Source organism: Canis lupus, chromosome 13 (assembly GCF_011100685.1).
Source record: "Canis lupus familiaris isolate Mischka breed German Shepherd chromosome 13, alternate assembly UU_Cfam_GSD_1.0, whole genome shotgun sequence".
In the NCBI taxonomy this organism is placed as follows: Eukaryota; Metazoa; Chordata; class Mammalia; order Carnivora; family Canidae; genus Canis; species Canis lupus.
This window is the reverse complement of record NC_049234.1, coordinates 28,457,834-28,529,068: the sequence shown is the minus strand read 5'-3', so window position 1 is coordinate 28,529,068 and position 71,235 is coordinate 28,457,834. Positions and strand designations below refer to the sequence as shown.

The following is a 71,235-nucleotide window of genomic DNA, read 5'->3' as shown; positions in this document are numbered from 1 at the left end:
GATCATATTAATAAAATCAACTTTTATAGAACTATGTGGTGAAAATCAGAAAGACTCCTCATTAAAAGTAACTTCAGAGGGGCCCTGGGTGGCTCAGTTGATTAAGTGTCTGACTCTTGATGTTAGCTCAGGTCATGATCTCACGATCGTGGGATTGAGACCTGCATCAGACTCCATGCTCAGCAAAGGATTCTCTCTCTCCATCTCCCTCTGCTTCTCCCCCTTCAATCTCTCTCTCTCTCTCTCTCTCTCTCTCTCTCTCTCTCTCTCTCTCTCAAAAATAAATAAATAAATCTTTAAAAGTAACATGAGGTATCCACACAGTATTGTTGCTTGTGCATTTTCTCCTCTATGGCTGTTATTTTCTTTTCTAATAATAATCACCTTTCTCTTGCATTTTGGTAGAACTGCTCAAGTTTGCCTCCCATATTTTTTGTGTTATTGTCACTTTGCCCCTTTATTACTATCTCCAACAGGAATTTCAGTTCTGCTGTTGAATTGGTTTCTTTGCAGCTCTTCCCTGCCTCAGCTCTCTTGTCTTTCCAGCCTGCTATCTTTGTATGTCAACTAGTTCTCTGCTTAAGCCTTTCTGCTCCTCTTTTATCGAGGTCATCACTTTCTGCATTCCATCAAAACATTTGTTTCCTAATGCTTTCCTCCAGTTGTTGTTAAAATATATATATTGGTATGTTTGAAGATATCCTGAGTGTTCCGGATATTTTTTTTACTTGTTCTGCAGTAGACTTCATGTTTATTTTCCACTTTATTCACTTGCAAGTGTGATGAGATTTATCTATACTGTGTTGCCGTACTGTGTATCTATACACTAAGTGTTTGCCAGCCCTAGTTTCCAGGCACTGTTCATTTGGGTAATGGTTAAATGCCATTCTCAAAGAAGAAATGGAGATTATGCACCTCTAAAGCCACCTGTAGACCTACTCAACAGAGATTGTGGCTTTTCCTATGCCCACTATCGGATTCATTATCCTTTGAACCAATGGACTATGGTGAATGCAAAAAAATCACAAAATAACCCTGCTAACAGTTCTCTTTTTCTGTTCCCACTCATGAGTCTTTACACAAAGTGCTTCACCTTCCAATACTGTGTATCACTGCCAATTGGGTTTTCATTCCTATTTTTTTGTGGGTTGTTTTGTTTTGTTTTTAGCCATAGCTTTTTTTGTAATTGTTTGTTTGTTTGCTTGTAATGAGTGAGGGAATAGGTGTAGTCCAAGAGCAAAGCAATGTCGAGCACATTACTGTCTCCTAGACTCTCTGTTAGGTATTGAAAACATCATGATGAACACAATCCAGTTATTAAATACATACAAAAGTGTTCCACCTTATACTAGGGAAAGCTTACTGCATATAAAGAAGAATAAGATGGAAATGATGGGAATGATAGATAGCTTCATGGTGACTACTTTTAACAGGTATTCCACATAAAAGAAAGAGCTCCTTTTTTTCTTAGTTTAAGCTTTACATTTCAGAGCCACAGATCATAAACTAAAGAATTTTCTACTATTTTTTTTCAGAATGATAAACTTGATGTGTTTCTATTGACTATATAGGGACTTGTTAAAAATGTTTTTCTATTTTTTTAATCTCTGGTAATTTGTTAAAAATGATTTGGATTCCAGTAATTTTAACAGTTTTAAATTTTGATGCTGTTGACAAGTTTTATCTTTTTTAAATGCATTTTCATAGATATTTTTAGTGGAAAATTGGAAATAACTGCAGCAAGGAGTGTTAGCTAGAATCCATTTTAAAATTAAAGTGAGAAGTCATTTCAAGAGATGTTTAAGAGGCCAATTCTACAGGGACTGGTGATAGATTAAATCAAGAGAGGGAGAAAGACTGAGGTTTTGGCAAATAAATATATGGGTATAAGCTCTAGGAGAAAGCCTAGGCTAGAAATAAGAACTTGAAAGTCATGTCACAGCCAGTTGCCATCTGAAAGTCAAGCATAGAAGACCCCAAAGCACCTATTCTCTTCACATGTTGAGGCTCTAAGTATGTTAAAAGATAACCCAAGTAAATTACATTTTGTTCTATAGTACATGACTTACACCTTTCAAAATAGCAATAATGACTGAATTTCTCCTATACCTTCCCAGGGTCTCTCGAGTCACCCATTTTTTCCTTAACCACAACCCTTGCTCAAATAGAATCCCATTCACCTTGAATTCTCATGTGCTTTATTAATTTGGAATAAGTCAGTTGGTTTCCCAACATTATAAAGTGGGGACTTCAATGAGGAGGTAATGATGCAGCAGAGCATTTTGCACACTATGTGTAGCAGTTTGGGACTCCCATTCACTTCTCAGAACCCTCCTCCCCTTTTTCCCTTTCACTTGTCAGAGTCTCATCTCTTGCCACCCTTATTATGACTGTCTCTTATTGGTCTCTCAGAATCTTGCTTTACTCCTTTCTTTTCTTTTTAAAGATTTATTTATTTGAGAGAGAGAGAGAACAACAGCATGAGCTGGGAGAGGGAGAGAGGGAGAGGATCTTTCAAGCAGACTCCACACTGAGGTTGGAGCCCAACATGAGGCTCAGTCCCACAATGCATGAGGTCATGACCTGAGCCAAAACCAAGAGTCAGGTGTTTAACCACTTAATTGACTAAGCCACACAGATGCCCCTACTCCTTTCTGATCCATTCTTTATCACCTATTAGATTTGCTCTTTGTTTTTCCTAAAGTGGAATAAAGAGCTCAAGGCTTGGTTCTTATCTTAACCATAAGGGAAAATGATTACCTTCCCCAGAATCTTCCTCCATAAAATGGGAAAAATTAGATTGCTTTACCTCGCATGTTTTATAATAGCAAAGAATAAAGGAGACAAAGTATGTGAAAGTAAACACAAATTCTACACACATGAATTGTGTATGTTACACCAGTTAGGGTAACACTGGCAGTGTAAGAAACTCTGGCATCTTAATAGCTTATCAAAGTAAGATTTATTTTTCATTCCAGCAGGCAGGATTTACATTGATTCAGAGTCCCTGGCTTCTTTCTACGCAGCCTTCCCCAGTGCCTCATAATTCTTCACTCTGTCAGCAAACAAGAAAAGGAACTGAAAGAATCACCCATGGGGGGGCTTTTAAGGAAGAGGATTGCAAACCATGTATATCACTTCCAATTCTATCCAATGGACTAGAACTCAGTCACATGGTCATACTTAATTGGAGGTTGGGAAATTTTGTTGGGCTGTTTACATAGGATGAGAAAGAAATGGACTTTAGTGAACACACAGCAATCTACCATCTCATGACATTCCTATAATTCTACTGGGTGAAGGTGATACCAATATAGTAAATATCTGTCTTAAAGAAAGTTAGTCACTGGAATGAACCAAATATACAAATAACCAACCAGAATTTAACGAAAAATAAGTGCTAAGTTTTAGGTTTAAAATGCTAAGAACTTGTAGTATAGCAGAATTTACTAAGAGCCTACTAACTGCCACAGCCTTTTCTGTGTCCTTATTTATTTATATATCATCCATATATTTACAGAAGGAAAAAACTCAGGTTCAATTAAATTAGATTAGTCACCAAAATCCAAATGACTATATATATAATGGTAGATCTGCACTTAAGCCCAAGATGAAGGAAGGATTGATTTTGCCGGGGGATTGGAGGGAAGAATGCTTGACAGAAGAAACACTTCAAATTGGTTCTGAAGGACAAATACATAACTGGCAGAGTGAAAATTTTCAAGAGTAAATCAGAATTTATTACTCTCAGCTTCAAAACCATCTCTGCTTCCAACACACCTGGAATGCAACCCAAACTCCTCCTGACATTGACTTGCAAAGCCTATATATCTGGTTTGGGATTATCCCTATGACCTCATCTTGTCCCACTTCCCCCCCTTATCACCACCATTCCAGTCTCTCACCCATTGTCAATAATTCAGTTGAGCCAAGAGTACCTTAAAGCCTTTGAAATAGCTATTTCCTTTGCCTGGAATGCTCTTGCTCTTGACCTTCATGTGCCTCAGAGAAGCTTTTCCTGACCCTTCATTATTCTCTATTATTTTGATCTATTGTAATTCTTTTCCCAACATTTATCATTATCTGATATCTCTCTCTCCTTCTCCCCCTCTCTACTTCTTCCCTCCCTCCCTCCCTACCTTCCTTCTTCTTTTTACCTTCTGCCATAAGAATGGAAGCCCCTTGTAAATATGAATCTTCCCTGTCTTGTTCACTGCCAAACCAAACAACATGACTCAAAAATTACTTGCTGAATAAATGAGTCCTATTTTGACAGGTTGAGAAATAAAAAGAATGAAGATATTAGAGATTGAGCGTAGCTTCAAGAGCCAAAGGCAAGTTATACATCAGCATAAAGGGTTATATACTTTCAAACCTCACATTTTTCTCTTAAATCTGAATATGACATATTCTTCTGTTTTAGAAGACCTGGGTGTCATTGGTGGAATATTGTGTGCTGTCGGTGGAAGACTGTGTGCAATATCTGGTACTTGTTCTTTCAAAACGACTTAATGATGCTTGGGATGTTCCCAAAAAGGGCAAGGGCCAGCAGAGGCTGCTGTACAATTCCAGACTAAAAATATCTGGATTGTTTTGCCTTGAAATATTAGGCTAAGAAGAGGTGGGAACAAAATCTGAAGGGACTTGGAGAAAATAAATATAGTTTTATTCAGTAAAACCCAACATCCTATTTTCAGGCTCCTAATAACCTTCAAAGAAGGCATATTTAGGGCAAATAAAATATCATAACCCTTCTTTTGCATAACACCATGTTTATAAGATGGTTTTTTCTTTCTTTTTTTTGAAATATGCAAACAACATTTGTATGCTGAGTATAATTATTCCTATTCTATAAATTGAGGATATCAAGACTCTGAGATGTAGTTTGCGTGAATTTCTTAAGGAAAGGAATTATGTCTAATTTATCCTTTCAGTGTTGTTTGTAAATTTAAAAAAAGAAAGAAGGAAGAAGAAAGAAAGAAAGAAAGAAAGAAAGAGAGAGAGAGAGAGAGAGAGAAAGAAAGAAAGAAAGAAAGAAAGAAAGAAAGAAAGAAAGAAAGAAAGAAAGAAAGAAAGAATAAATGTTTAAAAATTGCATTGGATAAAACTCAGATGAATCAGAAATAGGTTTCCTAAGAATGCCTTGCCACCGGGTACCCATTTCTTCATCATTAAAGGTAAAGAGAGATGATTCACATTTTTTTTTGTCCTGAAGTCCAAAAGACCCTCAGTCCTGAAAAATAATGAGCAAAATGAACTCAGAAATTTAAATAGCAACTAAAAAGATGTTAACATCTCTAAACTTAGCCTGGAGGAAATTAGTCTTAGAAGGAAAGAAGATTGAGAGCTCCTTGTTTCAACATCTTGACAAGATGATAGAATAACATAAGATCCTTTTCCTCAAATCAACCCTGTAAAATCTAAGCAAGAAGAGGGAAGCAGAAAACCCAAAACTGTTAGTTTTGGTTCTGGCCAAGACTGAGTAAGCACACTTTGTCCTGTCTCTCCCACTCCATGCAATGAAAAATACTGGACAGAATGCACAGAGTAGCTATCTGAAGTATATTTATAAAAATAAAATAAAAGTGGTAGCGGGCAGATTGGGGAAGGAAACCAGAACTTGAAATAACACCAAACCAAAGATGACTTTCCTCTTTTTCCTCCTCCAGTATTTCTTAGCCTGGACTCAAAGACAGCCTAAAACTCCTAAGTGTACTCCTAGAGCAAGCTCTGTATTAGTTTTCTAGAACTGCAGGAACACAGTGCCACGCAATGGGTGACTTAGAAAAATAAAGATGAGAAATTTATTATCTCACAGTTCTGGATGATAGAAGTTCAAAATCAAGGTGTCAGCAGTGTGGGTTCCTTCTGAGGGTGATGAGAGAAGGATTTCTTTCAATCCTCTCTTTAGCTTTTAGATGGCTGTCTTTTCACATTGTCCTCCCTTTATGTATACTGATGTCCATGCTTCCCTTTTTATGAGGACACCAATCATGTTGGATTAGCAGACCATCCTACCCCAGTGTGGCCTTATCTTAGCTGAATTCATTACATCTGCAATGATACTATTTTCAAATAAAGTCATGTTCTGAGGAATGAGTGTTAAGACTTTGACATATGAATTGAGGGTAGGGGTACTATTCAATCCACAACAAGATTAAAAATGAAAACAAACAGAAAACATCTTTTCTTTCTGGTCCAAGGAGCAGGAAAGAATGTTTCTGTGCTTCAGAGAGAATGGTAGAGTCCCATACTTTTGGTTTTATCTTATTTTTCCTTGTCTCCCACCCTATTCTCCAGGCAATCTTATGGTAAATAGTGGTGGGAAGACTGGCAGCCGTGTCAGGCAAGCACCTACACTTACCAGGGAGAAAAAGTCATACTGACTAGAAAACTGTGGCACTAAGAGAGTTCCTTCATGTCATTCCATATACCCTGGCTCTTCAGCCCCTGATGTAGACCCAGTCTCAGGAAGTACATGACAGAGCTGGGAACCTAGTTTCATTTCTAAGACAGAAAACAGAGGTGGGGATAGGGTGGGATGAATGGATGGATGGGATGTTTTTTGGGAGCTAGAATGTATCAAGAAAATTACCAAAGGTAAATAAAGGGGTCCCATAAAGTATATGAACACTTGGTTTCACCTTCAAGCTGTGCATTCATGGACCTTGGTCCTAAATTGCATACAAAAGTCTTTGAGAATTGAACTATGGAGTAAATCCCCACCCAGGTTCCAGACTGGCCATTGCATGATACACGTACAGGACAGATCTAAGTGATCTTCCAAAGGTTTGGAAAATTAAGCCTCATTAAAACCACAACCCAGAGAGAAAACCAGTAGGAATTTGTGGACTTAAACTAGGATAATTCCCTGCTGAAACAAACAAACTAAAATATCCCCTATAGGATTTAAATAAGGCTTAGACCCTTGCAATATTCAAAATGTTTAAGATATTATCCAAAATTATAAACATGAAGAATGAGGAAACCATAATATCTTGTAAGTAAAAAAAGTAATCAACAGATATTGACCTGAGATGATAGAGATTTTGGGATTATTATAGACAAAGACTTTTTTTTTTTCAGATTTATTTATTTATTTATTTATTTATTTATTTATTTATTATAGATATATATATATATAGAGAGAGAGAGAGAGGCAGAGACACAGGCAGAGGGAGAAGTAGGCTCCATGCCGGGAGCCCGACATGGGACTTGATCCCGGGACTCCAGGATCGTGCCCTGGGCCAAAGGCAGGCGCTAAACCACTGAGCCACCCAGGGATCCCCGAAAGACTTTAAAGTAACTAATTGAACCATGCTCTGCAAAGTAACAGTAAACACTTTTGAAATAAAAGGAAGTGGGCTACCTGGGGGCCTCTATCGGTTAAGCGTCTGACTTTTGATCTCAGCTCATATCTTTCTCACAGGTCATGAGTTCAAGCCCTGTGTTGGGTTCCACACCAGGTATGGGGCCTACAGGGAAGGAAGGAAGAAGGGATAGAGGGAGGGAGGAAGGCAGGAAGAAAGAGAGAAAGAAAGAAGGAAAGAATATTTCTATTTATCTAGTGATAATTAGTTATAGTTGATGATAGTTTGTGATCATTATAACAAAGGATCAATTGGAAAATGTAGAACTGAAAAATAACACTTTTCACTGAATGGGATCAGTAGCAAAATAGAAATGACAGAGGAAAAAGTCAATAAATTTGATGATAGATTGATAAAAACTATCCAGTTTGAACAACAAAGAAGGAAAATGATTGAAAAAGAAGCAGAGCCTTAGGACTGATGAGACAATACCAAGAATGTTAAGAGTTATATCATAAGAGCTCCAGATGGAAGAGAGAAAGAGTATGGGGAAGGAAAATCTCTTAAACAGGCAATGGCTAATATCTTCTCAAATGTGGCCAAAGACTTAAACTTAAGTAATAATTGTAGCATTGAATTATTATAGTTGTTGTTACTACTGAGTTTACTGAGCATTTTGTTCTGGCACCTGTTTTAAGTTCTTTATATACTTATTTAGTCCTCAAGAAGTAACACATAGAAGTTCTTACCCAAGGTCACAGAGGTATTAAGTGGTAAGACAAGAAACAAATTCAAGAAGTCTGTGTCCAGTGCACAAGCTCTTAACCACAATATAACATACTCTCTGGCTCATCTAGTGGATCAATCTCTCCACTGGGCTTGGATTCTTAATGGCAGTTACTTTGTTGTGCTCTTCTATGAATTTTTTCAAGTATGTGTAGTTCTTGATGTACTATCTAATATATGGAGGCTTAAAACATTTGAGGGAGAAAAGAATAATTATAATACAGTGTTGTCTTAGTCTGTTTGGGCTGCTATCACAAAATACCACACACTAGATGGCTTATAAACAATAGAGATTGTTCTGGTGGATGAAGTCCAAGATCAGGATGCCAGAATAGTTGAGTGAAGGTTCTTTTCTGATTGCAGACTTCTCATTGTGTCCTCATGTAGAAGCTCTCTGAGCCCCCTTTTATAAGGGAACTAATCTTATTCATGAGGTTTTTGAACTCATGATTTAATTCCTTCCCAAAGGTTCCACGTCCTAATACCACTACATTGGGCATTAGGATTTCAGCATATGAATTCAAGGGGGGCATAAAGACTCACCACACCAAAGGTAAAAGTTATTTGTGAACCTGATTTACTATTTAATAAGACTACAATTTTTCAAAGATTTATGTATTTATTTATTTATTTATTTTAAAGAGAGAAGGAGAGAGAGTGAGCAGGGGGAGGGGCAGAGGAAGAGGAAGAGAGAGAATCTCAAGCAGATTCCCTCCTGAGCATGGAGGCCAGTGTGGGGCTTTGATCCCATGACCCTGAGATCATGACCCAAGCCAAAATCAAGAGTCAGATGTGTAACCAACTGAGCCACCCAAGCACCCCAAGACTGTAATTTCTTAATGGAAGATGCTCTGTGACACTTTTTTTTTTTTTTGGAAAGAGAGAGTGTGTGTATGTGTGCATATGTGTGGGAGCAGGGGTAAGGTGGGGAGGAGGGGCAGAGAGAGAGGGAGAGAGAGAATCCTAAGCAAACTCTACATCCAGTGCAGAGCCCGAGGTTGGTTTTATTTTTTTTTCTGAGCTTAATTCCTTTATTTAATTATACATAAAGCCACTATATGGGTCCTTGACAATTAAGATAGAAAAGGGAAAAAGCCTTCCCCAACAACAAAAAGGGAAAATAAACCATTTCTATTCCTTCTGTATAGTAGTACTTTGTTGAGTACTGATGAATATATCAATTAGAAGCAATAATTTTAATGTGTTGGTAAAATATAGTTCCTTTTGGTATATATTTTGCTTTGATATATATATAAAGGTATTGTAATGAAGTTGTGTGACTTCATCTTACTCTCATTTGTAATACATTTATACATAAAAAAGAAAAAAAAGGTAAATCCTACTGGAGGAGGACCTTTATCAGAGATATGCACCAAAGCAGTTAGATGACACCAGGACAACTAAGCAAGAAGAATCCTAAGCAAGCTCTACATCCAGTGCAGAGCCCGAGGTTGGGCTCAATCTCACGTCCTTGAGACCAAGACCTGAACCAAAATCAAGAGTCAGTCGCTTAACTGACTGAGCCACCCTCACACCCTTCTGCTGACACTCTTGTATCTCAAAATATCTAGTATGCTTTTGGTACATATAGCTGTTTAATTTAAAAAAATTTGTAGTTTGATGAAGTAGACATAAGACCACACCTTCCATAAAAAACAGTGCAATAGAAAGATGCTCTGCCTGTAGTGCTAACTAGTTTTCTAATCCTAGGAAAGTCACTTGACCTATGGGGACTCAGCATCTTTTCCTAAACCAAGAAAGGAACATTCCACTGCCCAACTATGGATATTATGAAGACTGATGGGTCATGTATGTGAAATGCTTTGGAGAGCACTATGCAAATGACATTTCATTTGCATTAACTCATTTCAAGGCAGACAGAAATGAGCAAAACACACTAGAGAAAGAGTTTGATGGGCTAGGAAAGGGAGAAACTAATTCCAGCTGGGAGCATTGAAGATATGTGCCTAAAGACTGAACAAGCCAGGAAGGAGTTGTTTCATAGAAAGAAGGCCAAGGCCAGAGGTACAGAGAGCCGTGTCCTTGCATGGCAAGCTCCCACCTCGGAAACTTACTTCTGATCTTCTCTTTCTTTTCCCTGGAGCTTGGAAGAGATATGATCTCAGGGGATAGGCTTAAAATCACTGCAACCACTTGGAACACTTTGTAACCCTGAGCGAGAGAACACATAGATGCAAAGCAGGAGATGAGGGAGTTTTTGAGATGAACGGGCTTTTCACAAAATGTCTTTATTTTTTATTTTTGTTCCTTTTTTGGAGGAGAGGTTCTTTTCCAAACTGAACCAAATTAGTTTCTAGTCCACTTGGGGAAACTAACAGTTGTGTCTTCTACTCTGTGTTTAGCACAGATTTCACACCAGTGTTTTTCAAACGTCAGTGTGAATAAGAATACCTTGACGAGCTTATTTAAGGGAAAAAGAAAAAAGAAAAAAAAAAAAAAAGGACTCCCAGGCTGTATCTCCAGGGCTGTTGATGCAGAGCTTACCTGAAAATGGACCACGGTTCTTCATTTTGACACATAACCAGGTACTCCAGGTGTAGACAGTTCCTTCTCACCATGGACAAGACCAAAGATTAGTCCATGTCAAAGCCAAGAGCATAGTATTTAGCCTTCAAAGCATTTCCAACATTGCTTAGACTCCCTTCTAAGATCAGTAGCTTTGAGATATCCAAAGAGAGAGAGAGAGCTGAAATCCATGTTGGAATTTACCAGATTGCTTTATTTTATTCTTTGCATTTTCTTTTTTTCTAAATATTTTATTTATTTATTTATTTATTTATTTATTTATTTATTCATGAGAAACACAGAGAGAGAGAGGGGAGCAGAGACACTGGCAGAGGTAGAAGCAGGCTCCATGCAGGGAGCCCGACACAGGACTCGATCCCAGGACTCCAGGATGACACCCCAGGCCAAAGGCAGGAGCCAAACCGCTGAGCCACCCAGGGATTCCCACTTTGCCGTTTCTTCCATTCAGAAGCAAAAGTTTCAAAAATCAGGCCCTCACCTTGCAGATGCTGCTTTCCCAGAGCCACCTGTATCACCCTGCCATAGTCAACCCAATCCACTGTGTTCTTTGAAATCCCTGTAGATGGCAAGCCCTTGGGCCACATTTTCCTTTGAACTGTTTGCAGACAAAGTTCCGAAGACAGCAGAAAATTTTCATCCTCTGTGCACTGGGGAGAAAGGATTTGATTATAAATGTGCTTCTTTGACAGGATTGTTCTGGGATTTCTGTGCCAGGATGTTGACTTCACACTCCATAATGGCAGTGACAGCAAGTCCATCTAAGGGGAGAAATATGATGATGAGAATTTCATCCTCAAGCACAGGGGTCTTAGCCTCTCATCTGTGGCAAATGCTAGACCCAATACAAATGGTTCCCAGTTTTTCATCTGCACTGCCAAGTCTGAGTGGTTGAATGGTCAGCAGGTGGTCTTTGGCAAGGCAAATGAGGACATGAATATCGTGGAAGCCAAGGAGTGCTCTGAATCCAGGAATGGGAAGACCAGTGAGAAGGTCACTAATGATGACTATGGACAAATCTAACAAATTTTACTTGTGTTTTATCTTAACTACTGGACCATTCCTTCTATAGCTCAGGAGAACACCCCTTCACCCCCATCTGCTAGAAATATCCTCTAATCTTTGTGCTCTCACTGCAGCTCTCTGTGTCCCACATTTTTCTTACTCCCCTCCAAGTCTACCTAGATTACCATTAAGTTTATGATGGTGGGCAGCCCGGGTGGCTCAGTGGTTTAGCACCACCTTTGGCCCAGGGCATGATCCTGGGGACCTGGGATTGAGTCCCACATTGGGCTCCCTGCATGGAGCCTCCTTCTCCCTCTGCCTGTGTCTCTGCCTCTCTCTCTCTCTCTCTCTCTCATGAATAAATAAATAAATAAAATCTTTTAAAAAATTAAAAAATGAACTCACTTAAGACCTGGCCACTGTACCACCCAGTCCAAGAAGCAGTGCAACAATGGTTTGTAGAAAACAGGTTGGGGACACAGTTTTGTTTCAATACTGAGCCAAATGCAGTATGCAACAGTCCCTTTCTCAATCCTCCACAAGAAGAAAGGAAGAAACAACCAAGAACTAAACAAATAAAATGAAAAATCACCTCCCTTTTATATTTGGGTGATCAAAAATGTTTGAAAGTCCATGGAACACTCATAGAAATGATAATTACCTTCTGCTTTCCTGGGGTAAGCATGGGGACATTTGGATTGTAATGGTCTCATCAGAATTGTTAAACTGCAGCATAAGCAATAAAAGTTCTCTGAACATCTGGGCTCTGTTTATCCTTTAAAAGGTTTGTGAGCAAAAAAAAAAAAAAAAAGAAAGAAAGAAAAAAGGTTTGTGAGCATCAGATAAAGAAGATGTTAGGATATTTTTATTTCAGGCCTTAGGGTGGTAACAGTGGTCCCATAATGAAGTTACATCAAATCTGAATTTCCGGAAGTCACCCATGAAAACTACTCTCAAAGCAGCTAACAGCCAGAAGTCAGAGATGTGTTCAACTGAATCATGTCTTTCCAGGAAAAACTAATTTCACAGTCCTACAGTTCTCCTTACTCCAGTTCTCCTTATGGAGAGAACACCGATATCAAAGAACATTTCCCCAGGGCCAAGAAGTGTGTTGGGAACTTTACAAATGTCACATGATTTCAATTGCCCTACAGACCTGGGGGGTGGGGCTGCCATGACTACTTCTATTTTATAAATGAGAGAACCAAGACTCAAACAAGTTACATAACTCACTTAATACATACACAAAGTAAATAGTAAAATAATCCATAATTGCCTGATTCATGCCCAAATTACAAAATTTCACCTCATGATCATCTGCTGGTAAGTCTATATAATCCCACCCCCCTCAATCTGAGTAGACAGTGCTTTTTCTCCCCCTACCCCATTGTAGCATGTGTGTAACTAACAAGAGCCATAGTCTGGAAGATTTTATAATTTAGGATTCATTTAATTGTTCCTACCAGTAGGCTGTAAGTTGGAGAGAAGAAACCACATCTGATGATATAACTTTTGGCATCAGACATAACAAGTACATATTCTGGTTCCATTATTTACTACCTATGCTTACCAGACACAAGTTTTTGTCTGTTGTTGTTTTACTTTTTTTTTTTTTTTCTAAGTAGGCTTCATGCCCAGCATGGAGCCCAAAGCAGGGCTTGAACTCACGACCCTGAAATCAAGGCCTTAACTGTTTGAGCCACCCAGACCCATCTGTTTTACATTTTTGAGCCAAAATTGTCTCATCTGTGAAATGGGAATAATAATTCTGTCTCCAAAATCACCATATGGTTTAAGTGAAAATATGTGAAATGCATCTAGAATATACCTGTTGGTTAGCACATGCTCCACGAATAGTTTCCTATCCACTTTCCTTACTGCCATAGTGCTGGGAGCATACACGTATTTAGTAGACCTTGTTGTCCTACAAATGCACTCATGTGGGGGAACTGAAGGGACCCAGTAAATGACATTCTTCTAAACCAAATGAAATACAAGACAAAGAAATGAAGCTCATGGAGGCCAAAACACCATGATTAGTGATAAGAAGGTGATATTGGACAATTCAGCTTATATGTTTAGGGCAGGTGGGCTTAGACTGAACTAAGAATGAACCCCAAGATCAAGTACATTTACTTACTCTTCCACAGGCAAAAGTGCAGAGCCTGAGGCTTGCCAGGATGAAGCTACAGTACAGTCCCTACAAGATAGAAGGAAGGGGCTGGCCCATTTGTGCCCAGTTTCTTTTCCTAGCCCACTGACCAGGCAACTCTTCCCTCCTCACTAGTGGACAAGCAAAAAGTCGACCATCATCTAGAAATATCCAGGAAAAGGCTTTCTCATAGGGACCATGAGTGCAGAGAAGTCTGCAGCCCAACAGCCTGAATGACAACATCCTTCTATTGCCCCCATGTCTCTGAGCAACAGTCTGGACTCCTGGTAACTGGACTCCAGCCCACCCTCTTTCACCAACCTTCTCAGTTGGGAAAATTTCAGGAGCTAATGCAAGAACTCAAACTACCCTTGTAAGGCCTGACTCTGACTTTGTGATTCAGTCACTTGGCTCACCTTCCGTCCTCCTAACCAAGACCTCACCTCATGTCTGATTCTGAATAATTGACACCCTACTGTAACAGCTTTTTTATAACAGCTCCAATCGTCCCAAGATGGGGGCCATGCTTGCTGATGTGAAACCTTCCTAATGCTAATGTTCCCCCAAATAAGCGTCGTTAAAGCTGGAAGGCATGCTTTCTAGAGAAATAAAGCAAAGCCCAAAGAGTAGAGGGATTTACATGATCAGAGAGCTGTGTGCTGGAAGTCAGGCTTTCTGGCACCCAGGTCAATGTTCTTTTGAATCACCGAGTGAGACGTAAATAGGAGACAAGATTGAGCCTCATTCCCACCATTTGTGCAGCCTGAGAATGGAATTCCATCAAATCTTGGGAGATGTCAGCAGATATGAATACTGACCAAGGAAGAACCTTCTTAATAAAAAAGAGTCCTTGAGTCTAGGACTGCTGAGGACACTGAAAAACACTATAGTCTAATAGAAGAAATCTGGTGCTCGCTCATTCATTCACACATTGAATAAATATTTATTGTGTGTCTTACATGCCAGACACTTATGTAAATACTGCTCATGTAACAAAGATGAAGCCAGACAAAAAACCCTGCCCTCGTGAAATCTGCATCCTTTCAGGGAAAGATAGTATACAAAAACAAGTACAATATGCTGCAATATAGTAATAGGCAGGGAATTATAAATACTGAGTACTAGGGTCAGGAGTGGCTAATTTATTTATTATTTAATTTTAGTTCAGGTATACTTAGCACACAGTGTTATATTAGTTTCAGGGGTAGAGTATAGTGATTCAACATTTCCATGCATCCCCCGGTGCTCATCATGACAAATGCACTCCTTAATCCTCATCAAGTATTTCAAGGGGTGGCTATTTTGAATAGACTAATCAGGAAACGGCTTGGTGACAGGTTGACATTTGGACAGAGACATCAAAGTGTTGATGGAACAAACCCTGTAGATTCCAGGGAGAGGAGGGTTCTAGGAAAAAGCAGTAACAAGAGCAAAGGCTTGGAGGCAACTGTGCTTGATGTGCTTCAGAAACAAGAAGAAAGCTAGTGCATCTGCAAGAGTGACAGAAGACTAAGTTAGCAGGGCTTCAAATTATATACCTAACTCGGAGTGGGAGGAGACGGAGTCAAGATAGGAGGATCACAGGCTTCACACCAAGCAGGGGGGCGGCAAAAGCAAAGGTGCTAGTTGTGCTCTCCAAAAAGTCCTGAACAGGAATTAAGAGACTCTGTGACCATGTAGTTTTATAATCTTGGGAAGATTGTTCTTCCTCTCTGAATTTCAGCTTCCTCTTTAAAACAGGCAAACATAAGGGTGTTTGGATGGTTCAGTCCATTGGGCACCTGACTCTTGATTTCAGCTCAAATTATGATCTCAGAATTGTGAGAACTAGCCCCTACTTGGGATTCTCTGTCTCTCTCAATCTCTCTGCCCCTCTTCCCCTCCATAAACAAACAAACAATTATTCAAGAACATCTCCAAGTTCATCTCAAATTCTGAACTTCTAAAACTTGAGACCTTTACTATTCCAGCTAAGACAAAAGGGAAAACAAGGCCAGGAAGGGACCAAACATTAGGGAAATCATCCCCAAATGTTTTGCAGTTTCTTAGAAATAGATAAGTAGAATTAAAGCTCTGAAAACAAATTAAGACCCATCCCTCCACCCCCAGCTCCAAACACTACCTAAAGGACCTCAGAAAAATTAAAAACAGTATGTCTTCCCCTTGGATTTATTTTTAATTTCTGAATGCAAATATTTGAAAGGAGAGGTTAAAAATACAGTAACAGTCTATAAATCAAAACCCTTGTCTTCAACAGGATGTGGGAGAACAAGTAATGTTGGTATACTCTGATGACTGGGATGAGACAGGTAGATAAATAGATTGATAGATGAGTACATACCTGTACAGACAGTCCCTGACTTAGGACGTTTCCACTTAGGATTTTCAACTTTATGATGGTGCAAAAGAGACATCTATTCAGTAGAAGCCACACTTTCAAAATATGAGTTTGGATCTTTTCCTAGGCTGGCGATAGGCAGTACAGTCCTCTCTCAATCAGCCAGTGATCATAAATATAAACAACTGATATACTTAAAACCATTCTGTTGGTCACTTTCGTACAGGATTCAGGAAATTATAAGAGCTAGCAAACACCTTATTGTCAAATAGGCTTTATGTTAAATGATCTCTCCCAACTGTAGGCTAACCTAAATATTCTGAGCATACTTAAGTTAGGCTATGATGTTTGGTAGGCTAGGTGTATTACATGCATTTTGGATTTACGGTATTTTTATTGGGACATAACCACATCATAAGTCCGGGAAAATATGTAGTTATAGAGAGAATGTGTGTTATGTGTAAAATTTTGCTACCCCAATTTACCCCATATTTGTGCTGATTCCATTAACATCCAGCTCAGCTGTTAAAGAGACTAATGATCTGTGCAGATGGTTCTACTATTGCTCTCACTGTAACCTATTGAATGGACATTCTCACTTTGATACCAGACACCATCCATGTTTACTTAGCTCTTACAGTTGAGCTTTCATATCTCACTAGATAAGGTCACGTACCTGTACATTAGAAGAATACATACATACATGCACCTACGCCTTTCTACTATTCCAATACTTGACTATGAGAAAGTCAAGTTCATCTGCTGGGAAATCCCTGCAGTACAAAGCCCATGGGTAACTGTAGAGTTAAAACCCCTACTGGCTGAAATAGAAGACAGTAGTTAGTATTTCTTGAGAACATCTCAAGTGTTAGGTACTCGGTTCTATGTTGTCACCTTTAAATCTTATAAATGAATGAATGGTCTTTCTGGTGAAAGAAGGGCTTTCCAGTTCATAAGCACAAGTAAAAAACGCACATCTGCAAAGACTAAATGAAATAAAATAGTAAAGTGCTTGGCACATAAAAGGACCCCAATAAATACTAGTTTCCCTAAAGCAAGCATTCTTTTTTATAGCCACTTAGCCATTTAATCTTGTTTTGTCATTAGGGTCTTTGCCAAAATTTTCTCCAGGAGCTATTTCATACATTCCAAGCCATCCTTCAATAACACAGACAACTGGTGTTCTCAACCTGGGGCACTGCTCTTCCAATTCCAGAAACATCCCACTATAGTCAGAAAGTTTGGGTTAGTGGAGGACGGCAGGGCCATTAATTAGCACTGAAAGGGAAAATTCTAGGTGGAATTACTTGAGCTTCAGTTGCTATCTGTATGGCCAACTCCCAAATCCTTTCTTCAGTCCAGACTTCCATTCCACATTCTAGGAAAGCAAATACCAACTACTCCTTCACATTTATGCTTGAGAGCCCACAAGTCCTTCACATGGATGATGTCCAAAATACAGCCATCACATCCACCACCACCACATTCAACTGAACCATATCCCAACAATCCTATATATCCCACCTGCTAGATGACACATTCATTCTCCTGGTTGTCTCAGTTACAAGCTCACAGTCTGAGTAAGGCACTAGAAATCAAAAACTTCTAGTTGCTTCCACCCTCAATTTCAAATCCATTTGTTCAACAAATATCTATTGTTGTGTTGTGTGTTGTGTTTGTTGTATGTTGTGTTTCAGGAATCATGCTAGATGTCACTGGTAGAGGCAAGGAAAATAGTTATTTCATGGATATTCTGAGTTGAGGCTAAAGATAAAGAATGGGCTGCTCATGCTTTGGGAACCTCAGAGGACACAATTGAATAGTTCAAAGAACTGAATTGGGAAGGGGTGGGGGAGAATGAAATATTTCACCAACCAGCAAGGGGATAGGAGCTCAGGGTATGATGGAGAAGACAGGCTTGGACTTCTCCAGGGGCAAAGGTGAGCAGGAGAATGAGTTCTGAATGTCTCATGGAAGACAGTGTCCAGCCTTCCCCCTGCTCTGAGACCTAGATATCTAGTCTAGAAGCTTCACAAGAGGAGCAAGGCAGCGTCCTACCAGGCTACTCTCTCAGGTAACTCTCTGGGGCAACTATCATCAAATCTGCCTCCTGCAACTTCCAAATCTCTCCATTTTTCTCCATAACAACTATTCTACTCCAGATCATATCAGCACTTGTCTATGATGGGGTTCAGGACAGGCTGCCTCCAAATATGCCACTTTGGCATATTGATTATTTTGAGTTAAAGTTACTTAAGAAACAGCCAGTACGAGAAGGACACACTGACCCTCCTTTGTCCTCCTGAAAGCAGGAAATGAATTTCTCATGTGAAAAGTGAGTTCTTTGTATCAGGAGAGAGAGAAAAAGAGAGAGAGGGGGAGAGAGAGTTAGAGAGAGAGAGAGATCCTTCCAGAGACAGGAAGTTTAGGGCCAAATAAGCTATGTAAGCAAACCTTGTTACTTCTTCACTAATTTGCAACTCCAAGCCCAAACTTCTTTGTCTTGTCAATTCTTCATAAATGTATTGTTTCTCTAGAAGGTATAAAAGCTTCCTGTTTTGGTCACTTCTTTGAATCTCAGGTTTCTGTGGGCTCTTGTCAGTATATTTGTACTCCAGTTACTCTTATGGGACTGGGCTTTTACACATGTGTCTCCTTGAGATCTTTACTATTCCTTTGTTTTATTCACTTTTACTCATCCTTGTCAAGTATCCACTGTGACACCATTTCTTCCAAAAAGCATCTCTTGTGGGTGACATGCTCTGTGTTTCCCTTGTCATAACAGTTGTCATTCTGTATTCTAATTGCCTACCACCCCTTTTTAACCTACTATTATGTTGCGAGAAACTTAACATTCTTGATGCCTAAAAATATGTCTTATTCACTATTACATCACTGATCTGTAACACATGACCTTGTGACATCAGTGGTGCTCAATAGCTATTTGTTATATTTGTTCAACAAATGATGAGATGAGGCTATCACTGGTGGTCATAAAGGTGGTATTGGAAATTATACTAATATGGAAATTATATAAATCTTGTTTTAATTCCAGCTTCTTTATTCATAACCTGAAGCATTTGGTTACGTGCTAAGCCATAGTTTCCTTGCCTAAAACAAGGACACAGCATTATGTACTGAATAGGGTCATCATAAAGATTTAATGAGATTATACATATTAGGTATCTTGCAAATAATTATTGTTCAAAATCAAGCAGAGATCTTTTAGATTTCATGCTATCTTTTTCTAAGATCTTTCCACATTTATTTTCCTCTTAAAGATTGCTCTTGCTTGCTTTTTATTACAGCCAGATTTTCCCCCAAATACTCATTTGAACCAGAGTCCTGGGAGATGAAAAATTGGTTGTAGGTGTGATTTACTCTGGCATAGAGTTCTGATTCTAAATAAAGTGAGGTTAACTTTCTCTTGCCTGTTGAAATAATTGTCACTGAGATTTCGGTCTCCCTCCCCAAACTCAAGCTACTTTGTTCCTCTAAGTTTTAAGAAACTGCATCTTGATCCAGGGAGATGCCAGTGGCATCAATGTCATATTAGGAGGCTTAGGACACTGATATATGACACATGAAGTCAGGCAGACTCTGCTAGATTGATGAGGAGGAAACTTCTTCTTAACACTGAGGGCACTTGGTCTGGCAGTCCCTCAGGGCTGGTTTCAAGGGCACCATAAAGACAGGGCAGAGTCAACCAGACAAATGGTTTTGGACAGAAAGGACAGTCCTTCTCTAGTATAGATGAAACAAGCACAGCGTGTGGAATCAGAACCACAGAGTTGATGGAGGAAGGCAGAGCAGTGGGTTCTGAATCATCCTAAAGATTTGACATTTATGAGAGCCATGAGCCATTTTTAATAAGAACGATATAAACCCTGAAGAAGCCATGGGAAGTACAGATTGGTGGATAGTATCTAGAGACAGATGGGCAACATGATGTTGATATAAGGCAACAAATGACTGAGTTTGGTAGAGAGAGAGGGAATGGAAAGCAAGGTTGGGTACGAGAGAAAGAAGACAAAGAAAGAATCAATAGAGTCTGAAAACTGATTAGAGGTTGAGTTTAGAGAAATGAAGCCTCCCCAACTAGGAGAAAGATAGAACCAGCAAAGAAGAAAGATCAAATTCGTAAGACTCATCTGTACTTGTCACTACTCTAGGAAGATGCTGTGAGGTTGACAACCAAAGGAGAGGAGGTGCTTCCAGTCTCCCCTGGGTGGCCGTGGAGTTCCATGGGACAGTGTCCACACAGTGTCACAACATTTGATCAATCTGCTCTAAAATTCAGTCCAGCCTTTGGTTTCACCCCCTGTAGAGGCAAGAGGCTGATGAGATAAGCTCTGCACTTCCTCATAGTTTCTCCTTGCTCAGACCTATCCAGCCTGTTTATTGGTAAAGGATAAACTGAGTCATGATCATGATGGCACATGACCCTGGGCAGCATAGGGCATGTCTGTTTCTCAGGATCTTGACTTTATTTATGTGTATTGAAATCTCACAGAGTTGGGGGGGTTGGGTAGGGAAGGGAGTCAGAAAAAAGAAAAGCGGAAATTCTAAAAAACTAAAAGGTGACATCCATTGCACTCCCTGCAGCAATGGGTCTATTTTTACATCCGCCACATGGGGCAGAAGGCTTATGTTGTCATTTCAAACACCGCTTCATCTTGACCAAAGCAGGATTATATGTGACAGCACTGAAATCAGAACATCTCTCCAGGCAGCAGGGCAGGAGGACTTCTAATTGCTCTGGGTATCCAAAGTTACAACAACCATCCCAGCTTGTCCCAGCTGCCTGGGAAAGACAGATCATTAGTCCCCTAGACAGAAGACACTAAGGTTTCAAAGAAATGAATAAAACACCCAACAAAACAATGCCCTCATTGTGATATGGTCTGCTCATGTTATAAAGGGGCTCTGGTCAGCCTTTGCAAATACTAGAATGATCTCTATATTTTGGCAAGTGTCAATAGAAACTAGGATCTAAGAGAGACAAAGAGAAATGTATAAGACCAATATCTTGGGGCACAGAAAAAGGATCCTAAAAATAACAATTGCTGCTTTGTGTACATTTCCTTTATTTCTCTATCTTAAGAGCCTGGTCCCATGTCTAGGACATTAATAAATTTTGGCAGGCTGAATAGGTTAATAAAGTAATAATACTCAATGTTATTCCCCTACCTGGAATGTCCTCCTCCTATGTTTCTTTAACTAGAAAATTCCTATTCATATTTTTGTCATATCACAAATCACTTATCACTTCCTGAGAGAAATCCTTTCTGTCAACCAAGACAGGAAGTATCTCTCTCCATCATTACTTTTAACACAGTGTTGGTTTCCTGGAGGCGCCAGCAAGTGAATTGTATTTTATCAGTTTTCTTATCTGTCTCTGAGTAATGTAAAGTTAGAAACCATTTCTTATTCTCTCTCTCCCCCTCTCTCTCAATCATCTGGTATAACTTAGCACATAGTAGGTTCATGATACCGTTGGGTTGACAAACTGCTCTGAGAGACATCAGAGAGAAAGTCCTGTCAGGGATGAATAACAGATAGACTACAGGGACAAGGGAGAGAGAAGGGTCAATGATAAATAATCCCCGACAATGATTGCTTCTGCCTTCCAACACATTTTTTCCCCTGACATCAGTAAGTGATCCACGCATTCCTTACAAACCCAATATAATCTGTCAGCCATGATTTCCTGCAGAAAGGGTTTCTGCCACGAAGTTGCAAATAAAAGATAAAAATGTGAATGATGTCTTCTGTATGGTCGTTGCCTTTTTTATAACTTCCCCAATTGTTTCTAAAGCCCAAGTTTGTGGGTGGTCTTCTGGAGGAGACCAGCTTTCCTGTCATGAGTGGAATACCCTCCCCAAAGAGAATCATTCTGTGCAGCCAATTACATCCTATTCTAGGCTTCCCTGTTTCCTCCTACATCACCATATATTTCTTGAGGTTCTGTGCTGTCTTTAGATAGATCACCACTCCCCTTCCATAAAGCAAGTGAATTAAGAGGCATATTTGCTCGGCACTTTTCCCTAAGAGAAGCCAATCACACGCATGGTCTCGCTTTGTCTTTTCCAGGGAATGACCCCAAACTCTGTCTGGATCTTCACATCGGTGTATTCCACACTATCTTCACCCACGGGTACATAAAAATCCACACATCAAAATCTAACAAAATCTCCTTCCTATACCCTGCAAAATCAGCTTCCCATGTGGAATCTCTTGTCCTGAGGTATGATGCCAGCAATCCCAGGCTCAAACCCAGAGGCATCTAGTGTCAGAGTGGAGCCTTCTAACAGATTTCCTTGTCACTAGTCCCTTGCACATTGCCTCCAGAATTGTAGTCATGAAGTTCCATTTCTTTTAGTATAAATTCCAACCTATTCAGTTTGGCCTTCAAAGCTCTCCAAAATTGACTCTTAGTTACCACTCTAGGTTATTTCCTTAAAAAAATCCCCCAAGTGAGAATGAGGAAAATTAACAAGGCAGGAAACAACAAATGTTGGAGAGGATGCGGAGAAAAGGGAACCCTCATACACTGTTGGTGGGAATGTGAACTGGTGCAGCCACTCTGGAAAACTGTGTGGAGGTTCCTCAAACAGTTAAAAATATACCTGCCCTACGACCCAGCAATTGCACTGTTGGGGATTTACCCCAAAGATACAAATGCAATGAAACGCCGGGACACCTGCACCCCGATGTTTATAGCAGCAATGGCCACGATAGCCAAACTGTGGAAGGAGCCTCGGTGTCCATCGAAAGATGAATGGATAAAGAAGATGTGGTTTATGTATACAATGGAATATTACTCAGCTATTAGAAATGACAAATACCCACCATTTGCTTCAACGTGGATGGAACTGGAGGGTATTATGCTGAGTGAAGTAAGTCAGTCGGAGAAGGACAAACATTATATGTTCTCATCATTTGGGGAATATAAATAACAGTGAAAGGGAATATAAGGGAAGGGAGAAGAAATGTGTGGGAAATATCAGAAAGGGAGACAGAACGTAAAGACTGCTAACTCTGGGAAACGAACTAGGGGTGGTAGAAGGGGAGGAGGGCGGGGGGTGGGAGTGAATGGGTGACGGGCACTGGGGGTTATTCTGTATGTTAGTAAATTGAACACCAATAAAAAATAAATTAAAAAAAAAATCCCCCAAGAGCATTCTACTGAGCCACCATTTCCTATTCCTGGGTCACTGTTCATCTGGATAGAAAGTTCAGAAAGTAGCCAAGTAAGGGCATCCTGGTATCTAAAGATGAAAGTGGGATCATAAAATGAAGAAAGAGGGCAGCCCGGGTGGCTCAGTGGTTTAGCGCCGCCTTCAGCCCAGGGTGTGATCCTGGGGATCCAGGATCAAGTCCCACGTCGGGCTCCCTGTATGGAGCCTGCTTCTTCCTCTGCCTGTGTCTCTGTCTCTCTCTCTCTCTCTCTCTGTGTCTCTCATGAATAAATAAATAAAACATTTTTTAAAAATAAAATAAATAAAATGAAGAAAGAGTAGCATGTCGTAAGATGAAAAGACATGAAGGAGACACGTTGCTCCATCTGGGTGAATTAATGGCTACTCTTTCAGTTAACGATTGATAGAGATCTAACTCAAACCAGCATGAGCCATAAAAGGAAAAAATTAGCTCATATCACTTAAAACTCCGGGGATATATATGGCTCCATGTTTGGTTGAATATAAGTGTACAGATAAGGTCCTTTGGCTTCTTTCACTCTCTGTCAATAGGTTCTGCTTGTCTCTGGTTCTCCCGGGCAGGTTGTCTCCTTGTGTGAGCAGGCTCTAAGTTCCCATGCTACCAGCTCAGCAACTCTAGAGATAAGTGCCTCTTTCATAGTAGTTGCTTCAAATGTCTGGATTGTTTTTTCAATGAAATGCCTAAGGCCCTATCCCCGTCCCTTAATTAATCACTGTGGCCATGGAGAAGAAATATTAGAAAATCAGGGCACTGTAAGAAGGGGAAAATGCTAGACAACAGGAAGTAAACAATAAGAGGATCTAGAAGATTCAGGACACGGTGCATGTTGGAGGCCTGGGTCTTGGGGTTTGAGGATGGTTCTGATTGCTTATAGATCCCATGCTTGGTCTGCCTCTTAAACTTTCATACATGTGAAAAGGGTCATGGGTGATGGTAAATCAGAGAAATACATCTGCCCCATCTTGATATATGGAGCACACACATACACACACAAATCTGCTTCTGAGTGGAACTACATCCTACTTAGATCAATCATTCAGAGGAAAATCTATGCACTGGCCCACTGTCTGGGGCTACCAATAAACACCTGATCCTAGTCTAAGTGGGAGAATATGAGAGTGAGACATGATTATGGAGGAACAGCCTCAGAGAACTTTCAAAGGTGAAAATCTATCCAGGTTGTTAAAGTGAACCCACCAATTTACTGCATGCGACTTGCTTACCTTTCAACAAATAGAGCTTACGTTAGGGAGTACTTCTCACTCCAGCACCTTCCGTCTGAGTATAACCCTTCACTGACCACAATCTAAAGCCTTCCCTACTCTGTGCTGGGGACTGGGATCAAGGGGCCCTCTGATCCCCCCATCCTCAATTTAAGCCCTATGTTAAACACATTCCAACACGTTTCTTCATGACTCAGGTCAAATCCCTCTCTCTCCCATAAACGCTCCAAATACCTTTATTTTAAGTTCTTTCTCTCTCCCCCACACTCCATAGCATATTGTTTATTCTCCTCTGATAGCACTTATCACAGTCTGAGTTTGAATTAATGTTATTTATATATGTGTCTGTCTTTGCTGATAGACTGTGAGCTCTCAACAGGCCTGGAATAGCTTTTATTCATCTCTGTATCCCCCACAGTGTCAAGTGCAGCTCTTTGCACTGAGCAGATCCCCAACAAATGTTTGCCAGGTTGCTCAAACCACTCATATTAGCCCCTGGCACAATGTTTTTCAAAGGCCTCACATTAACCATAGCACTGCCTCTAATTTTTTTAAAAATCTACTTTCCCTTTCAGAACTAAAAATCTTATGCCTCCTGTTGGGATTGGAGGGATCTGAAAAATAACTCTCTTTCTCTCCACTCATGTTCTGAACCAGTTAAAACATTAAACAAGTAGCAAAACAGGTAGGGATTTAAAGCAGCTTTATTGCTGATAAAAACTGAATTAGGAAGTGGCTAAGGTAGATGCTTCCTAATTCTAAACACAGACCAACCACATATCCTTTTGAAATGCATAACAGGACAGGAACAGAGTAACCATTTGTGTGTGTTGTGGACATGAGGCTCCCAGGAGGGAGGCTGAGTTATGTATGCATGTTCTTTCTTCTGCATTCAACAAGCCATTCATCTTCCTATAAGAAGTGACAGAAGAGTAAAAACACGCCTTGAGTGTCACTGCCATGAAAAGTCTCTTCCAATGCCAGAAAACATCAGGAGCAGGGAGTATGTCTTCAACAAACACCTTCATCAGTTTGTTCGCTAAATTACAAAGTAAATAACTATTCATCACCTATTTAGTCCCAGGTACCATGCAGAACTTGAAATACAGTGGTGAACAGGGCAGGCACAATTCCAGTGTCCAAGAGCTTTAGAACGTAGAGCTGTGAGACCTGATGGCAAACATAGCCATCACTAGGGAGCTGTGGAAGCAGCCAGACTGAGAGGCCCAAGGAAGCCTCCTACAGAAGTGACATATCGGCTGGGACTTGATGAATGAAGGGTTTTAGATAGGTGAAGAAAACAGGAAGAGTGGAGACATGGGGAGGAGGAAAGGAAAAATAGAGGAAGGAGTTCCACAGGGAACAGTATATGCAAAGAACCTGAGGCTCTTTGTTTATGTGGTCATGATGGACTCTATTCCATAGAAAAATCACATGCCAAAAAAAATCCTCAATGTCCTGGCTATTTTACCTCCGACTTCCAACTCCCCCAAATATTTTAAAACTACAGAGACTAATGATGTACTTAGTACTGGACTTTCATCTGCTTCCCTCACTCTACATCATGCTAAAATAAAAAGCTGATTGTCGAGGTACCAAGAGCTATGGTGATTGGAAATAAACAGGGGTTAAGTGACAGACAGACAGTGACTTGAGAGAGAGAGTATGGCTGAAAGAGAGAGCCAGGGAGAAAAACAGAAAATCATGAGGACTGGAGGCGGGAGTATCAGCCCCAAAATAATTCTTAAGGGAAAGAGATAATTTCAACTTGTAGACATCCTTCATAAATCCAGCCAAATTCAAACAAAACCCACTTGGAGGTTTTGGCAGTATTTTTATTCTTGCTCTGATAAAAAAAAAAAAAAGTCTACGTTATCAAAATCTTAATTATCAGAAATATCTAAACATGAGACGGCAGAAAGACTAAAAAAGGCCCTGTTCTATTTTGCATTCCACAAGCTCTAGTTACACTGACCCCAATAGCAGTAATTAGTTGGCCCCATATATGGCACCACGGTTTGGGAACCCAACTGCCCAAATTCATCAATAATACGTAGATAACAGCTGTGACGTTTCAAAGGCAATAGCTCAGGCAACACAGAGGGAAAAAGTGAACTCCTCTCACCCCGCCCCCTCATTTGCATCTTCTATTAACACTGCAGTATATCAAAGCTAGAAGAAGACTCAGGGACCATCTTGTCCTACCTCTTCAAAGTACGTCTGAGAGAATTCAAGCCCAGGGAATTAACATGATCGCCCCAGCACCCCAGAGCATGCCAGTGGCAGGGCTATGTTTAGCATCCACACCTCTGCTCCTAGGTTAGTGTTTTTATATTCAACTGGGTTTCAGTCAGCACATTGAAAGCCCCTCCAAACCAGGCAATACCTAAAGATAACCGTGTTAGCTGCACCATGGATTAAAGGTGCACTGGAAGACAAGTAGTCAAATGAGCTCAGTAACATTCCTCTGAAATGAATTTAGCTCCTAAAACTGAACACTTTCCTCGCAGGGGGGTGGAATCTGCTCCGTTAAGGTAACAACTTGGTAAGAAACAGGTCAGAATTCTTCCCTAAGGGAAAGGCATGCAGATCCCAAAAGGAAAGCCAGAGCAAGATAAGCCATTCATGCCAAACTCCTCCCAAATTCATCAATCAGATAGGTCAGCCCTCTTCTTGATTGGGGTGGAGATGGGGAGTGATGACAGGTGGGGCAAGAGGCCAAGAATATTATTCTAATAGGGATCCTTTCATAGAAAACAAAAGTCCAGGATGAAGAAATTATCTCCTCCAATATTTCAAAGTATTTTTTTTCCAAAATCTTATCTCATAGAGCTTAAATAATATCCCAGGATCCCCAAGCTATAGCCAATCTCTTGTTAGAGAAGACCAGCAATCTACCAAGAAATTCTTGCCTCCTTCTTCATGAAGCCACTTCTTCAATACTAATCATTATATCTAAGGGTATCCTACAGGTAAGCTGTAAACACCTGGCTTCTGGTATCGTTTAGACAGCCCTAGAATATGTTAGACAGGTAGTACTTAAAATTTTTTTTAAGGTAGTACTTAAATTAACTCCAAGACCATGTTGTACCTAAAACTGAAAAATTCATCTACTATTCTACCAAATGATGTCCAGTCTCCTTGTCTACAAGAGCTCATCCCAGGTCCTGCAGGACAATCAGATAGCAACCTAAATGATCCTCCTCTACAACAAGAAACCAATGTTCAAAGGTCAAGTATCCTTGCAGGTTAAAGTACAAAAAAATTAATTCCTAAAAAAAAGTATTTGCCATTTTAAGATAAAATTCAAGGTTAAAAATGTTTTAAGTAAAATCCAAATATACAGAAATACTTCCTAATTACTTATTCTTCACAATCTCTCATAGGATTCTTGATGCCTAGAGAAGGGAAGAATTCCCTTGGCATCTATAATTCAGACTCTTTTATTGTTAATGAGTGTATTTCTGTCAGAGTCTCAAAACTCATATGAGTCCAATCCCAAATATCTCATAAGCACTACTTTATAAGGAATCCAAAGACTTAATAAGGATGAAAATATTATTTTGGCACCTGTAATACACCCATAAAATTTAGAAAACATAAATCTCTAGTCTCTAAGTCACTTAATTTTATTTTGCTTATTTAATTGCCCCGGGAGATAGCAGAGACTCTAAGACGCATGAGCGGCAGGTTCACTGTCAGGCTGGTCAGTCTATGTAACCTGCCCAGAGTCTATGACCTTGAACTCAAATGCATTTAGGAGAAATCTCCCATCAAGCGTTAATGGCATATTTTCCATTACAAGGAGGAGGGAGAGATTAAAAATCCCACCCATCCGTACAAGCCCACCTTCTTAAAGGGCTGCATTTATGAAACTCCTGCCTTCTACCTAAGTATAGTAATACCCACTGGTAGAAGCTCCTCTTAATTCAGAACCTCTTCAGATGCTCTTGATTCACTTGACCACATTGAACTCAAAGTTTTGGCACCTCAGATGGAACTGATATCTCAGCCTCTACATTGTCTTCGTGAGCAAGAGTTTTCATTTCTCAGGCAGTGGTTCAGTTCTTGCTCCTTGCTACATAACACCTTAGGTCTTAAGAAATCTGCATCGTCGGTTTCTCCTCATCCAAGCATTTGATTCAGTTCAATAATCACCCTCAACATAGTTCAGAACCATGGCTGCTGCAGATGCTTCAGAAATGTTTGTTCCAGCGACCTAGTGAGGACCACTACCCCTGCTGTGGGACCCTCAAGCCACACTTAGCTCAACCTGAAAGATCTTGGTCTTGAGGAACATTTCTCTCTGCCATGTCCCCTTATAGCAGTAAACTTTGCCTCTGGTGTTTCTGATGCTTTTTTTTCTCTCTGTTTCTGCCAAGTCTCATGTGAATACATAATTGAGTAACTACTTAATCGGCTCATAGCCTGGCCTCTTCCCTTCTCCAAAGGTGATGTACTACTACTTATTGGAATTGAATTCCTTTCTTCTTTCCTTTGAATTTTTTTCTCTGCTTTCTGACCAAGATATGTATTCATTGAGCACCACCCTTTAAATGTTTTACAGTTTTCCACTGTATAACAAATTAATAATTTCTGGGTCTGTGGAAAGCTTCTAACACAATAAATCTTGTCTGTTATCGTTTCCTGAATTAAGTCATCCCACCCAGGGGATAGTATCCCAATCATCCTATATCTCGCCCAGACTGGATTTAATCTATCATTATTTAATCTATCATTATTCTGCTTAGATTCCTTTTAGTATATGCTGTGGTATGGATTCATAAACAGTCCCCAGATGGACACTTGGCTGGCTCAGGCGATGGAGCATATGACCCTTGATCTCAGGGTTATGAGTTTGAGCCCCACATTGAGTATAGAGATTGCTTAAAAAAATAAATAAACCTTTAAAGAAAAAAAAAACAGCCCCCAGATATCCCACTCTAATCCCTAGGACTATGAATATGATATCACACTGGTGATTAATGTTGCACTACACGGCAAAGGCTTTCTGAAGATATAATTAAAGTTACTCATCAGTTGACATTGAGTTAATCAAAATAAAGATTATCTGTACTATCATGTGATTAATATAATCACTTAAATGCAGGGAGTTAGCTCTGGATGGTAGCCTTAGAATCCTAAATTGAGAAGTATACCAAACATATTTCCTAGTGATTTAGACAGCTGCCAGTCTACCTGTACCATCCATAACACCATGAAATTGGTCAAGAAGTTCTTTTGAGTATATCCTATTGATTGTCTAAGTTTTTTGGATCATTTATGTGTCTCTCCTAGTCTTCAGGGGATGTTTCCTGGTGTCAAGTCTTTACATGGCTGCCTTCAGTGATTCCCGGCATGCTGGCAAATTCATTCCAGGCTGCCTTCTGAGATCTCACCTCTTTCCCTCTGTTAGATTTCTTTGTACACCTGTCACATTTTCTGATCTAATAACACCTAAAATGGCTTCTTTTCTAATGCCCTCTTTTAGAGCAATTACACCTAGATGCAGCTACTTTTACCTTTTATATCTGTTTATCATAGCCCTTAATATCTCATTTCCCTTTCATTTCTGCCTGAATGTTCCTCCAAGATGTTAACATTTTTCCTAAGGAGCCATCTCTCTGCTTTAACACAGTCTTCCTGCCCTTGGTTTTTGTTCTTCCACTGCTCTCATCAAAATGTTAAAACTAAAGCACTCTAGTTAAGACATTCCATTTCCTCCTTGGTCTCATAAATAAAATTATTTCTAGATGCCAAATATTCCAGGCACAGGCAGTCTTTTTAACTGCCTTCCTAAGCTTCAGATTTGTGCTAGTTCCCTCTAAGAGGAGATCTTATTTTTCTTCATAATAAGGCTCTCCTTTCATTTTACCAACTTACTAATAAAGCCTATCACTATTCCATGCATAAAGCCACAGTTTTGATCTTGAGAAACTAAAGCTCTGGTCAGAACCTCAAAATGAACAAACTTGAGACCACATAGTGGAGAGTAACCCTTGAGAACCTGTTGATAAGCTCATGTTTACAAGAGATTAGGACTCTGGGTTCCTCCTTTTGGTCTCCCCACAGCAGAGAATTTGGGGCAGCAGGTTTAGTGCTGCTACCTAAGCCTGGCAGTAACATTTTAAAGTGAAAGCTTTATTCATTAGGGTCTATAATCTGTGTAGAACATAACTGTTTTTGCAGTTTAAAGTGACCATTTACAGACCTGACACTTGGCTGAGGACCTCAGAAAAAGCAGAAATTATGCGCCATTTATCAAGATCAAAAGGTTCTGGTATCTGTTTCAGCCTTGTCTGAGATCCTACTGCAAGTCCTATCTGTGTAGTTTAAGGTCCAGTTACAGTAATCCAAAATGAAGATCTAAATGGCCAGACTCTGAAGTATGTTCTTGATTATAAAATAACAGCCACTCATTGGTAGAAAAAAACTCCAGAAGGTCAGTTGCAAGCTTAAAACTAAAAACATCCCCCTATAGTACAACACGAGTCAATGCAAACTAGTCAGAAAACCAACTGGTACCATGATCCAGAGCTTTGGGCCCAAAGCCATGTCCCTGGTGAACAAACCCTCTATCTCAATGCCTTTTATTTTGCCCCCAAATACCATTTCTTATTTATGGTTCAAGAGCATCTTCTTTTACAAATGACAAGACCATTTGTTAGTCAATAAATAACATCTCACTGTTTTCTAATCATGCAGTCCAATGAGACATGAACTCAGGATTGGAGAAACAGAGACCAAGATGGTAGCTTCATTATTGGTAAAAGGTATATTTATTGACATGGTTTCCATGTATTGCCAGTGGGCTTGCTAACATCTTCTACACTGAACTTACCCCAAAACACTATTTCCCCTTTTGACGTATGAAGGCTGTCCCACTCAAACTGGTGCATAATGGAAAGCATGGACCAGATACTTCCTCTTTACTGGCAGGAATATGTCCCCAGAAAGGGCCAGGATGAACTACGAATGACCAATTCACCAATCAATTAAATGATTCTTTTTTCCTGAGGATGGAGATGGAGAAAGAGGTCAGGTCGTTACTCTATATGAAGCACTTTCTACTTGAAAACAAAGCCAAGGAAGATTTGCCTCCAAACAGAATCATATCAGTTTAGAGTGTTTCTAAAGAAATTAAGAAATGATATTGATAGAGCTGTACTTATTATTGAATGTTTGCTTTCAAAATTCAGAGGTATGAGAAATAAGAAACCATCTAGCCATTATTCATTCATTCACTCAAGCAAGACTTACTGAAAGCCAACAATATAGAGGGCATTGAACAATTTTCTCTTTTTCAGGTGAGGAAACACAGAAGTCTAGAGAGATAAAGCACTGTAATGTCACCCAATACATTAGGGATATAACTTTGACCCATTCTTCCAAGCATCATGAAAGGAACAGACTAAAATGTGTGGTATTGAAAAGTCACTTCAGAAGTACTGCCCTCAGGGCAAGCCATCTCTACAGGGCTATTGACAATAGCTGTGACCCAGAAGGAAGAAGTCAGAGGAGTAAGGGAAGGGGTGGAAACTATGTCATGTGAGAAGTGGAAGGAAGGAAGCTGTGGTGGAAACATTCTTCCTCTGGTGTCAGATGACCTGTTTTAAAGACACAGATTCAGTCATATGGAGTTGCAGACTGGACAGGTCCCCTGATCTTCCTGAACCTTCATTCTCTTCTCCATAAATTGGAGATGACAATAGCATTGCTGTCATTGTCATAGAACTGCAGTGAGAACTATATGTGATAATGGACCAGGATGATTCATGTAAAGCTGATGTAAATAGTCATTTATTTTTATTAAAATATAGTAGAGCTAAGAGTATTTAACAAAGGCAAAATGAGACTGTGCTGAGGGGTATTTAAGGTACTGTCTCTTATGACAAAAAAGAAGAAGAAAGAAGAAGAAGAAGAAGCAGCTCCCTAGCCATCTGTTTCTTAGACCACTTAGATTCTAAGTCCTCCATCTTTCTCTGTACCACATTACAAATCCATACATTCTAGAACACAACACACCTGAGAGGGCAGATCAAGGAGATAGATCATGAGCTGGAATCAAACTTGAGTCTGCCTGGCTAGTTCAAAACATAGCTAACTTCCCACCCCTGGGGCAATGTCAAAGTGGTTGGAAGGTATGGGCTCCTTGAATTTGCACAAGGCTCTGCCCCTAGGAGCCATGTGGCACAGGCAAGATAGTTAATTATTCTGTGTCTCCTTATCCTCATTTGTAAAATGGAAATAATCATAGGCCGACTTTTTTTAGCTCATTATGTGAGAATACGTGAGATACTACATGGGAGGTGCTTGAGAAAGCATGGCATAAATACCACAATTATTACTGAACACTTTGTTAGTAGAGAAATTGAACCAGGTGACATTCCTTTTCCCTTCCAACCTTCAGATCCTAAGTACACTTTTCTTTTTCCCTACCCTATGTATATTATCAGGCAAAGTCCTCCTGGAAGCATCTTGGAGCTCAGCCAAGTGTCTCGATCAACACTGATTTTGATCATAGAAAAAAGGATTTTGGAAAAGAACATCAAAATGCTAGCTAGGTACAAAAACTGATTTTTAAAAATAGGCACACTAAAGCCAGTACTGAGAATCTGCTGGTCTATTTCATATATTTAGGGATTATTCTACTTCTTCTTTTAAATCGATCAAACATTTATTGCACCGTCGAAATAGTTCTGGGTGCCAGAAAGTCCATCCCGAAGCATGCCAGACTGCCTGCTATCACATCTTGATGGTGGAGATAAACCTCACTTGGGGTGTGAGGAGAGGATGAGTCTTGACATGAAGTTTTGAGGGAGGGATAAAAATGAGAGAGGTGATCTCTTTTCCAAGTACCATGGGGATTGGGTAAAGTGATGAGAAAAATCAGTGTTTCCCCTGAGCCTCGCACTACTCAATATTAACATATTCAACTTAATTAGCAGTAACTTCCTCTTTAAGCTGCTAAGTATTTTTATGATTAAAGACAATAATCACAGCAATGGAGAGATCAGTGTGGCCACTCTTACAGAACATTGATGAAAAGGTACATCCTTTTGGAAGGTAACAAGGTTATATATATGAACCTCCCGGAACATATTTTGCCCCTCTGAATCCCATTTCTAAACATATAATTAAGCATGTGATGAAATATCAGGGTGTACAATCAAAACAGCCTTGTATGTGATAGCCAAAGTATGTGACAATGGGAAAAGAAATGTTCAGAAATGCAGGACCAGTGAAATAAGTGAAGGCATATCAATAAGATGGACTAACAAGTAGTTATTAAATGGATGATCTAGGAAAAAATAATGATACAAGAAATCATTATGACCACTGTTCGGTGAAATGAGTAGGTTATTAAGGAGTGTGACCTGCATAACCATGATGGTGTACACTCATTTACACAGGAAAAAATACAAGTCTAGAAGGATGGATGCACAGCTAAAAGAACACAGTGGTCATTAGGGAAAAGTGGGATTCAGACAGTTACGTCCTTTCTCATGCATACATGTGCCGTCCAAATTATTTCCAATAAGTCTCACAAGTACCACTCCTCAATAAGCAAAAACATTGACAATCAATTTTTGTAAAGGCTGATCAACAGCTACATTTTATGGACAAAGAGGGGACATGGTGGATTTGCAGGACAAGATAGACATGCCTTGTCCCCCAGCAGCCTACAAGAGCTGACTGAGCCCTCCGCTCATGGTAACTACCTCCTGTTCCTTGTGTGATGGAAGGAAACAGGGTTCTGAAGTTGGAGACAGTTACAAGAAGCCCCAAATCACTTCTGCCACTTGCTGACCATGTGATCTTAATCCCACTAAGCTTTAATTTCCTTCTTTGTAAAATGAAGATCGATAGCTCAAAGCTTTGCTATGAGGACTCACTGGGAAGGTAAATTTGGAAGCAACTGGGCAGGACCTGCTGCTCATGGTTGGACTGCAATCCAGGTGAATGGGTTTACTTCGCTCACCCATCTGAAAAATGTGTTGAGGTGACATTAAAGGGGGTGAGGCTGGAAATGCAAATGCGTGCCAGAGGATGTGGTAAGCAGGCATCTGCAGAAGGCTAGTTCTCCAGCGGTACCTGCTCAAGCCTCTGCTCCCTGCCACCATTATAGGACGCCAGGCAGCAGCACCCAATAGCATTCCAGGGAGGCTGCTACCTCTGCAGGAGGCAAAGGGTGAGGCGGGGAGGCTGTCCCTGTGCCTACTGGCTCCAGAAAGACACCACGTAGTGTCTGCTCCAGGGACCAAGAGGCTCCTGGTGCAATTCTGTCTTCCAAATCTCCTGAGAGCACAACCACCCTGGCAGAAACTAGATTTAGCCGAACCCCACTTAAAACGGAGTTTGGGAAATGTAATTTATAGATGACCAAATTTACGAAAAATAAATAAATAAATAAGTATACTGGGGAAGGTTGGAGAGAGGTTGAGTGCCAATCTGCCATATCCACCAGTACCTCCCATAGCCCCTGTCATGAGAGGTGACCTTGCCCTGAAGCCCGTTTTTAGAGAATCCTGCATATCACAAATGCACATAAAAAGGAAATTTATTAAAGTGCATGTGTGCACTCTTGTCTCTTGGGATCTGATACCCAGCAACTGCACAGCACAACCCATAAACCCAAACACTAGTTCTCGTGTCTAACACTGCTCAGGCCTCACGGGAACATTTCTCTTACCATATATTCTTGAAATGAAAGATGCCAAGTGCAAATGCCATGAAGATTTGTGAACGGAGGTGGTCGCAACTTTGCACAGAGGACCCCAGGGGTGAAAATGCTTCAGGAAGGCAAAAGATAAAGCAAGTAGCTCAGTTTTTCCCTTCATGAACGCAACAGTCCTTGGTTATAATCAGGCATCAATTTCCCAGGAATGCCAAACAATCGTTTTGGGGGACTCTCTTTGTATTCCAATGTATGGTTTCAAAGATACGCAGAATTAGCTGTGTATTCAGAATAACTGCACACTTCAACTGAGAAACATTTTGCAATATTAAACAATGCACTTCCTGCTTAAAATTTTATGTTCTTAAGCTTAGATGTAACATGCATAGAGCATTATCCTAAGACTTTACATTGGCAGCTTGATGGGCATCAGATGCAAGAAATATGAATATCTTATTTTCATACATATATTTAATAAAATTTAATCACATTAAAAATAAAGGAAATAACTGTATTTGAATAATTTTGCTGGAGATTTTTGATACTAATCAAATTTAATTATGTTTTCCACTTGAATTTTAAAAAGCAACATGGAATATTTTATAAGACAACATTTCAGAAACATATGCAAAATAATTTTAACTTCTCAAATGTGTACATTTTATGGAAATGTAATTTACATCTAAGCTTGCATTTAGCTTACATTTTCTGGAAACATACTCAAATTTTATATCCTTTGAATAGAACCCTATTTTATATTTTAATCTTATGATGTATTTTTGTCAACAGAACACAAGTAACATGAAAATTTTCATTATAAAAATATAAAGAATTATTTTGCCAAAGTGAAGTCAAGGAAAATAATTTTATGAAATAAGCATAAACTTATTTATAAATTATGAATCTCAACATTCGTGGTCAAAGAACAAGGTACCTAGACAAGAGCAATAATAATTGAGTTCAGTTGCTGACTGATATTTTGCTGACTTTTTTCTCTTTGTTCTACTGTCATTCTTTGGAGTCATGGAAAAGGCACCTATAGTTCACTGCACCTGGCAGGCCCTCTGATGTTTGAAGAAAGTGATTGTGAGATCCCCAATCTTCTCTTCCCCAGTCTGGTTCAGGCTCCGCACATACTCTTCATCCATTGTCTGGACTGTCACTTCACTGCTATTTACAGTAAGAATCCTTCAGGGACCTTAAGAGACTTAACTACAGAACAAACAGGGTTGCTGGAAGGGAGGCAGGTGGGGGTTTGGGGTAACTAGGGGAGAGGCATTAAGAGAGCATTTGATGGAATGAGCATTGGGTGTTATATGCAACTGGTGAATCACTAAACTCTACTTCTAAAACTAATAATACACTATATGTTAATTAATGAATTTAAATAAAATAAAAATAAATTTAAAAAAAAAGTCTTTGGGGATCACCTAGTATGCACTGGGCATTGTGCTAGGCACTGAATATACAGACATGCAAACATGTTGCTTTTGCTATAAAGACATCAGATTCCAGCAAAGAAAATCTTGGGCAATCTTTGCTTTTTGATAGTTATTCCCTTTAAACTAAATGGCAGATCCTGGCATAAGAATACCCTAGATATTTCCCTCTTATTCATTCTATTATTAAACAGCCTTTAACAAAATATTGTAAACTGTTAACAATCTTATTGTTACAAAATATTATCAGTGGTATGTCAGGGGACTGGGGATTCTAAGATGGACAAAACAGTGTTCTGTTCTTAGGACTGTTCTTAGGAAGTTCAAGGATAAATGCTGCAGAGATAGACACAAATACTACGTGATAAATTCAATGGAGAGACCAGTATATGATGCTATGGGCATTTTCTTCCAAGTCACAAATACTTTTTGTCTTATTCCATATCATCCTCAAGCTACCAACTGATAGAGCCAACTTAATTATATGTACTCTTACCACTTTCTCACCTCACTGAAATCCCCCAGTACACTGAAACCTAACATCTAGCCCACCCTCCTCTTTTGTGGCCCTAACCAAGGTCACCAATGACCTCCTTGCCAGAAAGCCAATGAACACTTTCATTCTTTGCCTTAATTTCCATGAACATGGGCCTCCTTCTTGAATAACTTTTTCCATTGGTTTCCCTGACACCACATCCTTCTAGTGACTTCTCCAAGCTTTCTGGTTAACCCTTGTCAGCCTTTTTTTTTTTATGATTTCCTGTTATTCTGCTCATTTCTCAAACCTCAGTCCCCAATAGGTCTCCCACATGTATGAATCATGCCTGATGATTGCTACCATAAATATGCTGATTGCAACCATAAACATGCTGGGAGGTTGCAACCATAAGTAAACTAGGTATTGACAACTCTAGATCTGACCAAAACCTTTCTCCTGAGTTATGACATATATATACAACCGCCAACTCAGCACCTCTTAGATGTTGCTCAGGACCATTAAACTCAGGCTAAATGAGTGAGCTATTTCCTACCCTAATGTGTTTCTCCTCCATTTCTCCTATCTTAGTGAAGAAAGATGCCGTCTCTACCATGACCCAGAAGCCAGGTTAATCTTTTAGTCTCTTACACGTATTCAGCACCAACAACTATCAATTAAAAAATCTTTTTATTATTGAAGCACAATTAACATGTGATGTTATGTTAGTTTCAGGTATACAACGTATCAATTTGACAACTCCATACTTTTTCAAGGCTCACCACAAGACATGTAGTCACCATACAACGCCATTACAATATTATCGACTATATTCCCTATGCTGTGCATTCTATCTCCATGACTTATTTATTTTATAACTGAAAGTTTGTACCTCTTAATCCCCTTTATCTATTTTGCCCATTTCCCACCCCCGTCTTCTCTGGCAGAAGCTATCTATGTATAATCTTAAAAATGTCAACTCTCCATTCTACTGCTACTAGCTTGGCTCAGGCCACCAAGCTCCATGTCTCATGGAGTAACACAGTGGTCCATTGAATTTATCTCCCTGTGTGAAGCTGGTTTTATGTCCTTCCAAATGACCCTCCATAGGTGGCTAGAGCCATCTTTCAAAAGTGCAAATCTGACTGTGTCACTTTATTGATTAAAGCTTCCTAATGACTCCCATTGCCCTGCAGCATGGAAGAACAAAGTATTCTGGGAAATAGTAAGAAATTGGGTATTGCAAGAATATAAAGTTCAACAGGAGGATAGCCACACTGATAGAAAAAGGTAAGCACAAACTGAGCTGGACTAAGAAGATTGTCATTGGAACATTAATCTCCAAGGGCACAAACACAGAACTGAAATAAATCAGAGCAGATGCCAGTTAGCTCAAATTTTCACCGAGAACCTATAGAATTGGAGAAAATTACATTTGTTCCAATCTCGCCAATAAAAGTGTTCTAGAGTAAAAATGAAAAAAAAAAGACTTCCTACTGATATTTTCTGTTTTATCTCTGTTTAGAAGTTTTTGCAGCATGGCACTAAAATTACATTGTGCAGCTAGGGGTAGCAACCTCAGTGCCTCACTAGCCACATGACAGTGACTTGGAGCTAACGGTTTTCCCCTGCTCTGCTGAAAGCACCTGACACATGAGGCATTGCTGTTGTGCTTCTTGCAGTTTTAGTTTTATTTTTTGTCATAAATTCACTATTTTTTTATTTTTTTAATTTAAATTCAATTTGTCAACATATAGTATAATACCCAGTGCTCATCTCAACATGTGCTCTCCTTAGTGCCCATCACCCAGGGATCCTATCCCCCCCACCAATCAGAGAAAGACAATTATCATATGGGGCATTACTGCTGTGATAGAGTCTATGTGCCTGCAGCCTCTGTCAGTAGAGAGGTGAGTGACCAGTATCTTGAGTAAGATAGAAACTGGGTAGTGCTGCATGCTAGATGAGTCTATTCATATGGAAGTCCAAAATGGAGAAATCTGTAGAGTCAGGAAATTGCTTGGGGCTGGGGGGCCCAGGCATAGGGAGTAGGGAAGTGACAGCTAAAGGATACAGAGTCTCTTTCTGAGCTGATGAAAATGTTATAAAATTGACTGTGGTTATGGTTGCACAATTCTGTGATTAGATTAAGCACTACTGAATACTTCAAAATGAGTGAATTTTATGATAAGTGCCATATCTCAAACTTCTGATGCTATATATTAGGAAGTAATAAAATCATTATAATACCTTTTAAAGTACCACATTTTAGATTTCTCACTGTTTTTTTTTTTTAATTTAAATTCAATTAGCAACATATGGCACCTCACCAGTTTCAGTTGTGGAGTGCAGCAATTCATCAGTTGCAGACAACAATCAGTGTTCATCATGTCACGTCCCCTCCTTGATGCCCATCACCCAGTTATCCCATCCCCCAAGCCCCCTCCCCTCCAGCCACCCTCAGCTCTCTCCCATAGACTTCTCACTATTTTTGAAAGGGCTTTATAATACAAACTCACTTCCCAGTTAACTTTCAGAACATTTGTTTGCTATGCTTTATCTTTCGTGTAATTCTAAATCAGTTAAAAGTTTAATTATGATCTTAATTAAAACTGGAATAAAATATCATTTCAAATAAGACAATTTTCTTTCATGTTCATTTGCATGTCATAAAGCTCTTAATGGAGCAAAAAGCAAGCAGTAAATAATTTTAATAATAAAATAGTGGTTTATTTGTAATCTCTCTAAACAAATATTGAACAAATATTTTTTAAATGTAGCTTTGAAAGAACACCAAAGAATTAAATTGCTGTATATATTGAACATGCTCTGAGCCACAGAGAGCAGATTTCACTGTTTCTTCCAGAGATAGTCACCCCATCTTATAAAATGGGCAGCTAGGAACAATGTCGAGGACTGGGGTGGCATGGTAGAGGGCTGTGGGGAACAACACATGAATGGGGAATCAGGAGAAGCCCTGCATAGACCAATGGTAAGAACTGGTCCTGGATCAAGTGTGTGAGGAGGACCAAGAGAAAGAGGAGGGAAAGAGGAGAAGAGAGACTGGGAAGAGAGCCTAAGTCAGGATTCCTGGTTTCTGGTCCCAACTTGAGTTGGTTCTGTGTCTCTAAGCAAGTTGCTTTCTTCTTCTGAGCCAGCCCAGTCTGAAATATAATTCAAGTCATATATGTAATTTAAAATTTTCTAGTGGTCAGATTTAAAGAGTAGAAAGAAACAGGTGAAATTAATTTTAAATATATGTCATTTAACCCAATACATCTGCAGGACAATTATTTAACAATCAGTTAATAATTATTTTTTTGGTTAAGTTAATAATTATTAATGAGAAATTTTACATTTGTTTTCTTACTAAGTATTTGAAATCTGAAGTGAAGTTTGCACTTTCTGTATGTGCAAATTCAGACCACAGCATGGCTCAACACAAGCCAAGGCTCCACTTTCCCTCTCCATAAAAAATAAAAGTAGGGATACTGCATAAATTCTAGGCTTATTCCTAACATCAGTAAATTTCTTAGCCATATGGAAGCTGACCCATAAGCTTTCCCCAATTGCACAGATACCTTGCTTACATTAAGCTTCCCTCTGCTTCTTCAGTTCCAGTTCAGCAAAGCACAACAAAACATTCTGGAATCAGGTACCGCACTGTCCTTCAAAATCATTGATCCACATGTGCCTGCTCCTGATTCTCAATCCATGGATCCTCTCCACATTCTGCTGCAATTCCTGTAGATCCTTATGCTCTTATAAAGACACAAACAGTGCTCATCGAGAACTTCCAGAAGGATCCTGAGGACGCTGATAAAGAAAGAAAACTATTTCTAGGGGAAAGGTGTAGAAGCATTATAAGGGGAGACACTTCTGGCCAGGAACACTGACTCTAGAAGCTGCATGGCTCAGTGGACAGAATGGAGGCTTAGGTTTAGGCAGACACAGATTCAGACCACGGTCCCAGATGGATAAGACTGGGCCAGTACCAAGCCATTGAGCCACCCTCTCATCTGTAAAAACAGTCTAGAGATAGCTACTTCACAGAGTTGTGGAGATGTTACAGGTGGTGGCAAACATGAGGGGTTGGCTGGCAATAGCCAGGTCACCAGATAACCCCCATCATCAAGTCAAAGGGCTGTCTTTATGTTTTGATTACTGTGGCCCATCTCCCCATGCCCTGGATCAGGGAGGCTCACAGAGCATCCCCGATGGTCAACTCACACTGCAGGGAGAGAACTCAGGATTCTAGAACCAATGCTCAGCCACGTCAGCTCCTCTTTCAGAATACCCCTAGAACACCAGTGTCTGCACCCTCTCAGTCACTTCTGTCCCTGCTGAGTGGCTGTGAAAATGTCAGGTTCCCTCAAAGAAGGTAGAGACCTACTAACTCCTATCCCGTCCATTCCCCTTTCCGAAGAATGCCCAGCAGTCTAGTTTGGATCTCTTTCTCTGAGGTCATCCATAATGCTGTGAGTTTTCTCACAAAATGAAAGCCAGAATTCCACAGACACACATTTTGATGGATCAGAGAAGTTGAGGCACCTTATTACCAGCCCTCAAATAGGTCAGCTGTTCAAGCCCAGAGTGCTACAACCTCAGCATCAGATGGAGATTTAGACATCAAGCTTCAGTCCGTCTCAAATAAGAAAGGATGAAATCAGAGAGTTAATATTACTTGCCAGAGGCCATGCGGCATGTTGAGGCAGAGACAGAACCAGAGCTGATGGTTGTGTCTCCTGTCTTCCAATCTTTCCTTCTGTCTGCTACACCTCATGGTTTATCTATCTTACATAAACGTAGCAACAGCACAATACATAGATTCTCCTCAAATCCTGTGTTGATGAACTAGTAAAATATCTGGTTACTCCTCCTTAGACCAAGTTGTAGGGATGCTGTAGAGAAAACACACATAATGGAGGCTGCAAGAAATCGAATTGTAATATTCCAATAGAAATATTCACATAATCGAACATATGTGAAACACATCCAAAATCTCTGCAGGAAATCTCCTCTGGTAGTTGATTAGTTGATTGGTCCTTTGTTGCTAAAATTTTATTTAAAAAAAACTGAAGAAAAAATCAATGTTTAAAGATAAAGGAGATCAGGATAGCCTGTCTCCAACCCCCTAGAATTTGCCATGTTGGTATGTGGATTATTTTGAGCTGAAGGCACTTGAGACCCTGCAAGCTCAAGAGACTTTTGTTCCTCCCTTAATAACACAGAAGAATCTAAATTGAGGGTCTTGCTCAGCAATAAGGGTTATTAACAGAGACAAATTTTATCTGAGTGACCCATCTGTATGGTAGGGCTAACATCTCATTACCAAACATCTGGTCTTCTTACTGCTCTGTGGAGTGCATTCCTTTCTGTAGAGGCCACTTTTAGACAATAGGCTTGAGGCATGGAGACTTGATCAAGGTGAAAGGGCCTGCAGTGACCACCTGGCTGAATATAGACAGGCCCATAGGTGATCCACCTCAAAATATCCATAGGTCCTACCTAACCAATGCATTATTTGCAACCAGACACAGTTACCAAGAAAGGGAAGATTTCATATGTCGCCATACCCCCTCATCTTCTCCCTTTAAAAACAGCCCCCACCCACTGCCTGGTTGCAGACAGCTCCTCCTCTACTGTCTGGCTCACCCATAGCATATTCAATCAACTTCTATCTCCCTTGTCCTGCTTCAGGTGAATCCTTTCACTGACCAGCCCCCATCCAATCATTGTCCCAAATTGGCAGGGTCCCCAACCAATCAGGAGAGACACTACATTTAGATATCACACACACTTTCCTCTGAAGTGTGGTGTCTTCTAGACCCTTGCCCCTTTCTCCATAGTTCAGAATGACATTTATACCTCATATTGCCTGACTGTCTTTGGAACTTCCATGTCTGTGTGGCATCCCCATATGTATGTCTATTATATTTGATTTTTTCCTGTTAATATGTCTCATGTCAATTTGATTCTTAGTCCAGCTAGAAGGGCCTTTGAGGAGATAGGAATTCTTGCTCACCTTAAATACTGTCTTCAGCTCAAGATACAAGAAGACATGGGGGTAGGGGGTTGGCGGTAGCCTATTATAGGAGGCTATCAGGAAAGCACAGTAAGTGGGGAAAGTTAGTTTTGCAGATTTGGGTCATTGTCATCCCAATAGCTAAGAGTTACTAGAGATTTCCTCATCCTTCTCTTTCTGGTACAGAGAGGGAGACACCCTGATGAAAGAGATTTCTCTTACAAATGTAAATGTGTCTCATCTAAAGAGATGACTTGTACTCAGAATTCAGAGTTTTTATGTGTGTCTGCTGCTTCCTAAAAGTAATCAGCCTAAAAATAATCCTTGTGCCATACAGACATATTTTAGGGTGGCAATAAGGCTAAAATGTTCTTGGAGGAAATGAGCAATGACCCATGTCCTGTTGGTAAGAAGATTATCTTTTTTTCCTCCTCTTTCTCTGTGGGAAGATAAAGTATGAGAAGGAGATGAAAAGGGGCACAAGGGTGAAGGTCCATGGTCATTATGGATGCTCAGTGAAGGAATTGGTGGGAGAAGGACATCTACTACCAAGGGGAGCCTTGGACTCAGTCAGTTGCAGAAAAATCAAGGGGAAACACAGCTAATTTTGAGCTACATAAAAAAAGTGTTTTAAAAATACAAGCTTTCATTTAAAATGCAAAAGGATGCAAGATTTAGTGGAGATTAAAGTGATTTATCGTATGGCAGCAGCTCTGGAAGGTGTTTATTTATAGACAATTATACACATCCTTGCAGGGACAGTAATAGCCCGGGAGAGAATACGTCCCACATGGGTCCCTTAGTTCCTGTGTGTTCTTCAGAGTCCTGCTCATCTCCTAGATTAGGCCTGTGTGTAGGATGATGGTCAGGTAGACACTAGGGTTTCCAGGCTTTCTCTGACCCATAGCACCCCTAATCCTTTTGGCTGGACACTGCCAGCCCCATAGGCCTAGGAAAGAGCCACCTTCCAGAAACTGGGCAATACCTCCACCTCACACCAGTCAGAATGGCTAAAGTGAACAACTCAGGAAATGACAGGTGTTGACTAGGATGTGGAGAAAGAGGAACCCTCTTACATTCTTGTTGAGAATGCAAACTGGTATAGCTACTCTGGAAAACAGTATGGAGATTTCTTAAAAAGTTAAAACTAGAGCTACCCCATGATCCAGCAGTTGCACCACTAGGTATTTACCCAAAGGATAAACATAGTGATCTGAAGGGACATCTGCACCCCAATGTTTATAGCAGCAATGTCCACAATAGCCCAAATATGGAAAGAGCTGAGATGTCTCTAGACAGATGAATGGATAATGATTGGTAAATATATACAATGGGATATTACTCAGCCATCAAAAAGAATGAGTGCCTACCATTTACATTGACATGGATGGAATTGGAGGCTATTACGCTGAGTGAAATAAGTCAATCAGAAAAAAGACAATTATCCTATTGTTTTACTCATATATGGAATATAAGAAACAGCACAGAAGATCATAGGAGATAAGAGGGAAAACTGAAAGGAAAGTGATCAGAGAGGGAGAGAAACCATGAGAGACTCTTAACTCTAATAAACAAACTGAGGGTCACTGGAGGGAAGGTGGATGCCGAATGGGGTAATTAGGTGATGGGTATTAAAGACGGCATGTGATATGATGAGCACTGGGTGTTATATGCAACTGATGAATTATTGAACTCTACATCTGAAACTAAGGATGTACTATATGTTGCCTAATTGAAGAAAGAAAGAAAGAAAGAAAGAAAGAAAGAAAGAAAGAAAGAAAGAAAGAAAGAAAGAAAGAAAGAGAAAAGAAAAGAAAAAAGAAAAAAGAAAAAAGAAAAGAAAAGAAAAGAAAGAAAAGAGAAAAAGAAAAGAAAGAGAAAAAGGAAGGAAGGAGGGAGGGAGGGAGGGATGGGGGGTGGGGGAAGGAGGAATTGGAAAACACCTTATCCCTTTTAACCCAAGAGCTGGGAAAGCAACTCGGAACTCTGTGGGACATGGAGCTGTGAGACATCGGATAATAACTATAACGATAGCTAGCTAGCATTATTGCCTACTTGTGTGACACTATTTGGGATTATAACATCTACACAGCCACAATCTAGGACATCTCTTCTCCAGCCTGGGCCACTTTATTAACCTTGTCCCACTGCTTCTGCTCTTCTCCCCGACCCTCCCCCTGATTCCTATCTCCAAACAGCCAGAACCAGCCTTCTAAGCATAAAGAACATTGCATGACAACCTTGTTTAAAATTCTCAGTGGCTTCAGATTGTACAGAAGGGAGAAAAGTCCTACCACTCACTCATTCCATAAATTCCAGCCACACTGGACATCTTTTTGTTCTCAAACCAGACACACTTGTCTCCAAGTTAGGGCAGGTGTTACTGTTCCCTCTGCATGGAAGGCTGTCCCTGGATCTTTCCATGGGAGCCCCTCTTTGGCATTCAGCTTTTAGTTCAAATGCCACCTCTTCAGGAGGCCTTCCCTGATCACCCATTAGCCACCCCACTCACACTCCTACTTACTTTTTCTTACTTCTTTATATTTTGTTTCTTCACAGTATTTGTGACCATCTGAAATTCTTTTATTCGTCCATTTGTTTCCTCGTACGCTGTCTCCTTGCCATGAGGCTAGAGGTTCCATGAAAACAAGGTCTTATTAGAACTTCCAGAGGTTGGAGCTCCACTCAAAGCCTAATTTGGGGCCCACGTTGGAACCAGATCCTTTATGTCTCCTCTTCTCGCCAAAAAATAGTTTTGAATCCAATGTCAGCTAGTCATCTCAAACAAGGCCCACTTTTGGGGAAGACGAGAGACTGCTCCAGCAGCCTGGCAAGGATTCTTGTAAGTAGTGCCTCATAGAAGATCCATAGCTGGACTTGCCTTTTTCCTTCTCAGACCTAGCCTGTGTCACTAATGAAACCCCCACTGCCTGGAAAAGCCAAGAGGGGTCATTAAATACAACAATCAGCCTGATCAGGACGACTTAAGAACGTGAAAAATAAAGACAAGACACATCCTCTGCAACACAGATTGCCAGCTCTGAGTTATTTAAAGTCTCTTTCCTAAAAGGTACCAATTCTTGCTGTCTGAGGATGTCAGAGCTTACAGGCAAGACCACAAACTCAACCTTTTCCCCAGCCTTGAACCAGCCACTGAAACATTGTAAATCGGAACATTCCTGCATCTCATGGCCTCCACAAGATGGAATTCCTCTTTATAGCCACTTTCTTCAGGGTGAGTAGACACAGGACTCAGCTTCTTAGAGACACTTTGCTTGATGAGAATGGTTCACTTTTTCTGAATTATCTATGCTGGCCCCCTTATCACAGATGCAAATAAATAAATAAATAAATATCCCCCAAATGTGGGTTGGGAACCAACAGCATTACTCAGGCTTCTCCAAATAGGCCACTAGCTGCTCTCTTGAAAAAGATCCGAATTTCAGAGTTGAAAAGAATAGTGGAAATGTTCCCAGCCCAGCATCTCCCAATGTGTATTTTATTAAATACTGGAATTACGAGATGTTAATAGGTGAGAAAGGGTGTTTAGGGAAAAAATTTTTAAATGTAGAGAATGCCATGTCTCACAAAGTTAGACGGGTTTCTTATGGAAGGTCTTGTAGGGTCTCTAAGATGCATTGGGAGTTTACTGGGGAGAAATAGGATATCACATCTGTTGTTATCCATGGGACCCTTTGTCATGGAACATCTTGCTGGATTAGTGTTCAGTGAACTTTGGGAAGTTCTGGTCTAGTCTTACTTTACGCAAGTCTCCGATCTGCAAACAGTTATTTGTGTCCGGTGTATAAAATTTCCTAGAGATTACTTTAATTGAAATTTCACAAAAGGAGAAATGAACAGTAAAAGACAAGATGTCTTGGTGGAATGCATATGGATTAGAATCCTGGCAATCACAGCCATTAGATGTGTGGTTCAGAGAGAGCTGTGTCATACTTTTCAGAAGGCTCAGGTGAACCCAAAGCAAAAGGATGAATAACCAGTATCTCCTGCTGGGGAGGATCAGCAGTGCATGAGACCATCCATCAAAGGTCAGCCCTGCAGCACTCCGGGAACACCTCTAAGCTGGTGTTGTCTGCTACCATCTGCTCATGTCTTTCCCAGGTGTTTGGTTCTCTTGGCCAAAAGTTTATAACTATTTGGTTGTTTTCTACAAAAATCCCATATTCCTCTTCATATCAAATAGACCACACCTGTGGATGTTGATTCATTCAACATTTGTTAAGAACCTGCTAAGTGTAAGCATTTTACTTGCCATATAAATATCACCAGGCTAGCTAGAAGGCAAGGCCACCACTCTGGCCTCCTGACACTTTCAGCTTACACAGACTGTCTCATTGATTCTAGTCCACATCCTGAGTGTTTTCTTCTACCTGCCCTCTAGGGAAGGGAAAGTACCTGTTGTGATCACCATTCCTTCAGAACTTACTCCAACAACGTGTTCATCCAGTCGTCATTTCATCCACCAAGGCTGTGCATCATGCTGGGTTTTCTAACAAGTACTGAGAACAAAGGATTAACAAGACCCAGGCCCTGCCTTCAAGGACTTCATTACTGAGCAAACAGGCATGGCTTCCCTCCAGGTAGATAGCAGAATATGCCTCTGAATGTTGAAAAAATGAAAAAACAAAAACAGGCATTCATTTTATTTATTTTTTAATTTTTTATTTAAATTCAATTTAGTTAACATATAGTGTATTATTAGTTCCATGGATAGCATTTAGTTATTCATCAGTTGCATACAACACAGAGTGCTCATCACATTACATGCCCTCCTCAATGCCCATCACCCAGTTACCCCATCCTCATGCACGTCTCTCAGGTTGTTCCCTAGAGTTAAGAGTCTCTTATGGTCCACCTTCCTCTCTGTTTTTATCTGATTTTATTTTTCCTTCCTTTCCCCTATATTCATCTGTTTTGTTTCTTAAATCCCACATATGAGTGAAATCATATGGTATTTGTCTTTCTCTGACTGACTTATTTCACTTAGCATAATAACCTCTAGTTTCATTCATGTCATTGCAAATGGCAAGATTTCATTCTTTTTGATGACTGAGTGATATTTCATTGTGTATATAGACTACATCTTCTTTATCCATTTATCCATTGATGGACAGCTAGGCTCTTTCCATAGTTTGGTTATTGTGGACATAGCTGCTATAAACAGGTGCAGGTGCCCCTATCGAATCACTATGTTTGTATGCTTTGGATAAATACTTAATAGTGCAATTGCAGAGTCCTAGGGTAACTCTATTTTTAACTTTTTAAGAAAACTCCATACTGTTTTCCAGAGTGAATGTACCAGTTTTCATTCCCACCAAGAGTGCAAGAGGGCTCCCCTGTATCCACGTCCTTGCCAACATCTGTTAGCCATTCTGACGCTTGAGGTGGTATTGCATTGTTGTTTTGATTTGTATTTCCGTGATGCCAAGTGCTATTGAGCATTTCTTCATGTTTCTGTTAGCCGTTCATTTTAGACTGAAAGTTAGAAACCCTACTTGTCATTTACCATCTGGATAGCTGTGAAGAATCTCACTAACCCCTCTATACCTTAGCTGCTACTTGTTCAGGAATGATCCACCTGGTCTCTCTCTTCAGATTTTAAACACTGGACACTTACATAACATTTAACAATATGTAAGTGCTTTTAACATGTATTTTTAGTCTTCACAATCACTTATAAGTATTATCTTTAGTATTATTAGATATCAATACTTATTAATACGAGATATAAATACTAGTATTATTATTATCACTGGTTGTTTTGTATTAGTATTAGCATTAGTATTATAAGTGAGAAGTATCATCATTAGCAAAGGTGATCATATACCTGATATCCCTGGAACAGAGCCAGGAAAGCTCATATCTTCATACAGTTATTAAAAGTACACCAGGGGTGCCTATGTGGCTTAGTAGGTTGAGCGTCCGACTCTTGATTTCAGCTCAGGTTATGTCTCAGAGTGGTAAGATCAAGCCCTGAGAGGGCTCCACACTCAGCACAGAATCTGCTGGATATTCTCTCTCTCTTTCTCTCCATCTCTCTCTCTTTCTCTTTCTTTCCCTCTGCCCCTCCCCCAGCTCACTGTAAATAAATGAAATATTTTTTCTAAGTACTTGAAAAATATTTTTTAAGATTTTATTTATTTATTCATGAGACAGAGAGACAGACAGACAGAGACACAGGCAGAGAGAGAAGCAGGCTCCATGCAGGGAGCCCGACATGGAACTCGATCCCGGAAAAAAAATTTTTATTTGAATGCAGCTGACACACAGTGTCACATTAGTTTCAGGTGTACAACATAGTGATTAGACAAGTTTATACATTATCCCATTCTCACCACAAGTATAGCTACCATCTGCCACCATACAAACACCATTACGATATCATTGACTATATTCCTTATGCTGTGACTTTTATTCCCTTGCCTTATTCATTCCAAAACTAGCAACCTTTATCTCCCACTCTCCTTCACCCATTTGACCCATCTCCCCACCCCCACACCTCTGGCAACCATCAGCTTGTTCTCTGTATTTACAGGTCTGAGTCTGCTTTTGGTTTGTTTATTCATTTGGTTTTTTAGATTCCACGTATAAGCACCTGATGTTTATTCCAGCATTATTTACAATAGCTGAGATTGGAAAAGTACTCACTTTTAAGCTCAAAAGTATCTAGGTCTGGATGGTAGACTTTAGGATCACGCAGTCATTAGTCCTGATCCAAATAAGGCTGAGAGAGGCCATGCAAGACTTCCAAGATCACCCAGCTGGTAAGTGGACAAGCCCTGAGTAAATGCAGAGTCATCTTATTCTAAATGCCACTGCCTTGGAACCGTCATAAGCAGGACCAACCCTTTGTGAGAATGAGAAGTCAACGGGATAGGAAAGTGCTCTGGAAACTGAGATGACGTGCTATTTGGGCAACGTGCTCTTATTAATAATCCATCCTCTGTCCTATTCTTCCCAAGTCCTGGGCTTGGGAGACTAAGTCACGGATGAGACAGCCCAGAATCAGCTGAGAAGCCACAACAGGTGTGACCAGGAAGGAAGAAACTTTCTCACATGTAGGCAAAGAAAAATCTATTCAACAAAGAAAAGCCGTGAAACTCAGGCTGAGTGACAGGGTCTATCACTGAGAAGAGGAAACAGAGCAGAGGCTCAGTGCTTCCTGGTGAGGAGCACAGTACCTCTGTTCACGACGTGCAGTGGGACGTGGCACCTGCATGAGGAGGAGGAGGAAACATGGCACTTGTCCCAAAGAGAGACGAACCTACGCCAGGAGGAAGCACTGCCTCCCTGGTGGAGAGTGTCTCCTCTGGATCCTTGATAATCCACACTGAATGGGGACTGTGTCACAGCAGGGGCAGGGAGGAAAGATGGCTGGTGGCCATTTCTTTTTTTGACCTTCACAGTCTGGAGCTTTTCATTTTCTTCCAATATTATCGAGAAGTAATTGACACACATCACTCCAGAAGTTTAAGCTTTGCATCATGACAGTTTTTAACTCACCTGTGTTATGAAAGGATGCTCACAGTGAGTTTAGTTAACATAAAGATAACTCTTACAGATACAACAAAAAGAGAAAAAATTCTTGTGATGACCTCTTAGCCCCTGTCTCTTAACGACTTCCTGTATACCACTGAGCAGTGTGGACCGTAGTCCTTGGGTGTACTTCACTTCCCTAGTCCTTATTTACCTGCTAACTGGGTGCGGCTTTTCAGCTGATGGCAAGGCAAGAAAGAGAACACATATTACAATTACGTGCTTGCTTTACCGCAGGTGTTGCTCTCATTTGACAAATATGTATGGAGTTCCTGGTTTCTAGACAAATATGTTTCTAGACACAGACTTAGGCATGTTGTACAAAACAGACCAAGATCTCTGCCCTAAAAGGAGCTTCAATTATGCAGTGGGGAAATACACAATTAACAATAAACACAATAGATCAATACATCTTCCAGCTTGTTAGCAAGAGGCAGGTGATACTTAACTAAAAAGAACAAATAAAGCAGATGAAGAGGAGAGAAAGTACCAGGGAGGGAACTGTGGTATCGAATTTGGTGGTGACATTAGGTTTCACTGACAAGGTGACATCTGAGCAAAGACTTAAAAAGGTAAAAAAAAAATGAGCCAAGAGACTGCATGGAAAAGAGGGTGTCAGGCAGAGGGAACAGTGCAAAGGCCCCATAGCAGCCACATGTCTGGGATATTCAATCAACAGTGGGTTGGCCAGTGAGGCTAAATCAGAGAAAGCAGTGGCATCAGGGAGGCAGGGGCTGAAAGGGGTGAGGGGAAAAGTGGGGAGAGGGGGAAGGTCAGAGGAACTGTGGGGTCTTTTCATGCAAACCTTTGCCAGTCATTGCAAAGGCTTTGGCTTTTGCTCTGAGCAAAAATGGAGCATCATTGCAGAATTTTGAGAAGTGATATGATCTGACTGAAGATTTTCAAGGATCACATTGTCTTCTCTGCTCTATAGGGACACACAGGCAGAAAGGGGAGACTTGCACAGAGATTATGAAATCCCTGAAATCAGAGACTATGGTGGCTTGGGCCATGGTGGTAGCAGTGGAGTTTGAAAGAATGGTGGGACTCTGGCTGTATATCAAAGGTGGACATAAGGTTTTCTCATGTGAAATTTGTGACATGTGAAAGAAAGGAGTCAATGGTAACTCCAAGAGTCTGGCCTGAACAACTAGAAGAATGGAGTGATCAACAACTGACGTGGGTAAGGATGTGTGTGGAAGAGCTTTGGGGGATCAGAAGATCAGTAGATCAATTTTAGGCATGTTTTGAGATTAATCTTAGATGTTCACATAGAGATCTCAAGTACTCTGTTGTTTCTATGAGCCTGAAGTCTAGGGGAAGTTTCTGGGATGGAAACATACACTTTTTGCTATTGGTTTCATTCACTCTTCCTCACAACATTTCGAAGTATATAGTATTTCTTCTGCTTTATTCCAAAGAGTTTGTGTCTGAGCCAAGATCACACACTAAAGGAGGGATTATGGGCTTTTGATTTCTTGTCTGCCTTCCCAAAGCCCTTGCATTTTGAAAGCTTCTCCTTCAAGAGAAATCAGTTCCCTCTTTCTGCCCCCTTTGTTTCTTTAGGTTTTTGTCTCTGTGATTCAGTTTATATTAAGTTCAATATAGAATCAGAGAGGGATAGACCTAGAAAGGGCTACATAGATCCTTGCCACCCTCTGAATGACCTGGTCAGGATTGATGACCATCAGGAAACCCTGGAAGGTGTTGAATCCAAATAAGGACTTAGAAGAGATGACCTGGAAGCAATAGAAGATGAGAACTCAAGGAAAAGGTGAGAGAGTCCACAAAGCAAGGTACTGACAGACATGAGAACATGAGGGACACCAGATTTATCACAGAATAGCTCTCACTTGGTGAGACTCACTGGTCCCATCTTATTACAGGTGAATTGAATGACATATGTATCCCAGTGAGTGTATGATCCAACGAATGCATTTGTACACTGAGTGCATGTATCCCAATGGCACATCATGGGAGTTCCTGTACATGTGTGTCTCCTGTTAGACTCTGAGCTCCTTGAAGACTAGTGCCTTCTCTGTTTTATTCACCTTTGTGACTCCAGCATCCCATCTGACGCTTGGCTTGGAGTGCACATAATATGGACACAAAGATGACTGAAATGCTAGATGGGCAGGAATTTGGTCCTAGAGTTTCCTCAGGGAACATTCTGGAAAGAAGAAAAATAATTTAAGGGAAAATCAAGCATCTTGTTATTCTGCTTCAACATGACGGGTAGCAGATTTCTGTGGACATATATTTGCATATCTTTTTCTTAAATAGTCAGGCCAATTTACATACATTTGTATATTCCATTCAAAGAAACTTGCTGTCAGTATGTAAATTACTGCACATAGAGTTCTCCTTTTCTTCTTTCCATTTTTCTCATTTTCACTGTTTCCTTTTCATACTTAAAAATGTATATTTTATGCAAATTTCCTCCATATTCTGATAGTGCCTTTCAATGGCATGTATGACTTTAAATGAAATTATATAATTGATATGTGCATTATGTATGGTGGGTATGTATATGTTTTATTTTGCTTCCACTTCCAGCTCAAGCACAAAATTGTATACATTGATGGAGAATCCCCAGTGAAGGCTTCCCTGCCAAGCACTACCACTAACCAGGTACACAACCTGATGGAAGTCCTCAGATCTCTGGGCTTCTCTATTTCTTCTTTAACAAAATGAAGACATTGGGGCTCTAAGATTATTTCCAGGTAAAAGATTTAGCTACAAACGTTTTCATTGCAGCTAGTGCAAATCTCTGGGCGACACACAGCTCAGGGACACACAGGATAGGAAGACCTGTTTACAGTCAAAGAGGAACATGGGCCAATTGGAGGGAACTGCTTGAAATGTAGGAAGAGAAATCCTTTTCAGAGCAGAATAGAAGAAGCCGCGGAAAGAACAACAGGCAAGAATTTTAAGAATTAGGCAAGTCAATAGTCCCTGGGAACAATATATTCCCAAAGAACACCGGGAACTCTGCTTGATTCTTTTTCTTTCTTCTTTTTATCTTTTTTTTTCAGTGCTCCATTCCTGAGCTCATTAATCTCAACCTGCAATCCTGAGGAAATTTACACTGAGCAAATGAGAAACTGTTCATTTCCTCCCCCGAAAGGCCACCTGCAAGGGGAATCCTCTTGGCGTAGAATTTGTTTTATTCTTGGGGACCAGAATGTTGTATAAATTGTTCTGAGCCTCAGAAGCCAATGGTGTAGAAGTTTTGACCTCGACTTAGTGAGGTATCCTTCAAACAACACATAACAGTGCCCACCAAGCTCCTCATACTAACGCTGAAGGCAACTAATTGATCCACCTGTTCATCTACTCCCCCAAAACTTACTGAGCTCTGCTGCACACCAGTCACTGTCATGGGAACATGAGATATATCTAGTAGAGTGCTTCTCAACACTATCAGATTCTCTACTCCCATCTTGTTACAAACAAATCTAGTGATTCCTTTACTACTTGGAAATAAAGTTTATTTATATGATATAATATGATACTCACATATATAATTTCAAAAATCAATGTGAGATCAACCTAATTCTCTTAAGTTTGGTAAAACGGACAACTATACTAAAAGAAGTTGTTAGCTGCTTACCCCTACTTGAAATTAAAAGTAAGGATTTCAAAGAAGCAAGACAATTATTAACTGTTACATACACTTTTTCTCTTAAACGTTTTAAAATAAGAGCTGTGTGAATATCTGTGTCGTGGTAGATGATGTCCATGTCATAACTCCAGGACCAGTGAATATTTTATGCAATATGGCAAGGGGGATTAAGGTTACAGGTATAATTAAGGCTGCTTATCAGCTGAATTTGAGATGGGCGATTATCCTAGATTATCTGGGTGGACCAAATGGAGTCACAAAGATCCTTATAAATGAGAGAAGACTGTGGGTGGGTTTCAGAGGGATGCAGCAGGAAAAGCAAGACTCAGCCAGCCGTTGCTGGTTTTGAGGATGGAAGGTCATGAGCCAAGGAATTCAAGCAGCATCTAGAAGCTAGGAAAGGCTAGGAAGTAGATCCTCTCCTAGAGCCTCCAAAAGGAATGCAACGCGCTCACACTTTGACTTGAGCCCCATATGTCTCCTTTTCAGACTTCTGACCTCCAGAACTATATGATAATAAATCCATGTCTTAAGGTCTTAAGCCACCATGTCAGTGGCAATTACCTACTACAGCAATAGGAGACTAACACATAAACATTTTCATTTATACACATGCACAATATCACAGTGAGCATAACAACTACAAACGCAGGCCACTTGTTCTGGGTGACTCAAATATCGCAGTGGGCATGGCCTTTGTGGACAGCATCTCTTCCAATAGTTATAGCTGGTACAGATACGGCTTTTGAGCAAGCAGTCAAGATGGGAGCCAGCATTAAAACCAGGGAGGCCGAGCCCATGAACACCAGCTAAATATCAGTCCTGCCATAGGAATATGATTTCCCAAGCAGTGAACAATTTGCAGAACATTAAAAAATAATAATAATAAAAGAAATGGGCAGAAAAACACTTTGTGTGTATGCAAAGTGGGAATGCTACTGAGTAGTAGGTCAAGACTGGGATATTTTCCAAAGGGGTTATATCAGAGTCCTGAACAGATACACAGTCAAATGGGGGTAAAAAAGAGTTTATAGAGGGGATATTTTCCAAAGTATGAGCAGATTAAGGAGATCTCACAGGGATGGTGAAGTCCCTGAGAGCCAGTGACTATTCTTTCTAAGTAGAGGGAGGAGGAGGAAGCAGTTACCAGGTCCCAGAGACAGTAGCAGAAGTTGAATGCAGTTGGAAAGAACATGCTGTGATTTTTGATTAGAAAAATGAGTGGCAGGGGGAAAAGCAAACTCCCCACTGAGCAGAAAGCTAGATACCAGAACCCTGGGATCATGACCTGAGCTGAAGGCAGATGCTTTTAGCCGACTGAGCCACCAGGTGCCCCTGATCCATGTTTTCGTGTGGGTTTCCAGGGGGCTGTTGCGTGGAGAAAAGGTGGTGGCGATTTGTATCTTTGGGGTAAATCCCCAACAGTGCAGTGAAACGCCGGGACACCTGCACCCCGATGTTTCTAGCAGCAATGGCCACTATAGCCAAACTGTGGAAGGAGCCTCGGTGTCCAACGAAAGATGAATGGATAAAGAAGATGTGGTTTATGTATACAATGGAATATTACTCAGCTATTAGAAATGACAAATACCCACCATTTGCTTCAACGTGGATGGAACTGGAGGGTATTATGCTGAGTGAAGTAAGTCAGTCAGAGAAGGACAAACATTATATGTTCTCATTCATTTGGGGAATATAAATAATAGTGAAAGGGAATATAAGGGAAGGGAGAAGAAATGTGTGGGAAATATCAGAAAGGGAGACAGAACGTAAAGATTGCTAACTCTGGGAAACGAACTAGGGGTGGTAGAAGGGGAGGAGGGCGGGGGGTGGGAGTGAATGGGTGACGGGCACTGGGTATTATTCTGTATGTTAGTAAATTGAACACCAATTAAAAAAAAAAAAAAAAAAAAAAAAAAAGAAAAGGTGGTGGCGAGGCATGAAGGTGAGTGGGGAGACCACTGAGGAAGCCACTCCAGGATCCAGGCTAGAATGTTTGTCAGTCTCCCCCATTGCACAACCCCCAGGGAGAACCTTCCCCTGGGAGTCTGGACGGTGGTTATTAGCACTTTTAAAGAAAAAAAGAATAATTAAGGAAAACAGAGGTTTCAGAGTTTAAGAATATATTCAAGGATCCAGCGAGGACAGACAAAACCAGGACTCCAGAGAGATGTCCGTCTCCAAACTCAAGATTTGTCCTTCCCTCTGGTTGGAACTTTTAAGGCTCCCTTAAATACATTCATTAAGAATTCATGAAAGATTCAACATCTTCACTTTCCTGAAAACAAACTGAAGCCCAGACCTCCCTACCGGATCACAAGAGAAGCAAGAGGAGCAGTACAGCAGTGTTTCCATACTCTACAGACACCTGATCAAGGACTGACCTTTTCACTAGAGGTCCCTCCAGTACCTACCGAAACACCTGACAGGAAGGCATCTAAGAAGAAAATGAGCACATCTGTTGAGTGGGACTTTGAGGGCCTCCATCTAAAGGAGGATATCACATAGAATTAGCATTATTAGATGTTAAATTATTACCTGAATTAAGCTGGTGTTTATTTGGCTTTCATTTCCAGGATATCCAGGGCTCCTCCTGGATACACAGCTGGAAAAAATAATGTCAGAGACCCATCCTGGTGCTGGACTTAGTCATCTCAGCTCCACAATCAAGAGAAACTTTTATTGAGTGCCTGGTGAGAGTTTATCTCTGTGTTGGGTGCTCAAAGGACATAAAAAGCTCTGGGACAGCAGACAGCATAAGACTTTCAAGCCTGACTTTGGAGCCAGCAAAATCTAAATGATCTTGGGAAGTCATGTAATTTCCTGGTCAACCTCTAGCACAAGTCATTTAACTTCGTAGGCAAGTTATTTTATCGCTGGGGTGAGTCATTTTGCTGAATGATCATAGGCAAGTCATTAACCTCTTCCAGGCTTATCCTTCATCTGCCAAATTGGGATAATGATTCTTCCTCTGTAGTGTTGGTTGCTCTAGGACTGAATGGCAGATGCACATACAGTGGTGGCACACGGCAGTCATTGAAAACATGTTCATTTCCTTCGCCACTTCCCTATCCCCAAGTCCTTGGCTAAAAGAAAGCAGAACATGATCAAGAAAATAATTTTATCAAAGAGAAAACAAGGTTAATGAGAAACTATACGAAAAGTGTTAGATGTATTGGTTGATTTGGATCAGAATGACATTGGCAGTTCAGGAAGTAGCCGATGCTTCCCTGCACCATAAGAACCCTGGTGACATTGTCCCCAGCTCCAATGCCAAGGCCTCTCTAACTGTGGACTTCTCTCAGAGATGTTCTTCTAGTTCCTGGGTGAGTCCAAACCTTGGGCTCCAGCTTCCTTCAGTGCTACTTCTGCCCCTATTCCATTTCTTACCCACCACTGCTGAGCTGTGCCAGAGAACACATAGCCCTGCCTTCTCCCAGAATCTCTCCCTCCCAGCTCTGCTCTTTCCTCCATTCTCCCCCAACCAGAGAATGCTAAGTCTTCTGCCTCTCGCATCTGCCCCACTGCCCTCTTCCCCGTCCTCTCAAGTCCTTTGCAAACAGTCTAAATTTCCTAACCTAGGGACACATTATTTTTTATTACTATTACTGCTATAGTGGCTGCTGCTACTGCCTCCACCGCATGCTGCACATTTGAGAGAAAAGGTCACAGAATAGGAAAACCACCATCGAGGTTCAAACCCTGCTTCTGTCACTTGGTGACCTGGGACGGTGATTTAAATAATCCAAGGGTCTCCGTTATAAAATGGGGATAACAGAACCTACCTCTTAGGGTTGCTTGTGAAGGTAAAATGAGATAATCTATGTCAAATCCTTAAAATAGCTTCTGGAGTATTCTGGAACATTAATGATAAATATCACTCAGAGTGAGAGAGATGAGCATTTTGTGATCTCAGGCAGGTCACACAGCATCTCTAAGCTCCACTCTTCTCATCTGTAAAATAGGGCTACTTGATGCCTACCTTGTGGGTTGCAGAAGAATTGGTGTGAAAATACACATAAAGTCAGATACTTGCTACATTTCATTTTCCCCCTAGATGGAAAGTCTTGTGGTTTGTTGACTCTCCACCTATGAAAACTTTTGCCCCAGAAATGCCCTCTGACATCACTTCAATGATTTATTTCCTCAGTGAAATATACAAAGAGTACTAGTAGCCTTTGATTCCAAACTAACCTCTGATTCTTATGGGGTTCTTTTCTTTTGTAGCTTCTCAAAGCTGAAAGCAGCAATTTGATTTTACATTGTTCCAGCCATTCAAAGTATGCAGGACTCAAGGTGGTTGGAGTGATTTTCATCCTCATCTGATGGAATGGAGAGTGTTAGATACAAATGAGGTTTGACTGTTTGTGTCATTTCTCTTTTACAGAAAGTTCCCTTGAAGCCCCCGTCCATCAGGGATGACATTTCAGGGAATGAGTTGAGCCAGCAGCACCTCATCTCAATGTAATGCTCTGCTTGTACTCTGAGCAGCAGTGTTCTTACTTGTAAAGTAGAAATAATAGCAGCTACCTCCGCATGCATAATGAGGATTAAGTGTGATCATGCACTTAGTGTGCTTGGCACAATATTTGTTTGGGTTTCTGTTGCTGATGATGATAACGATGATGATGAAAATGGATTTTGCTAGGAGTCCATAACCATCGAAGACAAAGATTCACCCGCTAGGCATTGTCACAAGCCCTTTCTACAACTCTGCCATTTTAAAAGCCTGCATGTTGGGGTGTAAAGTCTGACTCCTACTGAAAAGTGAGAAAAGCCCTCATTATAAACTTCACAAGCTAAAGTTAAAAATAACCTTGCCAGTTAGGTACAGGAAAGGTTCCACAGAGAATCCCACACCCTCTCCCTCAAAAACAGCTCCATTTAGAGGGGCAGGACTGTCCCCCAGCAGCCCTTAGGCAGGGCTCACTGTAGCTGAGCTAGTTTTGCAGGGCAAGTGTAACCACAACAGAGTCACTCAGGACAACAGGTATTTAATTTCCCACAGTTCTGAAGACTAAATACAAACCCGACCTTGTTCCCAGGGCTTCACTCCCCCTGAAGGTCCGAAGAAAGAATCCCTCCTGGTTCTGGTGGGTGCGACAATCCTTGGCATCCTTCAGCTTGTTGATACACCCCAATACCTGTCTCCATCTTTACACGGACTTCTCCCTATGTATATCTCTGTATCTCTGTTTTTTTTTTAAGATTTTGCCTATTTATTCATGAGAGACACAGAGAGAGGCAGAGACACAGGCAGAGGGAGAAGCAGGCCCCATGCGGGGAGCCCAATGCGGAACTGGATTCCAGGACCCCTGGATCACTACCTGAGCTGAAGGCAGATACTCAACCACTGAGCCACCCAGGTGTCCCTATTTTAGGGACTTCTTATAAGAAAAATCACACAGTATCTGCCTTTTTTGGCTGACTTTTTTAATTTAGGAGAATGTCCTCAAGGTCCACCCATGTTGTGTCCTATTACAGAATTGTCTTCTTTAAGGTTGAAAGTACATTGTCTGTGTGCACCACATTTTCTTCACCCGTCTTGGAAATTTTGGTTGTTTCCACTGAGGTTCCATGAATTTGGAGAGGATACTATTTGACCCAGTAATGGCTCAGGGTCCAGGCTCCAGAGTCAGACAGAGATTTCCTACCCTCCCTGCATCGTACACAGCTTCATGACTTCAGCCTTAGTTTCTATATGGGGAAAGAGAGAATAATGATAATACCACTGAACTGTAGGGAAGATTAAATGCTAGCCACCGAAATCAATAACTGTGGCTGAGGACTAACACTGTCAAGTAGTCCTAAGCCCTTTTCACACATTAACTTATATGCATAGCAGCTCTGAGAAGCAGTAGAATTTTTTTTTAAGATTTTATTTATTTATTCATGAGAGACATACAGAGAAAGGCAGAAACGTAGGCAGAGGGAGAAGCAGGCTCCCTGCAGGGAGCCCGATGTGGGACTGGATCCCAGGACCCCGGGATCATGACCTGAGCCAAAGGCAGATGCTCAACCACTGAGCCACCCAGATGCCCCAAGGCAGTAGAATTATTATCTGATTTCTGAGATGGGGAGGCTGAGATCTAAAAAAAGTTAAAAGATTTTCACAAAGTCCCACTGCTGGATAAATTCAGGAGTCTTGGGAAGATTGGGTGACTCAGTTAAGTGTCTGACTCTTGGTTTCAGCTCAGGTCATGATCTCAGACTCATGAGTTTGAACCCCTCATTGGGCTCTATGCTCAATGTGGAGTCTGCTTGAGATTCTTTCCCCCTCCTCTCCCTCAGTCCCTCCCTCTGCTTGCTTGTTCTCTCTCTCAAATAAGTAAATGAAACATTAAAAAATAAATAAAAAATAGATCAATTCAAGAGTCTTGCTTTTTTGTAAAATCCTTAGCAGAGCACCCAAGCAACTAGGAACTGTCCAATTAATGTGAGGTTCTGTTATTACCTGTAACCAGAGTATATTTCCATACCCCACATGCCTCACAGCTCAGAAGTCAGATAAAATAGCCCCGTATGTCCCCAGAGTGCAATGCTGGAGTGTATTAACTATCCTAACCCCATCCTACAACCAGTAATAAAGCAACTCCAACATAAAAAATGATTCAAGTGTTCAAAGGAATCATTTCCAGTAGCAATCTCAGAGCAGATGCATAGCAACAAGGTGACATCCCTGACTCACTCAGGAAGCTGGGGAAATGGGTGATCTGCAACCAAGAGGCAGTGTTCTTGGCTACTAAGCAGAGGTAGCCTCTAAATTGGGCCCAAAAGCAGCATCCAGATTAGGCCCTTTGTCCAGGCTAGGACCCTAGGCCCTGGGGCATAGCCACTTCTCAGACTCTAAGCCAGATCCAGGACACCTGAGCAGGTTTTTTCAGTCTCCAGAATCATTACCCCCCTTCCCTCCACTGGTCCTCAGACTGGAGTTCAGCAGCTTTCCTTAAGCCCTAGACATAAATAAAGATTTTCATAACCACTGCTTTACTAATATATGTTGCCCCTTGCTGGGTGTCCTTAGGCAGCTGAGTAACCCCACACCATGCATCCAGAGGACTTTTGGCCCTCCCCACCACTGCCAAGGACAGCACTGTCATGAGTTGCAGGGAGTTTCCTGACACCTTTCCTTCTGTGTCCCCACAGATTGATCACCATCAAATCTGACACATACTCCATTAAACACACAGAGATGGTCTCGGAGACCCCCCCACCCTCAGTCTTAAGGTCCTGCTTAAATTCTTGTATTTTCCACCCCCTTTCCTGGTGTATAATGGCCTCATTCGATCTTCTGTGTATTCAGATATTCATTTACTCATTCATTTAACCAAACATTTGCTGGAGTATCCATTTATGTCCAGTCCTGTGTCAGTTGCTTTCATACATTCACACAGTCATTATTTTGCCCCAAATCCATGAACTTGGTACTTAGTTCTGGTACTTGCTTAGTTCTTGGTACTTGGTACTGCTTTATAGAGTGCTTGGCAACACCCCTGGGCTCTACACAGGAGATGTCAGTAGGATCCCCTACTCCTATTGTAAAAACCAAAAATGCCTCCTGACATTGCCAAATGACCCTGGAGAGGGAACAAAATTCTCCCCAGTTGAGAATTACTGATCTAAAATAAGTTATTGAACTTCTCACTAAAACAAGTTTTTTAATTTCATTATTAGCAAGAGGGCAGTAATGATGGTATCTTTGCTCTTGAACTTAGTACTTGGCAACTATTAGGCCTGTGACTATTAGGATAAATAAGGCATCATCCTGACGTAAAATCCCAAATATGAGTCTTATAGTCTAGTGGAGATGAGCACTATGTAAACACATATATTACACTTCAGCGAGGCACCTGTTATATTGGTGGTAAGAACTAAATGATGTAGGAACATAAAGAAGGTGGTAAATTATTCTTCCATCCTCTCTCTGTATCTACCATTTTATTCTCTTATAAATACTTGGTCAAACATTTTCTCAGCTAATGGTCACACTGAGAAGGTATAAAAGAGACTGTGTGGCTATAGCAAACTCCAAAATCTCAGTAGCTTAACACACAAAAGCTTCTTTTCACTTACATGAGATGTTACTCAGCATCTCTGATCAGCAGAGTCCTAGACCCAGAATGATGAAGGCTTTATCATCTCAAAGGCAACCCTAGATGTCATTCGTGGCCAGAAAAGATGGGGCGTGGGGGGGGTGTCACACACTGGCTCTTAAATGCTTCTATTCAGAAGCAGCTCTTGGAGTCTATGGGCCAGAAGGAGCCGTATGTTCCGGTTCATCTACAAAAGCACATAGAAGTTTGTAAGTGGGAGGGAAGAAGCTTGTCAAGATTCAGTGAGCTGAATAAAAAAATTAAAAAAAAAACTAAAAAAAAAAAAGATTCAGTGAGCTGAAGTAATGTTTCTACTACAAAAAGAATGTAATTTATAATAAGAATTTTTAAATTGTCTAATGCAATCACCTCATTTTAGTTGATTATTATTTTTTTAGGGGAGGAAGGAGAGAGAGAGAGAGGCAGAGAGAGAATCTTTTTTTTTAAGATTTTATTTGAGAGAGAGAGAGAGAATAAGCAAGGGGAGGGGCAGAGGGAGAGGGAGAAGCAGGCTCCCCGCTGAGCAGGGAGCCTGATGGTGATCCCAGGACCCGGGGATCATGACCTGAGTTGAAGGCAGACACTTAGCTGAATGAGCCACCCAGGAGTCCCTCACCTCATTTTATAGATAGGGCCAAAAGGAAAGGGCCTCCTGCATCCCATTAGAAATCCCATTAATTAATATCTAATTAACACCTTTTCAACATTCAGTTCTTTCCATTAGTCACAAAGATGTGAAGAAGAATCGATGATCTCTGACATAGAGTCAAGTTTTTGAAGGTAATATAGGATTAAATAGAGTGGTAATGTAGGATTAAATACAGACTGTAATAATTTAAGTTGGCCAATATAGGCCCAATTATATCAATAACTGCAATTAAAAAAAAAAACCTCACACTTTAGCACAGAGAATGACAGGTTAATTTTAAACATTATGGATATATGTTATTTTTAAAGATATAGGACAAAGCATATTTAGCCCAAAAGTTCCTCAACCTTTGTGCTGTTGGCATTCAAGACCAATTCTTTAACCATAAGTGGCTGTCCTGTGCTTTATAGAATGCTTGGCAACACCCCTGGGCTCTACACAGGAGATGTCAGTAGGATCCCCTACCCCTATTGTAAAAACCAAAAATGCCTCCTGACAGTGCCAAATGACCCTGGAGAGGGAACAAAATTCTCCCCAGTTGAGAATTACTGATCTAAAATAAGTTATTGAACTTCTCACTAAAACAAGTTTTTTAATTTCATTATTAGCAAGAGGGCAGTAAAGATGGTATCTTTGCTCTAAGAAGATTATGAGGATTTAATGATTTTATACATTAGAAGTTTGTAGAAAAGTCCCTGGATGAGGATACGCATTAAATACATGTGATGATATGAGGGGTGTGACATGACTAGTGATGGAAAAGCAATAGCATCAGGAGTAGTATCATGTAGGTGTGTCTTCCAATAAGTGCTACATGTTTAGCATAGATCCAGAGCAGCAATTTGTCTTTTCCATAAAGAGGGAAAGTTACTCTTGTTCAATAGATATTGATTCTAGATAGATTCTGAGCTAGACTCTGGATATGAAATAACAAATATTTGCAGTAAGACCAAAAAAAAAACAAAAAACAAACAACAAAACCAACAAGCAAACAAACAAACAAAAGGGAAGCCAATAGAAAATTAAGCCAGTAGAGAAAAAAAATAGAAGTAGGAGAGATTGGGGAGAGACAAGGAGTAACAGCAAGGCAGCAAACTACAGAAAGATAGAAAGATAGGTAGAAAGACCAACAGACAGAAGGACAGAGAAAAACAAGGAAAAGTATGACTAAGAACTAGGCATGCAGCAAGCAGGTGTACTTGGCTGAGCATAACAAAGGGGCCCTTAGCTTCTAATAACATAGCAGCATAGATTAAATTACTGTTTCAAAATGTCTTAAAATGCCAGGGGAAGTAACACAAATATTCCTTTAACTGTGCAGCTGAGCCTTCAAGGAAGGAAAGTGGTGCTCAACCAGTAAGCCTCCGACTGTGGTCTCACGTCCAGTCTTAGATCCCAGGGCTTTGGGCTGCAAAACAAGGAGTTGAAAGTGAGACCCCTGCCATCAGACATGAGAAAGACTACACCCTACATAAAAGTGCAGACTTGTGAAAACCACCCAGTAGCCTAGATAGTACACACAGCCATGATATAACTCACATGTTCAGGCATGCCACAAGTTGTCCTGGAATCCATCTGAGCTGTTGATGTGAAGTTGCAGGTTAGGGAACCAATAGTAGGGGAATCTTCTTGCCCTTGGCTTCATGTTTCCATGTGGAGGAGCTTCCTTTATTATAACCCTATTGCCCTCTCTTGATCCCTCACCTCTCCAGAGGAGGAAGAGCAACTTATCTAACTAGGAGGTTGGCATATGAATTGGACACGTTTTACTTCAGCATTTTCCTTTTCTTCTATAGCTTTTGGGATCTGCCAAGCCACAGAAAGTATGCATTTCCCTCTGCTTGTTCATGTTTAAAGTTCCAGAGAGGCAGGCAGGGCCCGCTGTCTTTATGACTAGATAGTAAACCTCTTTAATATGAATATACTTGCTATTCCTGTTTACTATGACTCTTCGTTGGGCCTCCTCATTCCCTAATATGAGCCTGCTGACCCTCAGGTTTGGGGGTTCAATTTACACTGCTTTGTGGCTCCATAACACAAAGCCTTATAAATTAAAATAGAACATGAGTCCACACAGGAGATCCTCCTGAGATGCCTGAGAAAAGTAAGTAGAAAACTACCATGTGGGAAATGTCCTACCACACCAGGATTCATGGGATTCAGAAAGACAAAGCCCACTAAAGACAAGTTCACAAACCCAAATAGATTATGATGGTGATAGAACTAACATTTCTGAGCAATTCTTATGTATCATAAACTTCTAGTCATTGTAAATGTAACATTAATGCATACTATCTCATTAGGATAGGTTCTTTTAATATGTTCTTTTTACATTTGAGGAAAGTCAGCCATGAAGAGTTTGTCTGCAACTAGTTCAAGATCACTCAGCTAACAAATACCAAATTCAAAATTCAAATCCATGTGTTCTGATGTCAGAGTTTAGTCTCAACCTTTTCCCAAACTTCTCCATGGAACAGGCAAATAAGCCATGAGCAATGTCAGAAGACAAAACAAATGATTTTAGAATGCCAAGCATTTCAAATAATAGCAACAGAAAAAAAGACTATAAATAGGTGTTGAGTGACTGCAGACATTAAAAGAAGAAATTGGAAACCTAAGAACAGAACAATGTGAAAGAAACTTCCATAAATGAACAAAACAGTCACTGAAATTGAAAACTCAATGGGCAAGTTAAACAGCAAATTAAACATAACCAACTCTTCAGAGAGAACCAGATAATGAGAAATAGATTTGAGGAAAATACACAAAAAGCAGCAGGGAGAAGATATGGGAACTAGATAGACCGTGATGTCCCAACACATGTCTATTAGTCACTCTACAAGGAGAGAACAGACAAAATAGGGAAAGGCAAAATATGCTAATGTCTGAGAACTTTCCAGCAGCGTAGAAAAGCAGCAATGTTCATATTGAAAATAACAATGGGTTATGTATAGGATAAAGAAAAGTAAATCTGGGTCTCCTAGGTGGCTCAGTTGGTTAGGTGTCTGCTTTCAGCACAGGTCATGGTCCCAGGGTCTGGGGACAGAGTCCCCTATTGGGCTCCCTGCTCAGGGGGAGACTGTGTCTCCCCCTTTCTGTGGCCTTCCCTCTACTCATGCTCTTTCTCTCTGTGTCTGAAATAAATAAATCTTTAAAAACAAAAAGAAATGAAAAGAAAAGTAAATCCAAATCTAGGCCTCTTCATGAAAAAAGCAGGAAACTGAAGATAAGTTGTTGGAAGCAACCAGGGAGAGCAAAACCGAATGGCTAAGAAAGAATATATCTCAGACCAGCAACAGTAGAAACCAGTGAACAATAATACCATATCATCAATGTTTAGAGAGGACATCACTGTCAACCTGTAGTAGAATCCTAGACCCGCTGAAACTTGCATCCAGGAATAAGCGTGTCATGAAGAAATTTTAAGACAAAATTTCAGAGCAGTTCCCGCTTAGAGACTGGAAAAAAATTAAAAATACTAAAGGGTGTACTTCATGGAGAAGAAAACTCAACCCAGAAAGATCTTATGCTGCAAATAGTGAATTTAAAAAGGAACAACACTGAAACAATCTCCAGGCAGATCACAAACTAAACCACACAACAAGTCTCGATAAATGTGAGAATGAACTCCTATCAAGCACCTTGTCTAACACAACATTATGACTCCAGAAATCAATTACACAAACAAATTGGAAAAACTCACAAACACATGGAGGCTAAACACCATGTTACTAACCAATCAACAGGTAACAAAGACGTCACACAGGAAATCCCCAAATTCTTTCAAACAAATGAAAATGGAAAACACACCACAATCTATGGGTCACAAAGAAAGCTTTTCTAAGAGGGAAGCTCAACAGTGGGCAACACGGGCATAATACAAGAAACAAGAAAAATTGCTATTAAACCGTCAAAACTTACATCCAAAGAAACTAGAAAAAGAGAAAGTCCAAAGTTAGTGGAAGAGAAATGATAAAGATCAGAGTGGAAATAAATCAAATAGAGACTAGATAATGTCAATGAAACTAAGAGGTGGCTCACTGAAAAGACAAAAAAAAAATATGGATAAACCTTTAGATAGACTGATCAAGAAAAAGAGTGTGGGGCCAAAATAAATAAAATCAGAAATTTTTAAAAAGGGAAAAATTGGTAGGTAAATATTAATTAGAAAATAAGGATTTTAATTAATTTAAGAGTATGAAAACAAGCAGAAATTAATATTCTACAAAGAAACTTGTATGAAGCTGAATTATTGGAAGAGGTGAGGAATTCTCAGGTTCTTGTGTCATCCCCCAGGAGGGAAAGAGAGCCACGGAAGGGGCACAAACTGTAATAAAGCATCCTAAAAAACACACAAACACTCCAAGCTGCAGTATCCAGCCTCTTGTATTCCATGGCATTGCCTGGTTTGTGCTGCCACAGGGGGAAAAAAGTAAGTTCATTTCTCACTCTAGCAATAAAGTAATTTTCACTTTGAAAAGGATAAGTAGGGGGATCCCTGGGTGGCTCAGCGGTTTAGCGCCTGCCTTCCGCTCAGGGTGTGATCCCGGAGTCCCAAGATCAAGTCTCACATCAGGGTCCCTGCATGGAGCCTGCTTCTCCCTCTGCCTATGTCTCTGCCTCTCGCTCTCTCTCTCTCTCTCTCTCTGTGTGTGTGTGTGTCTCATGAATAAATAAAATCTTGAAAAAAAAAAGAAAAGGATAAGTAGGGTGCTGGGTAGTTAAGCATCTGCCTTCAGCTCGGGTCATGATCCCAGGCTCCTGGAATCAAGCCCCACATTGGGCTCCCTGCTGAGCCGAGGGCCTGTTTCTCCTTTTCCCTCTGCCCGGTGCTCCCCTTCGTTGTGCTCTCTCTCTCTGTCCAATAAATAAATAAAATCTTAAAAAAAAAAGAAAAGAAAAGAAGAAAAGAAAAGAAAGAAAAGAAAAGAAAAGAAAAAAAGAAAGAAAAAAAAAAGAAAAGAAAAGAAAAGAAAAGAAAAGAAAAGAAAAGAAAAGAAAAGAAAAGGGAAGTATATTTGACCACTCATGTCAGAGTGATAGAGCTGTCACACGTGGCCATGGGGACTCCAAGAACCAGGTTTGATCTCTATGGCCATGTGGCAGCCAAGGGTTCAGGCTATCCTGGGCTTTCTAACTTCACATTGTCCCCAGTTTCATGAAAAAAACACTCTGCTTCCAGCCCCTTGGCAAACGGCACACGGGGAGTTCACGTCTCAAGATTACACAGGGTCCATTGTGCAGATGTCGGGCTTGACGCAGATAAAATCATTTTGATGTCGAACGTCTAGCCGTTTGTGTGCCCAGGCTGGTTCTTACTGGGGCCTCTTCAGGCACAGAGTAAAACCAGGGGAAGTGAACAAAGAAGTAGCAAGGCGCACTCTGCATTGGAGGAGCAGGATCTCACATGGCAGGGTGAAATGGATATTTGTGGCCTTCTCAGGAACTTCCTCTTCCCTCAAAATTAGAGTCAGAGACTCCACGGGTTATAAGAGCCAGACTTTGGAAAAAAGGACAATAAGAACAAACCACCTTTTTTACACTTGTTATTCTGCCCATGGTGTTCTGTGTATGATTTCCAGGACAGGGATCCGATTCTCCTGCACTATCAAAGCATCAGGCTGGATGTAATGCGCCAGCTCAATCGGCCTTCATAGAGGGGGCCAGATCAGCTTGGTGATATCTTCAAGGACAAGGCAGTGCCAAGACTGAACCAAGAGTCCCAATCAGGCTGCCCGAGCATCCCATCTTCTCCCCTTAGCCCTTTCCCTGGACTCATAGAACAGGTTAAGGATTAGTATTTCTCTCCTTTTAGGTTGTCTGCCTAGCAGGCATTACTTTGTAATCTCTGAAAAACATGGCAGATGTGTCCCAAATTGCTCTTTCTTCTGCCTTCATTCAACAGTTACCTGGCGTTTGACTTCCCATTACCTAGATCTGTTTTTGTGACCTTTTTTTTTTTTTAATTTGTTATGTTTTGGCTTTGGTTTTGTTTTTTTCTATTAGAAGGAATATTTTGTCAATCGCTGGAAGGCAAAATAAGTCCTTCTCCTTTCTCTACGTCAAATCTTCACCTGTGAAGTGGGTGGTGGGTGGCATGAGTTGTTCTCCAGGATCCCTGCTGACATCCCCACTGTGTGCTTTGAGATCTGTCAGCAGACTCCCCGTGTAATCAGACTTGTTTTTCTGCCACATGAATTCTGGAGATTTCTGATTTCACATTTTGTCATTCCTCTCCACACTCTTTTACTAGATTGGGAAATTCCAAATAACGATAGTAATAACTACCATTGATTTAGCACCTGCTTTGTGCTTTGTATTCAAAGCATGTTAATATACTAACTCCGATCTTTACAAACACTCTGCAGCTTACATACTATGAACTGAGTCGTATGAACAGGGAAGCCGAGGCCCAGGGAGGTTCAGTGACACGGCCAAAGCTACCCAGTATTGGCACCAGAATTCAAATCCGGGTCCAATGACTCCTGGGCCCACACCCTGCAAACTCTAACAGACAGCCTCTTCCTCAAAGACAGACTATAGCCTCACGAATGTTGGGTCTCCTGCCACTAGGGTAAAATCATGTTGTCCTAGGAATTATGGGGTAAATAAATATCTCCGTTTCCTTTCCACTGGGCATGTCCACTGCCCTCCCTCTGGTGCTTCTTGGAGTCCATCCTCATCCTGTAGCTTTAAAGATCCCAAACAAGGGCCAGTCTTACCAAAATCACATCCCTAGTGGCTCTTGCCTGTGCTGTGTATCATTCTCCCACTTCTGAAATTCTTCAGCATGCCCTACCTACATATTATGTATTTAACATATACTCCAACAAAGCCAATCCCTAAGCACACAATAGAGTAGAATGTTCTTCTCCCTCAATTTCTCTATCATGAAAAGTTTTACCGCATCTTGAAGACTCTGCTCAAATATCACTTTTTCAGGAATGTATTTCCCGACTCTCTCTGGCCAAACCAATTAAGTACTGAGTGTTCCATCAGTATTTGGAGCTCATTTCGACTATAGCACGTGTTACATTATATTGTAGATATTTGGTGCAGGTCTTTAGCACTCCAGTATCTATAATATGTGCCCTAGGAGGCAGAAACCTCTGGTTCATCTTTACTAGGTCCTGACACATAGAAAGTATTAAAAAATTATAAACTTCAGAGGTAAAGAAGGCAAGCATCTATAATCAAAGGTCTCTCCAAATAATTGTGCTTATGGACTTTTTCTATTGGAATGTATTTGGTATTGTCATTAAAAATCACCAGAAGAGCAATTAACAGGGGCGCCTGGGTGGCTCAGTTGGTTAAGTGTCTGCCTTTGGTTCAGGTCATAATCCTGGGGTCTTAAAATCAAGCCTAGCATTGCACTCCCTACTCAGTGGTAGCCTGATTCTCCCTCTCCTGCTCCTCTTGCTTGTGCACTCTCCCTCTCTCTGTCTCTGTGAAATAAATAAGTAAAATAGAATCTTAAAAAAATAAAGAAGAGCAAATAACAGGATGGGAAAACAAAGAAGGCTGGAATAAGAATGAAAATAATATGAGAATGGTTAAAAAACAAAGACTATGTAGTGGAATTGTCCATGAAAACAAGCAGCTAATTTAAATTAGGAACTAGTCACAGGAAATAATTTAAGAAGAGCTTATGTTGGAAATAGAACCTGTCAGCTTTTTCACAGTTACGATTAACAGCTCTTAGAAGAAGGCATGGAGAGAAGGTCTCAGCACATGGACACTCAACCCATGGTGGTTGCCTGATAGATTGTCATTTGAGGCATGTGACTTGCAGGTTGGTTTTTCTAGTTCATGTTCTTGTGTACATATTAACTGCTTTAATCCACATAAAAATTACAAATATTCCAAGAATCACTGTGAAAATATGCATTTCTTGAATACTTTATGAACATGAATTATCACAAAGCAAATGCAGAAGCATGGAATGAAGGAACACAGAACAGTCGAATTGGTATGGCCTTTGGAAGTTCAAATCCTAATACTGCCCTACCCCAGCTGTGTGATGTGGTAAATCCTGCTTCTTTTATCTAAATCTTAGGGTTTTGGGGAACCACTCCTTTTTCGTAATAAAGTTGTTAGAAAAGTTAAATGAAC

The 71,235-nt window shown here is 40.5% G+C and overlaps 2 long non-coding RNA genes across 3 annotated transcripts; both read right to left on the bottom strand.

Moving 5' to 3' along the window:
* Positions 1–10,955: 10,955 nt before the first annotated feature.
* LOC119865419 lies at positions 10,956–31,584 on the bottom strand. Its single transcript, XR_005368727.1, has 3 exons — positions 31,424–31,584; positions 12,307–12,420; positions 10,956–11,401 (listed from the first exon to the last, which is right to left on the bottom strand). It is a non-coding gene; the product is annotated as an uncharacterized LOC119865419 (long non-coding RNA).
* Positions 31,585–41,843: 10,259 nt separating this feature from the next.
* Positions 41,844–50,139, bottom strand: LOC111098452. Of its 2 annotated transcripts, none has more exons than XR_005368725.1 (4): positions 49,869–50,139; positions 47,616–47,820; positions 45,724–46,129; positions 41,844–42,075 (listed from the first exon to the last, which is right to left on the bottom strand). It is a non-coding gene; the product is annotated as an uncharacterized LOC111098452 (long non-coding RNA). The 2 variants fall into 2 exon arrangements; XR_005368726.1 differs by having other exon boundaries at positions 47,647–47,820.
* Between the last annotated feature and the right edge of the window lie 21,096 nt (positions 50,140–71,235).